Source organism: Leiobunum rupestre, chromosome 2 (genome assembly GCF_980474605.1).
Source record: "Leiobunum rupestre chromosome 2, qqLeiRupe1.1.hap1, whole genome shotgun sequence".
Lineage (NCBI taxonomy): Eukaryota > Metazoa > Arthropoda > Arachnida > Opiliones > Sclerosomatidae > Leiobunum > Leiobunum rupestre.
Window position 1 is genome coordinate 1,168,703 of NC_143385.1, and position 72,089 is coordinate 1,240,791.

Genomic DNA, 72,089 nt, shown 5'->3' on the forward strand with positions numbered 1-72,089 from the left:
AGCATCCATCCGTTTAGAAAATCAACACTTTTGCCGTTTAAAATTCAACGCTTAGATTATAGTTTTAAATTTGAAACATGTTTATTAATTTTTTGTTGTTGAAAATCTAAACGTTGTTTTTTCTGTGTTTCAGTTCCTTAAGTTGCGAAAAAGGTTTCAACATACGACTTCGCTTATCGTTAGGAGCTGCGTTAATAAGAATAATGTAGACTATGTTAAATAAGTCTTCGGCCGTTGGGATTTTGGTACTTATTTGCGATTATCTGAAAAACTATGAATGATAGCAAGTTGAAACCCATTTTATTTTTAATATTTTACTAATATCTTTCATACCTATGTCTTGATTCACGTGTAGCAATTCTAAAATGCCTAAATAATCAATATTATTAATCCGGCATATAACCTGAGCGTTCCAACAACTCGTTAAATCAATATATATGCTTATTGATGAAACGACGAAAGTTGTTTTTTTCCTCAACAATAAGATATTATTTCTCGGTCGCCTCGAGCATTTTAGAATTTTCCGAATGAGACCCGAATTTTCAATAGGCCATATCTTAGCAGCTGTTCGACAATGGCACTCTCTAAATATGAATCGGCCCTTTTGAATCCAAAAATGCAGGTTTCAGGGGCGTAACATCATTATTAAAAAAGTTGTCAAAAACGATATTTTGCGTTTCCGGCGGATATGGAAATGCTACACGTGAATCAAGACATAGGTATGAAATATATTAGTAAAATATTAAAAATAAAATTGGTTTCAACTTGCTATCATTCATAGTTTTTCAGATAATCGCAAATAAGTGCAAAATCCCAACGGCCGCAGACTTATTTAACAGAGTGTACGCTGACTTCCCTCACAAGTGCTTTCCTAATTCGCAATCTGCAACTTCATATGAACAACATTCCTTGTGATTTAGTCTTTTAAAACCTTTACACGTTTTTAAAATTTTTAAAATTAGAAAAATCTTCCTAAACACCCTCGAGATCGGATTTTTCTTGGTTATATACGACGTGATATATCTTGCTTCTGCCATTTCGTTTTCCTCAACAAACTGAATATCCATATCAAATTTATAGCATAAAAATACCGAATGCTAATCCTTGACGTACATCTCGCTGACAATCCTTGGAAGCGTAAATAAACGTTTAGACGAAATATCTGTACATCTCACTAAATCTTTTACATTATTGAAAGTAAGAACCTTTAAAAAATGTGTTTCGGTAAGAAAGAATAACAGTAAAGTCGTCTTAACTATATCGGTCTTTCTTACTATTTTCATTATGACTTACAGAACTATTTATGTAACTTGTGATTAACGATTTGATACTCTTAATATCTCAAATTATTTACGGGTGAACTGTAGATTTTATAACTTACTCCAATCTCTGAAATCCGTGAAAAAAAGGTTTTACAGTAATTATATGGCTTTAATAATACGTAGAATAGGGTATCTTTATATATATAAATAAATAATTGTAGATTTATATGAAGATATATATATATATATAGATGTATATGCATAGAGATATAGATGTATTTATAGATAAAAATATATATATAGATAAGGAAAAACGCTCTCCAGCAGACTAGAAACCTACAAGCGAATTTGGAAAATTTAAATTTTGGTGTTTAATAAATATCATACCGATCAACAAACAAAACTGACCATTTTGACACGCGAATACAAAGTCAAGGATTTTAGTTTTTATTTCGACAATTAATTAATGTATAATTATCATATCGTCCAAACCATTATCAAATGTAGTAAAATTATCCGATGTTCCTTAAAATTTCCCGTTTACTCAACTCTCCCAAATGCCTAATTCACTTTATGAGTTATTGGTTTTGTACGGTTAGTTGCCTCGACTTTGAACAATTCATAAGCGTAAGGCTTTCCATCAACTGGATTTCTAATACAAACTTCCAATAAGTCCAGTTCGATTACCCTTGAATGTCTTGTTCCACCGTCATAAACATTTAGCTATGGCATAATACTATCAGACTTTTACTGATGGAATACTGCAGTCAGGAACAACCTTGGCACATAAGCGACTTGCCTTCTTAGGTAATATATGAATGACTTCAGAGTCTTACTAAACTTTAACAAAGTCTACTTGGCTAAAATGTTACGTCATAATTCTAGCCCAAATAGGCTTGGTTAGCCGATTGGCGATTCTAGGTGAGAAACGCGTTGCAAAAGTATAATTTTCAACTCGGCTAGCGATAAATATTTCTAGCCGATTGGCGACTGGTCTAAAGCCCCGTTTTCAATCACGAATTTTTCTTAAAAAAATTGAAAACGGGGCTTAACCCACTCGCCAAACGGCTAGAACGGGGAAAATGGCGAAATATTTGGCAATACTTGATTTAGGCGGGTTTTTTAATCGCGAAAACGAAGCTGGAGAACCTGTTTTAAGACGTAGAAGAGTGCAACGTGTACGACAAAATCCATTGGAATTGGATGAAAAAGAGTTTTTGGAGTATTACCGACTACCAAAATAAGTATTTAAGAAGTTATGGAATGAACTACGACCTGATCTTGAACCTGAAGTGTTGAGAAGTCGACCACCGTTGCATTCTGCATTATAATTTGGTTAATATCCTTCCCGCGGTGCCATAATTATTTACTTTTCAACCACCAAACTAGAGGCTTGCGCCGCCGCTGCCGATAATTTTGAAAACGCTGATCGCGCCGCCGCCGATACAAAAAACGGCGGGCTGCCGTTTTTTATATACACTTTTTATTTTGGTATATTAAGCTTGGTTTTCATTTACGCGAAAATAACGACATTTGAACACGACTTCGAACGTCAAATTTTGGTTTTCGGTGGAAGGACTAGTACGAGTTGGTATTTTCCCTGGTCGCGTGTTTTTTAAACTGTCGCTTAAAAAAATAGCACTAAAATTTAAACAAATGCCGCTGCCGCCGCCGGTATATTTTGGGTCAAACGCCGCCGCCGACCCATATCAGATCGGCGCAGGCCTCTACACCAAACTACACAAAATTATTCAAAAATTCTTGAAAGCAAACTTTACAAAGATAATTTTCACCGAGTTCACGAAAACTGTTTCTTGTCGTCTGCCTAAAAACTGGTGATTTACCACGAAAATAGGACTCTCCTAGTGGGCGGGGCGTAATTTCGACTAGAATTATTTTGGCTAGATCTCATTTTGCTTGATCGCACTTCGTAGACTTTTGCAACCGATTTTTTTTCTAGCTCACCAATCGACCTAGCCAATTTGCGATTTCTAGCCGATGAGCTAATAATTTGTTAGGACTTTTGCAACGGGCCCTTAAGCCGCTTCAAGATTAAGTTTTAGTATATAGCTAAATTAAATAAATATTTTGAACAAATTATAAGATAAGAGTAAGATAAGAACTTATATAAACCTTTTTTAACAGCCACTACTGACAATTGTCCTGGTTCCGGTTAAACATCGGGCCAGAATGGCCAAATCTATTCGTCTACTGTTAAGGCTAATATAAACTGGGTCCTGACCCAAATTGTTTCAAATTCACGTAAAATGTAAAGTTTATATTTGGTTGAATTCCTTGGGTTCTGCTTTATAGATTTCCTAAAAATAAATTTCAAATTGAAACTAATTAAACACACGATGCATTGACCTTTAAAAGATCTAGAAATAAAGTATCATAATTGAAATATAACTTGACAAACTTTATTTGAAATGAACAGCATTTTAAGTTTTATGCACAATGTTATATTCTGAGAATCTTGAATCTTTTATTATTTACGTTTGACAACATTGTCTATCCATTGTTTTTTCGAATTTTCTTCATATCTTTATTAGATTTAAAGATATTAAGTATTATGTTAATTGAAATTAATTTTTTGAAACACTATCTTTTAAATATTTCAAAATTAATACATTGAAACGTTCAATAGCTTTTTGAGATCTTTATGTAGTTTTCCCATTAAACTTAAATTAGGGTAGGTTGTATAATGTCGGTCGTTTTTAAATTTGAATACATCATCGACACTAAAATAGATAAGGCTGTGTGATTTTCAAAATATTTTAGTTTTTTTTTTCAAATTTCATTATTTATTAAATTACACTTTGCTCCCAAAATGCGAACGCGTTCGCAGCCCAGACAGACCCACAGACACGGTGATTGTAATACTCCTCCGAGGGGACTATGTCCCCTGGGAGCGGTAATATCTATAATTAAACGCTAAACGTTTTGAGATACAATATGAAAAGAAAAAGAAGCACGCCATTAAGTCTATTTAAGAAGTGTTAAGTTTGCTCAGTTGAGGGCTAAGTATATTTGTGGCATTAATTAAATCATCAAAAAGATCATGATTGGAGCTTAAAGCCTGGTTTTTAATAGTAGCGGCGCTAAGGTTTTCCCCAGGTGGGCTAATTACTTTGTGGCCCCTACAACCCTGGGGTACACTCCATTTTACAAATTTAGTGACCCCTTAAAAATTTTCCAGGAAGCGAGAAGAGCAAGGTCGTTTTATTGTTGCGGCTCTCGTCGCGTTTACTGGACCCCCTATGACCTTGTATCCGACCTGGAGGGGACACTTGCATACCCGGGGTATTTCCTTAAATTCCCTTTCTTTTCTTTCTATTGTCCATTCAAATGTCTCTCAATTTCCGCTCCCTTCCTCCCGAATCTATCTGTTTATGGTCTACTATCTTATTGAGTAAATAAAATAAATTTCTAGAGATAAAGAAAAGTCATAAATTCAAATATGTGGCCTCTTAATTATAAATATGTGGAACTTTTAATATAAATATGTGGCCCCTCTCAGAAATGCAGGGGGGCTAAAGCCCACTTCAGCCCACCCTTAGCGCCGCTACTGGTTTTTACTGGATGCCATTCATCGGTGGAAACTGAAAGGTCGCAAGATAGGCATTCTAAATAGCTGTATTCAAAACAGATTAATATTTATTTTTGTTTAAATTATAATATTCAATTTAAATTTTAATTAATTTCTAGGGATAAATTACTGAAAACTGATAATCACATAAACAATTTGTTGTTGATTCATCAACGATGTATCACAATTGTTTATTGATTGAAATTTCTTTATTTTCATAAAACCCAAAATAATAATTTTTATGTTATTAGATTAAGTCACACTTTCGTTTTTTTTAAATGATAACTAGCTATTGCTTAAGTTTGGTTGTTTTTATAAGTTCTGATGTCCCGAACATTATTAAAATATTAATTACTCTTATTCTTATTTATTTTTATTAATAACACTATATTTTATCATTATTACTAAAATAAATATTAATATAACAGTAAAAATTACTAAGATCAATTATTAATTTGAAAAAATATCATATCAATAATCAAAGTGTTTAGCGAGGAGCCCTGGTAATTTAAATATTGAAATAGGAAAACAAATAAAATGAACATAACTGAATTCATTTTTAATTGCATTAAATAGTTGCATTAAGAATGGCTTTTAATTTTATGTAAATTATTTAACGGCGCAATTTAATTAAGATATCAGTGAGCGAAATCGCCCAATTCAGCAAGAAAAATTTAAATCAAAATCGCGACACAGAACCGGAAACCGACTGACTTTACGCCCTGCGTCGACGGAAAATAGCGCCCAACATATCACTTTGGTGTGGGCTACATCTTCATCAGAGCAGCCTTACAAAGGACACTCGGTGATATTCGCATGAAGACTGGCCAAAGAAGAGGCTTAATCGAATACCACTCAAAACTAAACCCAATCACTAAATATCATATCTCATATAGGTCCACATTACGGCCGACTTTGAACTAAACCGGCAATAAACACCTCGGGTACTCTGCTTGTTAGTCACAAAACCTTGATCAGAGCCATTCAAACAAAACCGAGGAGTAATCATTTTAGTAATCAGGTGTAGAAATACTATGTTATCACGGGAATTCACTTAAGAACATCAATGAAAATCACTGATATATTATGATAAATCAGTAAAATAGCCCTTTTCGCAAACTGAAGGGTCGTAATGCAGGATAAACGCGGTTTGATAACGTTGCGTGACATTTTAAGTTTAATCGTGTATATTTATGTTATGTCAACATAATTGTTACATAAATTAACGTATATATATCGTTATCGTGTTATTTTGAACTGTTTTCTAAAATGAAATTAACAGAAGTTCCCAGAAGAAGTTATTATTCATATTTAACGGAAACAACTAAGAAATTACTTCAAAAGTATTTTTCATTATTTTCAATAAACACAGGTTGAGATTGGTTGTCTCCTACAGTGCACATAGTCATGAAATGAAAGTGATGATTGAAGAGATAAATTTTCCCAATTTCTATCAAATAACTCTTTTTTCCAATTTGCTCTATAAAATATTACATTAATAATTAGTTCGAGTCAATAATTTTGAGATATAAAAGCATTACTCCCTCCTTCAAAAATCAGCGGGGTGCTAAGTGGCAGCCAGAAATTGTCCCGATCGCAAAGCAAGCAGGACGTTCGACTTTCTCCAAAATCATGTTTTGCGTTAAGCATAAAAGCAAGGAGAGACAAGAATTTTTCAAGGGTGACCGGCAAAAGAAAACCTAGACATTTGTCAAACTCCAGTTGCGTTACGGTTACCTTCTAACGTGAAAAGCGCCCAACTCATGGGAATAAAGCCCAGTTCACACTATACAATTAATTGGGCCACATAATTGTAAGCAAGAAAATTTAATAGTGTGAACAGAAAAATTGTAACCATTGTTTCAACTTTTTCTGTTCACACTGTACAGTTTTCTCGCTTACAATTAGTTGGTTTCAATTAAGTGGCCCAATTAATTGTATAGTGTGAACTGGGCTTAAGACATAGTTTATATGAATGAATAACTGGAAAGAATTGTAATTATACAAGTGTAGCGTTAAAAACTAACTGAATCACTGACCTTTGACACTGACGGACAATCATTAAAGTTTTATTTATCACAGAACATAAATTGTTGTTTCAACTAATTCTAAGAGTGATAAAATACACGAATATGTTGAAAAGTCCATAGTGAAAAAGAATAAAAAAGCTAAAGCCTAATCAAATTTGAAGAAATTTAAAAACTTACACATTCACTCTAAAGCCCAGTTCACACTATACAATTAAATGGGACACTTAACTGTATCCCACTAACGAGGAGACTACCCAAGGTGATAAACACCGATTTGGTTGAAACTAGGTGGGTGTGTAGACCTTATGGTAACATGAAATTTCACCAAGGGAAAAATTTCAATGGGCATTAGTTTTGCCATGGCAACCGAAAATGTTTTTGACAACACAGTATGTATATTTTCTCATTGAAAATAACATGGGAATCTGAGCACTTCAAATTTCAAAACCAAAAAAAATAGATCAAAATTGAGAAATGAAATGAATTTTATGATATTTTGATGAATTTTGGTCAATTTGATCAAAATATGTAAAAATTTATCAATTGCTATATTCAATGGGACAATATACAGACCATTTCAAATTCAGACTTGTGTAAGCTATTAAACTGTTTGCAGTATTATCTAAATTTATTTGGTTGGAAGTTGATCGTTAATTTCCAGTTTAACTCAAAAACCTGATAATAGTTCACTTTGAAATGGATTGAATTTCCAAAACAATTATGATTCTGAAAAAGAGTTTTGTAATAAATTCTATCTTATACAGGGTGTCCGGAATTACTCTGAATGCGCATTTTTCTCAAAAAATACAAAATAAAGAGTTGCGAAATTTTGTGGGTATTATTTTAATACGGGAACGCTTAACATATTTTCACCGTCAATGAGGGCGTTGTTGAGAATTAACAAAAATGTACAATAAAGTTGGTTTCTTTGAAAAGGGGCAATTATGAGGTTATTTATAAACTAAAAAAAATTATATTTTTTATTTTGCTTTTTTTAAATTGATATTTTTTATTTTGCTTTTTTAAATTGATATTTTTTATTTTGCTTTTTTTAAATTGATTTTTTTTTATTTTGCTTTTTTTCATTTTTTATTTTGATATTTTAATTTGGCTTTTTCATAATTTTACTATTTTATAGATTTGATATTTTTTATTTGGCTATTTCATAATTTTTCTATTTTATAAATTTGATACTTTTTATTTGAAATTATTATATTTTGTTTTTTTAATTTTACTCCTTTTCGATTTTATATTTATTTTTGCCTATTTTTTAATTTTGCTTTTTAATCTTGCTATTTTGGTTTTCGCAATATTTTTGTTTTCCTTTTTTACTATACATTTTATTTTGCATTATTTTATTTTATATAATTTTTATTTTTTACTATTTTTATTTTACATAATTTTTATTTTCCAATTTTTTTATTTTGCAATTGTTTATTTTTCTTTAATTTCGTTTTTTTTAATTATGCAATTTTTTATTTTTGTAATTTTTTATTTTAGTAAATTTTTATTATATTATTTTTATTTTGCTTTTTTTATTTTTTCATTATTTATTTATTTTATATTTTTTATTTCGGTCCTTTTTATTTTGCAATTATTTTATTATTTTTATTTTCCTACTTTTTATGGTGCTTCTTTTTATTTTGTTATTTTTAAATTTGTTGTTTTAATTTTTGCTTTTTCTATTAGGTTAATTTTGACCCCTAAATATGACCTCTATGTTTCTACGCTTCTACTTACCCGATGTTTGCAAATATAAACTCATTGTAAAGGTAGTGAAGAGCGCAATTTAAGAAAGCACTTACATGTAGTTTCAAACTTTATATAAGCCAACATACGTATAAAATAGCTCTGCCGTGCAAAGCACAAAAGCATTAACGACCAAAACCAAAATATGGAGAAAACCCGCGAAATTCAAACTGAAGTATGACTTGGCTTCGATTCCTCGCAACACAGTGCATTTTATTTCTCCCCGCGTATCAATCAGCTCGAGAGACTCCGAGGGAGTCTTGCAAGGTCGTTTGTACCACGTGATCTTCAAATTTCAAAATGCCAATCTAATGCGGTTGTATTGTTACATAATTTTTGCGCTTTATATTTTAGTACTTTTTAATTTTGGTTTTTTAATTCAATAAAAACTATCAACTTATATTTAGTATATCATATTTAATCTATAAAAACGTGAAAAAATACCTTTTGGCGTAAAAATGTACTTCGTACTGTTTATCTTTTTTCTTTTTTCGAACAGTATCGTCCACTCTTAGCGATACTTGTTTTTTTCAAATAACCTTGGCCGACTCCCTTAGTGTGATTGGTTTACGGGGGTTAAAAACCAGGCTATTTACCGATCCTCTAAAATCTACTATCCATGATCCAACAACCTCGGCATAATCTTCTTTAAACGAAGCATTTATCTTTAAGCTAGGAGAAACGTCCTCTGAATTTTTTTCAAAAGGCGTCATGAATAACGACCCCTACAGACCCGTGTTGCAGTTCAATATATTCTAGATGTACCTTTGGGAAGTACGTAAACATAATTTTTGTACTATATCTGTAAAGAAACACATCGCCCCCTATTTATTTTTATTTTTAATACCAAAATACTTCAATAGATGGCTATTGAGTTTATTTTTTAAAATAACTACTTAACTTTGAAATTATAATAGGAATTCATTTACATATTATAGGTAGTACCCAATCCAATTGAGAGCCTCGCAAAAGTCCACTTAGAAGAATATGTTTTTAAATCCTAAAACGTACCACAATAGGCCTTTCTGTAAAGTCGCATTGGCCTTCTTGTTTAGATGTATCGGGCGCGTCACTCGTGCGTAAAAGTAACGTTACACTATGATAGCCAATTAAAATTCGACGAGTCGCCCTTTTTATAAAGATCTAACCTTCAAATCTGAACTGAGCTCCAACGTATCTCGTAACGAAAGCGAGACATTAAAACAAGTTCAGCAAGCGTAATGACTTTATAGAAAGGCTTATTGCCTTAAAAATACTGTAAATGTGAATGATATAGATCTTTAAGCCATAAATTTAAACCCTATCGTTGCTCGCGTAAGTAACGCTATAGTTTCGTTGATCCACCATCGAACTTTATACATTATACTCCCTTTAATGTTACGCCCTTAACAATGAAAAAAAATGGTTTTCTAAAGATTTAAAATTGCGGTCACGTTCCTGCGTTAGCGCTCTTGTGATATCGGCCGTTGACCCGGCTTCGAAAGGTAACGGACGGAGAAAAGGAGTAAAGTACTGATATACAATCGATAATGGAGGCCGTGGCGCCATCACGTTACAAATGAAGTAAATAATGATAGTTGATTTTACGGAAAACCATAAATTAAATCCATACAATCTTAAGAATATTTATTTTTTGGTCGCTTTTATAGACAATTTTAATATTAAAATATAATATTTCCTAATATTTTTTAAATTTATAAACAATCCTTCAAAATGTGTATAGGAAAATCTTATAATAAACATAATTAGTTACGAACTCTGCTTTGCAAATGTTCATTTTGACCTTGAAAGTAACCATCTTTAAAATTGAAACTTCGGGAACCCCTGCGACAAACACGTGAAACAAATATATAAATACATTTATTTAGTTTTGAAAATAAAATATCAATATTGAAAGATTATCTCGAATGGTTGGTAAAAAATATGCAAAATTATAAGATTTTTATTAGAAAGTGGAATCCAGAATAACAATAATCAGTTAGGCTAATGTATTTATTTATAATTGTGGAAAATTATTATATGGGGCATTGTCATCAATTCGCCTTATGCTCTAATCAAATCTCATTGTTTCCATAAATCTCACGCTCTCCGACGTAGAGCGCAGGGTTTTGATAAGAAATGACAGTTTTATTTGTTTTATCCATATCCGAAAATTATCCGAATTAAATCTATTTTTTTCCATATTAAATCGTTTTATAACCGGGAATAATATCCATAAATAAACAGTTAACCGAAATGCTTATGAATAATCGAAATTTTGGCGGTTAATTTATTTGTTCCGCCGAGCTCTACTGTCTTGCACTGTGGAAAGTAAACTCTAATGGCCGCTGATCGTCTCAACAGCCTTTATCACTTTCTATTTGAATAAATAAGCAAAAGCAGTGATGTCGAGAAGGGTTATTACCCCCTCCAACCTTTGGTCATTTTAAATCTTCAAAAGACTCAAATTATAATTTTAAAAGCATATACAGTTTATAGAACCTCAACTGTGTTTAAATTTCAGTCTTTTCCCGCCAATTTACATAGTAGTAAAAAGTACACATGCATTCGGAGAAGCTACACCCCATTAAAAATTAAAAACCATTATCCAGACCGCTTTTCGTTTATCTTTGCCTCCTCCAACTTCTAGAACGTTCCTACGCCCCTGATTTGAATAAATAAGCAAAATCAGTGATGTCGAGAAGGAAAGTATACTATTGTTTTCATACAAATTCTATGGGGACCGGATTTCAACTTCACGCATTTCCCAAAACTCGGCCGCGCTCGACTAGCAAATGGTTTGAATGAAATAACCAGATTATAAAACGGAAAGGCATTCATTCTACCATTGAGAAGACGTAACGAATAATTTTGAAAACCAAAAGGCGATAGCACAAGTTGCCAGGTATTCTGGCTAAAATATCTTTCTAACGGTAGAAACCTTTGAAAATAGTCACGTGGTTAGAAAATTGCTTCATTAACTAAATCTTTACAAGTTTAACTTTTAAAAAAGTCATACTTAAAATATTGTGGTAAGTGGGTTACTAAATATTTATACTTTTTTAATAGAAAAAGATTAATTTATTCAACTTAATTTAACGACGACGCGGACGTTAGTAATATTATTGTGATAGTGATGTTTAGTCTCTGACTATAAAATGAAAGACAGACTAGAACAGGTTTGTAACCTAAGCTTAGTAACGCAGCCCCTATGCGGCCAATCTCGATCGCGGATGCTCGTTATAGAAGTTGGCAGTGCCGAGGGGTAAGACAGTCTCAGATAATCTGTACCCCGAGTTCGTGCATTTAGCACTGTTGAAGGTACATATTTTCAAGAGTTCGCGAGTTCCATTTAGCACTGTCAAAGGTACGGCAGTGTACACCGAGTTCGCAGAGTTTCTTACCCCTCGGGCAGTGCTTTGAAAAACATGCTAACAAGTTAGCTAAGACAAAAACAAGTTACGCTATCACCTTTTTAATTTAAACGCGAGTCGAGTATGTTCCCAGCTGACGTACTCAAGCTTACCCCCTTTTAGGATTCTTTTTTTCATACCCCACTCTCCGACTCCCCCAAAACGAAAGTTTTTGACATTCTAATGAAGAAATCACCTTTTAAAAATAACTAAACTGAGTAAAAAGTTTGTTTACAGTTCTCGAACGCATTGAGCTTCCGGCAGTCAAACGTAATTTGGCATTTCACTCTGCGCTCCCCTGTAAAATTTCGTAAGACCTTAAAAAAACCATCTTCTCATCGCCCGAATAACACGCTAACGCCCCATCTACGCCAGCGTTACGTAATTTACGAACGTCCCCTACATTATCGATCGAACGCGTCAAATAACTCTAGATAATTCGATTCTTAACTTACAAGCGAATTCAAAATTTTCCTACGGTATTTGTCTAGCGTACAAAAACACATTTCAAAGTTCAGTAAGGTAGTGTTACGAAAATACGCGTACTGGGGTATACATACGGCTAGGAACTCGTTTATAACTTTCAACGAGCGAGATACCATACGCGTTGAACTTGAAATCTGCGCGTTATCAACTCGAGCAGCAGCTGGCCACGGTTCTTCGTTCATTTCCCCGCGCGTGTTTGTCAGATGAGAGAGATAGAGCGCCCGAATCCGCCGGCGAAGCTGAATTTCGCGAGCGACTAATCGATAACGAGAAGCCACAAAAAGAACTCGCGCGCGATTAGATAACTCTAAGTTAGCGGCAGTCAGCGAACGTGAATAAACGCACTTTATTCTTATACGAAGTATCTTTTTATTCATACGTTAAGTTAAATAAGATTTTTAAAGGAGTGACGAGCTAGTCAATTTCAAGAACAAAGAGACTTCTGCCAAGGGTCGAAAGGAAGGAAGTGAAGTTACGATGAGGGAAATGAAAAGAGAAATGTTGTCGTTGCTGTCGTGGATTTCTAGCTACAACATTATATGGAAAAACGTGGTTTTACTCAGCGTGTTACACCTGCTTCTCGTGTACTCGTTCTTTTTGTTTCACGTTAGCAAATATCAAACCTTACTTTTCTGTAAGTGTTGCGTACGCGAAGCGTTTAAAATACGGGTCTTTAATAGTGATTTATTAACGTGATCCTCAACAGGTTATTTCTATATGATGATTGGAGTTCTGGGCGTTGGTGCCGGTGCCCATCGTTTGTGGTGCCATAGAGCGTATAAGGCTAAATTGCCGCTTAAAATCTTCTTGGCGTTCTGCAACTCCACCGCCATTCAAGTAAGTCTTTAACCGTACATCTTACAAGTTGTGAGCTTAAACAAGTCTAAATTAAATTCGTTGTAAATGCTTATCGATTTAAAATTTTATTTTTTAAAATATTACAATTTTATATTTAAATGTGGAATGTTTGGGTGCAAACGATTTCTTTAAGTATGATAATTAATTTTATTATATTCGAGCGTAGTAACTTTTTAAATCGCGGAAGAAGTTTAAGTTTAATTAAATCGAGTGACAATTAGTATCTATTCAATAAAATTAGTTGCGTAATATTTAATTTCATATTTACTAATACTGCCTCATGTAATTCCCCAATACAAAAATGTCCTAAAGCAATCTTAAGAGTACTCTAGACATTTTTCATGAAAACCTGTTTCTTGTTCTCAAGAAATTCGAAAGATGCTCCAAATATATTTTAAAGGAATTCTAAGGCAATAACCTTAAGAAAATTGACCCACGTGTTTAACGGTGTTTTATTGATTTAACGAAAAAATTGTCTATAAAAACGACTTATAAATAACTAAGTATTCTAAATGTATTCTTAATGGGCTTTATTGTATTCTAGAACTACAGTCACGCCCGGACTGACCAGGTCGGCTGGTCAGCGGTCACAGAGGGCCCCCGGCTCAAGGGGGCCCCAAATTGCTTAAAATAAATTTTTCCTAAAGGCACCTTAGACGCGTTTTACGTTTCAAATTAATGTGCACGTAGAATCTAGTACACTTTAAACGTTATTTGTTGTCCGATAAATAACTGTTTAGATTTTTATTCCGTACCGCCCAGTAAGGAGGCGCTTCCTTAGTCTCTAGCCGAGGGCCCCCAAAGAGCCAGTCCAGGCCTGTAAAAAAAATGTAGTCTACATTTATTAGTGAAGTATGCAACAAAAACAAAGCTATTTTCTTATAAACTAAATTTTGAGGGATATCAAAATCTGTTTGTTTCTTTTAAACTAGATTTATCGTTTTAGAGTGTATTTAAATCAAACCAAAAAACTTACTTTAAAATAAGGTTCAAACTCTTCGACTATTTTATTGCCTTTAATCACTTACTCTACGTCATTTCCATCCACTACGTCGTCTGTACCCCGAAGAGACAAATCTGCTCTTCAAAACCCTCAATCAAAATAAACGTTTCGAAACAATTTTAAGGATTTAGTTTACCCAGGTGTGTTATAAACACACGTGACAGGTAAACCGTAGACAACCACACAGTTTTATCCTTGGAAAAAAAGGGACATAAAATTAATTACTTGTTGGAAAGCGCCATAAAATATAAAATAAAATATATTCCCTCGTACGATTTTTTGGAAGAGCATATGTTGTAGGCGTAGGCCGGTTTCTAGTACGGAGGGGGAAGGCGCAAAATTTCAAACACAACGTTTCGAGAGACGGCACGTGCGACTGATATATGACATCATTTAAATTAAACCTTATTACCGCTCACGTTGAGTTTCATTTATTTTAGAGCTGCATATTAAATACTGATGAAAATGAACGTTAAATTGAAGGTATAGTTTAAAAATAAATATCAATGGATTAAACCATCTATATAAACAGAGTTTTGAAGGATAAAACTTTAATTTAATATTGAAAAAAAATAAAAATATGCATGATGAATTAAATCAGTATTAAAGTCTGTTCTTTAATCGTTGAGCAAAGATGATATCTAAATTCTGAATGAACAAATTAAAATGATTATATATGAATAAATATAATATCATACGCCATTAAAACCTAATATTTGAAACTGAACTGTTAATTTTTAAATATTTTTCAAGTATGTTAAGCATTCTGATCTGACAAGGAAAAAGAAAACGTAAAAGGTCCCCTCGAAGGCATCGCAGATTGTTGATGGTAGCCTTTTCATAAGCGTTTTGTTAGTTCTTGAGATAATATCCCTTTGTCATTATCCTTTGAATGCTTAAAACGTCACCCTTAAAGTCTCTAAACGTACGGCGTTCGCTGTACACAATTGGCCGGAAATATGTTGTCGAAAGAGAAATATTCAATCGCGAGACGTTGACGATTGCCAGTTAGAAACGAATCTAACTGATTCGACCTTGATGACTCGGAAAATACGAGTGTAGTTGAATAACAATGCCGGAGCAACGACTTAAAAAATATATTAAAAATATAAGATTAAGAGGCCTTGTTCCCGCTATTGAATTGGTATCTTTAAAAAATAACCGTTTGCGCGAAAACACTCAAAAAATTGTGAAAAATGATTGAAGATAACATGTAGCGACAGCTAACAGACGATAAATAGCGGTACTTAAGTAGGCGAAATATATAAGATGCGAGGTGAAAATAACTTGTCACTGTGCACCGTAACGAACCCGTACGCTAGGGCGGAGACTCGTACACTTGAAATGATGGAACTACGTCGCGTCTGTAATAGAAATCAATGATGTGTCAAAACAATTATTTACGCCGTGAGCTTTTACCGTGAACGCTGATAAAGATATATCGAATGCAATACGCCTTGGTCGTTTTCAGTGGCTCTCTTTGGCAAACGATACTTTCTGCTCGAAAATTTTGGTCTAAATAATTACAATTCAAGGGATTAGAAGAGCAATGCTCTTTCTAAATCTTCGATTGGAAGAGGCTACCAAAGTTATTTCCCCTAAAACGTTTTGCTCTTTAAAAGCATATGTAACATAATTAATTATAAGTATGCCATAAAAGCCTTTTTTTGAATGAAACCTTGTTCACGGGATATGACGTCAATTACGTCACTTAAAACTCAATGACGTCATCTACTATATTGACGAGAAACGGAAGTTTAGGAAAGCAGATTTTGATCACCCGCAGAATTCCTCGCGAAATTCTAACAATTTATAGTCTACAACGTAGCTTTTGCCCCGTGATCACGTGATTTCGTTTCCGTGGTAACCTTCTCAATAGCACAAGAAAAATAAGAAATTTTTACGCTTTTGGGTCCACTTATTGCTGTGCTACGTCTTTAGTTTTGAATAATACATAATAATAATGAATTTGTTTTGTATCAAATTATGCTTGAAAATTTCTAAATCGAATACTTTTTCTGCTACTTTGTGCCTTAAATCTTAAAATTTAAAAAAAAATAATATTAAATATTTTCAATTTTATGGCTATAAAAAAGGGTACGAGAACCGCAAGGTTAGATATTGTAAAGGAAAAGTCCAACTTGCTTAAATTATTATTTATAGTGAAAAAGCATCGTTTAAAACAGCGATTAAAATAATATATGATACAATTAAATGTCAATTTAAATATAAAAATTAAAATTAAATTGTTTTATTATGCCGTTTGTGTGAACAGACATACATCCGAACCTATTAGCCGTTTTTAATGTAGTATGACGTATTTCCGAAATCACTACGCGATTGGCTATATTATATCAGCTGACCAATCAACCATAAACCTATACAGAACCACGGCCCAATGCACGCGCTCTCTCCGCGTGCGCTCTGCTCGCGATCGTGTTTGAGAATGCCAGATATTCCGAAAAACCAACAATTAGGCTCCTTTTCGTCTCAATTGAAAAAATTCTGATTCGTAACCAGCTACTCTTCTACGTCTTAATTGGTGAGCGCACATAATTCCAATGATCTTTATAATGATTATTAAACGAGTTAATTGTAAATAGAACCATATAAAATTGTAACAAATACACTCACTCGCTCAGACTTGGAATTAGCGGGAGTCTTGGGGCCAATGACTCTTAATAAAAATCAGTGGGCTCTTAAAATAAATCATTCGAACGGGGGTTGCGGGCCACCGGGGCTCTCAATTAAATTAAAAAATATTTATTAAACATTCTACAGAAATTTCTGGAAATTGATTTGTACGCCGTTTTTGAAAATCTGTTTTCCTACCCTATACGAGAGCGGGATCTAGCGTTACAAATGATTATGTGTGATATTATAATAGACTTGCTTGTTTTTAAGTTAATAAATGTTAGTTATGTAAGTAACGTAACAAATTTTGATTTTCCTATTTTCCCTACCTAATTTTAATTTTTCCCCCAATTCCCCCCCCCCCCCGCTTGGGCCAGTGGCTCTCAATAAAAATAAACTTAAGGGGGGTAAAAAATATCACTATTTCCAAGTCTGCACTCGCTAATTGAAAAGCCGTCTGCTGCAACTCTACCATTCAGAGGCTCTGAGCCAATGAAATTTAATTTTAAATTGACGTCAACTCTAACTTTCGGAGCCAAGGAGAAGCAAATTCAGGACTTTCGTCACAGCCGGCTCTAAACGAAAATGGCGCCACCCAACTAGTTGTTTTTTATATATTATAGAAGCGTAAAGATATTTTATTTGAAAGTTTTTAAACAAAATGAAATTTATTTAAAAAAATTTAAAACTAGGCCTTTAATTTTAAATTAAGTTTATTTTATCCTGGACTTTTCCTTTAATAAATTTGGATTCTTGAGACCAAGGGGGTTGCGTATCTTTGCCCTCTCCAAGTTCTGAAACGCTCCGACGATCCTGTACCCAATAAAATAAGGAAGATGTTAGAAACTACTTTCGGATTATAGTTATAGGTGATGTTTCTATTAACAGCTTGAAATTGAAAAATTAGATCATTTAAATATTTTTTGTTCTCTACGTGTTTATCATTTCATTTAAACTCTGATTATAATTGAAGGCCAAACTAAAAAACTTCCGTCTTCCAAGCACTAACTAGAGTTTCCTTCTTGCTTAAGAGACCCTGATAAGAGCCACAGTTAAAAATAATAACGTAAATAAATGTGTACGATTTTTCTATTCGGTTTTTGGGATTAAATAATATTTTTAAATATTTGTTAAAGGTTTTTCGTCAAATGTGCCCCCTCAAACCAAATCTGGCTAAGCCATTGACTAAATTTCTAAAGAGCGATCAACTGAAGACAAGTTATGTAGCAACACTGATATACTTTATTCAGTGACTACAGATTATGACAAATTTTATTATCAAATTATGATTAATTATATAAGCAGATTCTGACAAATTTTATAATCAGATTATTATTCATTATATTAATATGACAAATTACATTAACAGATTATTTTTAATTATATTATTTTGATAAATAACATTAACAAATTATGACAAAATATATAAACAAATTATGACAAAATATATTAACAAATTAAGACCAAATATATTAACAAATTATGACAAAATATAAAAACAAATTATGAAAAAATAAATAAACAAATTATGACAAAATATATTAACAAATTATGGCAAAATATAATAACAAATTATGACAAAATATATAAACAAATTATGACAAAATATATTAACAAATTATGACAAAATATATTAACAAATTATGAAAAATTATATTAACAAATGGTGACAAAATATAATAACAAATTATGACAAAATATATGAACAAATTATGACTAAATATATAAACAAATTATGACAAAATATATGAACAAATTATGACCAAATATATAAACAAATTATGAAAAATTATATAAACAAATGGTGACAAATTATATTATCAGATTATGACAAATTATATTATTGGATTATAATAAATTATATCAGATAAGGACCAATACAATTAAGAGATTATTATTTATTATATTTTTATGACAAATTATATTAATAGATTATGAAAAATTATATTAATAGATTATGAAAAAAATATATTAATAGATTATGAAAAATTATATTAATAGATTATGAAAAATTATATTAATAGATTATGAAAAATTATATTAATAGATTATGAAAAAGTATATTAGATTATGAGAAATTATATAAAATTATGACCAAATATATTATAAGATTATGACAAATTATATTAGGTTATGACCAATTATATTATTAGATTGTGACCAATTATGTTAATATATTATGACAAATTATATTAACATATTATGACAAATTATATTAACAGATCAGGACAAATTATATTTCAATTAGTTAATTATTTCTATAATTTTTATTTTAACCTCGTGGTAAATTTCGGGGAACATACAGGGTCTTTTTTTTTGCTCGGAAAAGTGTTTTTTTTCAAAAACTATTTATAGTACCGATTTCAAATTTGGAAGGTCAATTCTCTATACCGGGGGACATCAGTTTGAGAAATTTGAGCGTTTTCGGTAATGTTTTTCACCAATTTTGAAAAATTATTTTTCGACCACTAGGTGCGAGATAAAAAATTTCTATTATAAAGTTGTAGGCCGTCATCGAAAACCCTTAAAAATTGTTCACTCGACGAAAAACAATTTATTTATCAGTGAAAATTCGAGCTTGAAAAATTTACAAGTTGGTGAAGCCAAATTACGATTGTTTGAAACGATAATTGAAAAGGGAACAAGTCTAATACAAACGTAGTAGAGTTTTCACACTTAAAAAATGTACACGTTTGGTTTTTAAATGCAGATATTTTATTCACATAAATTTTTACAAAACATTTTCAATAATATCACCATTGGCTGCAACACAGGTTTGTGCGCGGACAATTAAGTTCTCAAACGCTTTCTCTACCATTTCTGGTGTGACGTCTCGGCAAGCACTGATTATTCGTCTAATGAGTTCCTCCCTAGTTTCAATGGGCGTGGCGTATACCTTTGCTTTAACGAATCCCCAGAGAAAATAATCCAGCGGTGTTAGGTCAGGTGACCTTGCTGGCCAATGCACTGGACCATTTCTCCCTATCCACCTTTCAGGAAACTCGTTGTTGAGGTGCTCAGTTACTTGCCGGGAAAAATGCGGAGGGGCGCCATCTTGCTGAAACCACAACTGACGTCTTTCAGCCAATGGAAGGTCGTCGATTGCGTCACTCAGTTCGTTCTGTAGAAAATGTAAATACCTTTGGCCGTTGAGGTTCGTCGGCAGGAAAAAGGGACCAATCAAACGGTTTCCAACAAGTCCAACCCAAACATTGACCCGTTCAAATTGAACCTGGTGATGATATTCAAAACCCCAATGTGGGTTGATGTCAGACCAAAGATGGCTGTTTTGATGATTAAAGGGCCCATCTCTAGAAAATGACGCTTCGTCGGAGAACAAAACATGGCGCAAAAATTGTCTATCTTCTTGGACAGCATTTAGTAACCAGTTGCTAAATTCATAACGTCTTTGATGGTCTCCGTCAATTAGTCCTTGGTGGAGCGTAGCTCTGTATGGGTGATAGCGATTCTTACGAAGAATTTTCGACACACGATTTGCAGAACAACCCAAATCAGCAGCGGCGTTAGCGCAACTGTGACGAGGATATGCCACAAAGTACGCGAGTACATTGTTCTCGAAGTCTAAATCCGGTTGACCCAATCCGCGAAACCTAGGTTGCAAGTTACCAAATTGATTGAAATCGTGAATTGCTCGTCTTACTGTATTTACAGATGGTGCTCCATTTGGATGTCTTTCTGCGAAGATTTCAGTCACTCTTCTAAGGTTTTGCGCTGCTTCTCCATAGTAAATGGCAACTATCTCGGTACGCTCAGCTACTGAATAACGAGGCATTGTTCGAAATATTATCAAACACCCAATGCATGTTTAGGATTGACCTATAGCCTCGTTTTTTTTAAATCCGGTCGTTTTTTTAACCAAAGTTTCAACTGGATTAGGTAATTCGGTTTCAATTATCGTTTCAAACAATCGTAATTTGGCTTCACCAACTTGTAAATTTTTCAAGCTCGAATTTTCACTGATAAATAAATTGTTTTTCGTCGAGTGAACAATTTTTAAGGGTTTTCGATGACGGCCTACAACTTTATAATAGAAATTTTTTTATCTCGCACCTAGTGGTCGAAAAATAATTTTTCAAAATTGGTGAAAAACATTACCGAAAACGCTCAAATTTCTCAAACTGATGTCCCCCGGTATAGAGAATTGACCTTCCAAATTTGAAATCGGTACTATAAATAGTTTTTGAAAAAAAACACTTTTCCGAGCAAAAAAAAGACCCTGTATATCGTTTTGATGAACCAAGTTATCATGCGACTGATAGGCTACATTGTATTAGAAAGAAACAAAAGTATTAATTCTTAATTATTATCAAGAAAACATGTTAAAAAGAAAACTACAAATATTTGTGAATAAATAATAAAACAAATAACTTCCCGCAGAAAGTTTTAAATAACGCGTTACTTATATAATGCAAAACATTTAAGGTCTTACAATGATACTACCCCAAGTGTAACACACCGATTTTGTTCAAACTCGGGGGTTAAGTAGGCCTTAATAAATCATGAAAATTCCCAAAAATAAAAGATTCAACGGGCATTAGTTTTGCCATGGCAACCGAAAATGTCTTTGACAACACAAAATGGAAAATTCCCTACCGAAAATAACATGGGATTTTTATAATTTATTTCAATTTGGTGAAAATTGGTAAAAATGCAAATGATTTGATAGAAAATTAATAAAAATGTATTTTATTGCTAAAAAAATCTTAAATGTGATAAAAATTAATTGTGTTTATCAAATTGATAGAATGAGAAAAAATTGACAAAAATTTTAAATAGTGATTAATTTTGATAAAATTTAATACGATTAATAAAAATATTGATTAACTTTGATATAATTTAATAAAATTTATAAAAATTTATATATTTAATATAATATGGTATAAATTTGGATAAACTCGATATATTAGAACACTTTTTAATCAATTTTTGTCAATTCGATCGAAATGGGTCAAAATGGATAAAAATAGATTAATTAATAAATAGATTTCCATTGATGGCGGTGAAATGTCGTATCCAATGGTTGACAAATTGAGGTAGTTTTAGAAAACTTGCTTTTTAAAGCAATAAACAGTAAATAAAAATAAATAAATAAATAATAAATAAAAAAAGACGTATGTACTGTCCCGATCAAAAGTTTCTGGCCGTTTTCTCTTCGAAAGTCAGTGATTTTTGGACCAAAACAATTGGTTTAGTGTGGCGTGGAACTTAGAAACATTAATAGATTTATAGAAACAAGTGAATAAATATACCATTTGACTCAACTATCTAATGTTATTTGCACAATATGTTTGCAATGGAATTCTATTTATTATTATTATATCTATTGATCAAATTGACAAAAATTGATCAAAAAGTTTTCTAATATATCAATTTTATCAAACTTTATATCATATTATAATATATATATATAAATTTTTATTAATTTTATTAAATTTTATCAAAGTTAATCAATATTTTTATAAAAAAATTTAAATTTTTATTAATTTTATTAAATTTTATCAAAGTTAATCAATATTTTTATAAAAAAATTTAAATTTTATCAAAGATAATCAATATTTTTATTAATTTTATTAAATTTTATCAAAATAAATCATTATTTAAAAATTTTGTAAATTTTTTCTCATTCTATCAAATTGATAAACACAATTGATTTTATCACATTTAAGATTTTTTTAATAAAATCCATTTTAATTAATTATCTATCACATCATTTGCATTTTTACCAAATTGAAAAAAATTGATAAAATTTTGATAAATTTTTTCTAGTTTATTTGCATTTAATTTTTTTTTATTTTTTTGGAAAATTTCCCATGTTATTTTCGGTAAGGAATTTTACATTTTGTGTTGTCAAAAATATTTTCGGTTGCCATGGCAAAACTAATGCCCGTTGAAACTTTTCCTTTTGGGAATTTTCATGATTCATTAAGGCCTACTTAACCCCCGAGTTTGAACAAAATCAGTGTGTTACAACTCGGGTAGTCTCCTTCAACTCCTTGTTAGTGAACTATTATAAATTAAAACTATACAATAATAAAATAGAAGTTTTCAAATTTATTATTTAAATAGACTGTTTCGCAAGTTAACTGAAATTTTGCATCTTATATCACCTTTTTTAATGTTCTTATTAGGGTGGTTTTAACTTTACAATCACCTAGACTTTGAAAGATGAGATTTCTTACAGCCATTTTAAAAACTTGAGTTTAATTTTTTGTCGTTCTATAAAATGGTTTGCTTATTGAGCTAATGTACCGTGTTGGTTTTACTTTTTTAAACTTTTCAAACAATTGATATGCTTTAGTGTCATTTATGTTATTGCGAATGAATTTTATACAAAAGTTATCGATAATTTGAGTTATATTAAATAAAGAACATTTACTTAATAAAGGTTTGGTTGGGGCTAGCTACGGTACATTTAATATATTTATAATTGTTCTTTTTTGTATATTTTTAAGTCTAGCAATATTATTTTGACTTGTATTACTCCAGGCCTGGATACCATAAATTAAATAAGGGTAGAATACCGCGTAATATATTGGTATCAAAGTTTTTCTGGGGAATATGAACTTGCATAGATAAATTTTATAACTAGCATAATAAATTTCTTAGCAATCTCAAGAACATGGCTATAAAAGGATAGATTATGGCAGGAATCCATACCAATGGATTTCTGATAATTGTCAATCCAAACACCGAGGTACTTATACGATGATACACGAATAATGTTATCATTGCCTACTTTTAGCATGCATAGGTTATTGTCTATTATTTTGTTGGTATTTTAAAGTATATTATATTCAGTTTTAGAAACTGTTATAATTAGGGTTAACTAATAGTGGCAATAAATAAACGTGATTTAAATAAAACAACTGGTTTAATATAAATAACTAAAAACAATAACTACATTATTTACAATGGCACTTCTGAAAGAGAGCTGTGCCGACAAAGAAGTGATTAGGTCAAAGCAATTCGTAAACGTCCGCATAAATCGTGACGTCACTATTGATGACGTAATGTAAATTATATTTGCTAGGCCCTGATTGGCTGTTGATACGCATTGTAACCCGGCCACCTGAATTGAAGGTTGCAAAAGTCGCTTGATGACTTAGGCGTAAGGTGGTGCCTTGGGTATTAGCCAAGCTGATTATTATTATTATTTTATTATTATATTTAAAAATGACAAATCATATTACAACACTCCCATTATTTGTTATTTTATAATTATTCTAATTATTCAAATTTAACATATCTCTACAATTAATGAAATTACTCTTATACAAACTTTTGGTGAAGATGTCCGCTACATTTAATTTAAAGGAGATAAACTTTAAGTGAAATAATTAAGTCTTAGCTCATTGTTCTTCAGTCACTTATTTATTATATTGACGGTGTTGTTTGCTTTTTCAATAAAAAACTTGATTTGTAAGGTAACTTGTGATCCATTGCAAACCCAGTCTTTTGACCCCTAATCGGTCAAGTTTTTTAAGTAAGCGTTCATTATTACATATTTATACTCCATAGAATGCTTTCTCTAGGTCTAAAAATAGACCTAAGCAATACATTCCCTTATCTACAGCACTTAGGATCTCTTTATAGACCGTTACGATAGCCGAATTTGTACCAATTCCATCTTTAAACCCAAATTGGTAATTTGATATAAGCCTTTAATGAAAATTTTGGCATAAACGAATAACACTGATATTGACAGATTCTGACAAATTATATTATCATATTATGACCCATTGTATTAAAAGATTATGACAAATTATATTATCAGGTTATGACAAATTATAATTACAGATTATGACAGAGAATGACATTATGACAGATTATGACAGTTTATGACAAATAATATTAATAGACTATAATAAATAATAATAATAGATTATGATAAATTACATTAACAGCTTATGACAAATTATATTAACAGATTATGATAAATTACATTAACAGCTTATGACAAATTATATTAACAAATGTTAAAAAACATATCAACATATTAAGACAAAATTGTGTAAAATTAAGTATGATTATTTCCTGTTATAATATATTGTCATAATATAATAATTTTATCAAAAGTTTGATTTTAAGCAAGAAATCCACGTTTTAATTTCGTTTTGTTTTCATTTTTATTAATGAAATATTTATTTTTAATAACCAAATATTATTATATAGTGTAATTGGAAAAATTAATTCTGAGGGTAAATTTTCCCTATTCAATTTCTATCCATGACAAATACTTTTTTCTACGTATATTTAGTGCTTATATTTAAAAACCTAGCTATGCCAACAGACCATGGAGTCACGGCCGCTTCCGAGCTCTCGTTCCGCGTGCGCTCCCTCTCGCGGCAGTACGGAGCGCACGTGGAACGAGGCCGCAGTGAGTAATCAGAAAGACCGTGAATAAGTTTAAACTAGTCGCGTGTTGTCTAACTGACGTGTTCGTTATTGCTAGAGACTTATTTTTTAACTAGAAGAGAAGCCCGCCTTAAGGGCGGACCCTCAGCTAGTTGTGTGTTTCGAGGCACATTCATTAATAATATAAAGTTATTTATGCTATTGAACTTTACTTTAAAATCCATGCGAGAATTTCCGTGGAACCCTTTCCCCATAGTCAAACCACCCTAGTAAATCCCCTCCCCCTTTTACCCATGCGAGAATTTCCGTTGTACCCATTTCCCCATAGTCAAACCACCCTAGTAAATCCCCTCCCCCTTTTACCCATGCGAGAATTTCCGTGGAACCCTTTTCCCCATAGTCAAACCACCCTAGTAAATCCCCTCCCCCTTTTACCCATGCGAGAATTTCCATTGTACCCATTTCCCCATAGTCAAACCACCCTAGTAAATCCCCTCCCCCTTTTACCCATGCGAGAATTTCCGTGGAACCCTTTTCCCCATAGTCAAACCACCCTAGTAAATCCCCTCCCCCTTTTACCCATGCGAGAATTTCCATTGTACCCATTTCCCCATAGTCAAACCACCCTAGTAAACCCCCTCCCCCTTTTACCCATGCGAGAATTTTCGTGGAACCCTTTTCCCCATAGTAAAACCACCCTAGTAAATCCCCTCCCCCTTTTACCCATGCGAGAATTTTCGTGGAACCCTTTTTCCCATAGTCAAACCACCCTAGTAAATCTACTCCCCCTTTTACCCATGTGAGAATTTCCGTGGAACCCTTTTCCCCATAGTCAAACCACCCTAGTAAATCCCCTCCCCCTTTTACCCATGCGAGAATTTCCGTGGTACCCATTTCCCCATAGTCAAACCACCCTAGTAAATCCCCTCCCCCTTTTACCCAAGCGGTAATTTCCGTGGAACCCTTTTTCCCATAGTCAAACCACCCTAGTAAGTCCCCTCCCCCTTTTACCCATGCGAGAATTTTCGTGGAACCCTTTTCCCCATAGTCAAACCACCCTAGTAAATCCCCTCCCCCTTTTACCCATGCGAGAATTTCCGTGGTACCCATTTCCCCATAGTCAAACCACCCTAGTAAATCCCCTGCCCCTATTACTCATGCGAGAATTTCCGTGGAACCCTTTTCCCCATAGTCAAACCACCCTAGTAAATCCCCTCCCCCTTTTACCCATGCGAGAATTTTCGTGGAACCCTTTTCCCCATAGTCAAACCACCCTAGTAAATCTACTCCCCCTTTTTCCCATGCGAGAATTTCCGTGGAACCCTTTTCCCCATAGTCAAACCACCCTAGTAAACCCCCTCCCCCTTTTACCCATGCGAGAATTTCGGTGGTACCCTTTTCCCCATAGTCAAACCAACCTAGTAAATCCCCTCCCCCTTTTACCCATGCGAGAATTTCCGTGGTACCCATTTCCCCATAGTCAAACCACCCTTGTAAATCCCCTCCCCCTTTTACCCATGCGAGAATTTCCGTGGAACCCTTTTCCCCATAGTCAAACCACCCTAGTAAACCGCCTCCCCCTTTTACCCATGCGATAATTTCCGTGGAACCCTTTTCCCCATAGTCAAACCATCCCAGTAAGCACCCCCTTCCCCTTTTTACCCATGCTAACCTTTTCCCATAGTCGAACCACCCCAGTTAGCCCCGTACCCCTTTTTCCAATGTGATAATTTTCGTGGTACCCTTTACCACATAGTAAAACCACCCTAGTAAATCCCCTCCCCCCTTTTACCCATGCGAGAATTTCCGTGGTACCCATTTCCCCATAGTCAAACCACCCTAGTAAATCCCCTCCCCCTTTTACCCATGCGAGAATTTCCGTGGAACCCTTTTCCCCATAGTCACACCACCCTAGTAAATCCCCTCCCCCTTTTACCCATGCGAGAATTTTCGTGGAACCCTTTTCCCCATAGTCAAACCACCCTAGTAAATCTACTCCCCCTTTTACCCATGCGAGAATTTCCGTGGAACCCTTTTCCCCATAGTCAAACCACCCTAGTAAATCCCCTCCCCCTTTTACCCATGCGAGAATTTCCGTGGAACCCTTTTCCGCATAGTCAAATCACCCTAGTAAATCCCCTCCCCCTTTTACCCATGCGAGAATTTTCGTGGACCCCTTTTCCCCATAGTCAAACCACCCTAGTAAATCCCCTTCCCCTTTTACCCATGCGAGAATTTCCGTGGAACCCTTTTTCCCATAGTCAAACCACCCTAGTAAATCCCCTCCCTCTTTTACCCATGCGAGAATTTTCGTGGAACCCTTTTCCCCATAGTCAAACCAACCTAGTAAATCTACTCCCCCTTTTACCCATGGGAGAATTTCCGTGGAACCCTTTTCCCCATAGTCAAACCACCCTAGTAAATCCCCTCCCCCTTTTACCCATGCGAGAATTTCGGTGGTACCCTTTTCCCCATAGTCAAACCAACCTAGTAAATCCCCTCCCCCTTTTACCCATGCGAGAATTTCCGTGGTACCCATTTCCCCATAGTCAAACCACCCTTGTAAATCCCCTCCCCCTTTTACCCATGCGAGAATTTCCGTGGAACCCTTTTCCCCATAGTCAAACCACCCTAGTAAACCGCTTCCCCCTTTTACCCATGCGATAATTTCCGTGGAACCCTTTTCCCCATAGTCAAACCATCCCAGTAAGCACCCCCTTCCCCTTTTTACCCATGCTAACCTTTTCCCATAGTCGAACCACCCCAGTTAGCCCCGTACCCCTTTTTCCAATGTGATAATTTTCGTGGTACCCTTTACCACATAGTAAAACCACCCTAGTAAATCCCCTCCCCCCTTTTACCCATGCGAGAATTTCCGTGGTACCCATTTCCCCATAGTCAAACCACCCTAGTAAATCCCCTCCCCCTTTTACCCATGCGAGAATTTCCGTGGAACCCTTTTCCCCATAGTCACACCACCCTAGTAAATCCCCTCCCCCTTTTACCCATGCGAGAATTTTCGTGGAACCCTTTTCCCCATAGTCAAACCACCCTAGTAAATCTACTCCCCCTTTTACCCATGCGAGAATTTCCGTGGAACCCTTTTCCCCATAGTCAAACCACCCTAGTAAATCCCCTCCCCCTTTTACCCATGCGAGAATTTCCGTGGAACCCTTTTCCGCATAGTCAAATCACCCTAGTAAATCCCCTCCCCCTTTTACCCATGCGAGAATTTTCGTGGACCCCTTTTCCCCATAGTCAAACCACCCTAGTAAATCCCCTTCCCCTTTTACCCATGCGAGAATTTCCGTGGAACCCTTTTTCCCATAGTCAAACCACCCTAGTAAATCCCCTCCCTCTTTTACCCATGCGAGAATTTTCGTGGAACCCTTTTCCCCATAGTCAAACCAACCTAGTAAATCTACTCCCCCTTTTACCCATGGGAGAATTTCCGTGGAACCCTTTTCCCCATAGTCAAACCACCCTAGTAAATCCCCTCCCCCTTTTACCCATGCGAGAATTTCCGTGGTACCCATTTCCTCATAGTCAAACCATCCCAGTAAGCACCCCCTTCCCCTTTTTACCCATGCTAACCTTTCCCCATAGTCGAACCACCCCAGTAAGCCCCCTACCCCTTTTTCCAATGTGATAATTTTCGTGGTACCCTTTACCACATAGTCAAACCACCCTAGTAAATCCCCTCCCCCTTTTACCCATGCGAGAATTTCCGTGGTACCCATTTCCATATAGTCAAACCACCCTAGTAAATCCCCTCCCTCTTTTACCCATGCGAGAATTTACGTGGAACCCTTTTCCCCATAGTCAAACCACCCTAGTAAATCCCCTCCCCCTTTTACCCATGCGAGAATTTCCGTGGAACCCTTTTCCCCATAGTCAAACCACCCTAGTAAATCCCCTCCCCCTTTTACCCATGCGAGAATTTCCGTGGTACCCATTTCCCCATAGTTAAACCACCCTAGTAAATCCCCTCCCCCTTTTACCCATGCTAGAATTTCCGTGGTACCCATTTCCATATAGTCAAACCACCCTAGTAAATCCCCTCCCCCTTTTACCCATGCGAGAATTTCCGTGGAACCCTTTCCCCCATAGTCAAACCACCCTAGTAAATCCCCTCCCCCTTTTACCCATGCGAGAATTTCCGTGGAACTCTTTTCCCCATAGTCAAACCACCCTAGTAAATCCCCCCCTTTTACCCATGCGAGAATTTCCGTGGTACCCATTTCCCCATAGTCAAACCACCCTAGTAAATCCCCTCCCCCTTTTACTCATGCAAGAATTTCCGTGGAACCCTTTTCCCCATAGTCAAACCACCCTAGTAAATCCCGTCCCCCTTTTACCCATGCGAGAATTTCCGTGGTACCCATTTCCATATAGTCAAACCACCCTAGTAAATCCCCTCCCCCTTTTACCCATGCGAGAATTTCCGTGGAACCCTTTCCCCCATAGTCAAACCACCCTAGTAAATCCCCTCCCCCTTTTACCCATGCGAGAATTTTCGTGGAACCCTTTTCCCCATAGTCAAACCACCCTAGTAAATCCCCTCCCCCTTTTACCCATGCGAGAATTTCCGTGGTACCCATTTCGCCATAGTCAAACCACCCTAGTAAATCCCCTCCCCCTTTTACCCATGCGAGAATTTCCGTGGAACCCTTTCCCCATAGTCAAACCACCCTAGTAAATCCCCTCCCCCTTTTACCCATGCGAGAATTTCCGTGGTACCCATTTCCCCATAGTCAAACCACCCTAGTAAATCCCCTCCCCCTTTTACTCATGCGAGAATTTCCGTGGAACCCTTTTCCCCATAGTCAAACCACCCTAGTAAGTCCCCTCCCCCTTTTACCCATGCGAGAATTTCCGTGGTACCCATTTCCCCATAGTCAAACCACCCTACTAAATCCCCTCCCCCTTTTACCCATGCGAGAATTTCCGTGGAACCCTTTTCCCCATAGTCAAACCACCCTAGTAAATCCCCTCCCCCTTTTACCCATGCGAGAATTTTCGTGGAACCCTTTTCCCCATAGTCAAACCACCCTAGTAAATCTACTCCCCCTTTTACCCATGCGAGAATTTCCGTGGAACCCTTTTCCCCATAGTCAAACCACCCTAGTAAATCCCCTCCCCTTTTACCCATGCGAGAATTTCCGTGGTACCCTTTTCCCCATAGTCAAACCACCCTAGTAAATCCCCCCCCCTTTTACCCATGCGATAATTTCCGTGGTACCCATTTCCCCATAGTCAAACCACCCTAGTAAATCCCCTCCCCCTTTTACCCATGCGAGAATTTCCGTGGAACCCTTTTCCCCATAGTCAAACCACCCTAGTAAATCCCCTCCCCCTTTTACACATGCGAGAATTTCCGTGGTACCCATTTCCCCATAGTCAAACCACCCTAGTAAATCCCCTCCCCCTTTTACCCAAGCGGGAATTTCCGTGGAACCCTTTTTCCCATAGTCAAACCACCCTAGTAAGTCCCCTCCCCCTTTTACCCATGCGAGAATTTTCGTGGAACCCTTTTCCCCATAGTCAAACCACCCTAGTAAATCTACTCCCCCTTTTACCCATGCGAGAATTTCCGTGGAACCCTTTTCCCCATAGTCAAACCATCCCAGTAAGCACCCCCTTCCCCTTTTTACCCATGCTAACCTTTTCCCATAGTCGAACCACCCCAGTTAGCCCCCTACCCCTTTTTCCAATGTGATAATTTTCGTGGTACCCTTTACCACATAGTCAAACCACCCTAGTAAATCCCCTCCCTCTTTTACCCATGCGAGAATATCCGTGGAACCCTTTTCCCCATAGTCAAACCACCCTAGTAAATCCCCTCCCCCTTTTACCCATGCGAGAATTTCCGTGGTACCCATTTCCCCATAGTCAAACCACCCTAGTAAATCCCCTCCCCCTTTTACTCATGCGAGAATTTCCGTGGAACCCTTTTCCCCATAGTCAAACCACCCTAGTAAATCCCCTCCCCCTTTTACCCATGCGAGAATTTTCGTGGAACCCTTTTCCCCATAGTCAAACCACCCTAGTAAATCTACTCCCCCTTTTACCCATGCGAGAATTTCCGTGGAACTCTTTTCCCCATAGTCAAACCACCCTAGTAAATCCCCTCCCCCTTTTACCCATGCGAGAATTTCCGTGGTACCCATTTCCCCATAGTCAACTACTCTAGTAAATCCCCTCCCCCTTTTACCCATGCGAGAATTTCCGTGGAACCCTTTTCCCCATAGTCAAACCACCCTAGTAAATCCCGTCCCCCTTTTACCCATGCGAGAATTTCCGTGGTACCCATTTCCATATAGTCAAACCACCCTAGTAAATCCCCTCCCCCTTTTACCCATGCGAGAATTTCCGTGGAACCCTTTCCCCATAGTCAAACCACCCTAGTAAATCCCCTCCCCCTTTTACCCATGCGAGAATTTCCGTGTTACCCATTTCCTCATAGTCAAACCATCCCAGTAAGCACCCCCTTCCCCTTTTTACCCATGCTAACCTTTTCCCATAGTCGAACCACCCCAGTTAGCCCCCTACCCCTTTTTCCAATGTGATAATTTTCGTGGTACCCTTTACCACATAGTCGATCCACCACATTAAGCCTCCCTCCCCTTTTTCCCATACGATCCACAATAGAAAGCCCCCTACCCCTTATTCCCATGCGATAATTTCCATGGTACCCTTTTCTCCATACTCGAACCACCCCAGTAAGCACCCTACCCTTTTTCCCCATGCGATAATTTCCATGGTACCCTTTTCTCCATACTCGAACCACCCCAGTAAGCCCTCTACCCTTTTCCCCATGCGATATTTTCCGTGTTACCTTCGGCGATGTCACGTTAGACCCCTAATTAATCTCAGAAACGAAAGTTTCGACGAAATGGTCTTGGAATTTTACAGATAGTTAGGTTAAAGCAAATGGACTGAGATAGATAAGGAATAAACAAAATTTATTTAAGAAAGTAATGAACAAATTAAAATATAGCTCATAACCTTAATTTTATTCAGGGTTGGCTGATATAAACCACACTAGTTTAAACCATGGTTTAAATCATGGTTTAGACCAAGTTATTTTTTGAAAAACCAATATTCTTTGAATAATTTGTCTGTTTTAATTTACTAAAAATTATTTGTTTGTACATTTTCTTACCGAGATGATTACATATCCAAAACATTTACAAATTTGCCACATTTCCTTTATTTTTAATACCTTCCTATAAATTCCTTATGTTTTCTCATGTAGTATATAACACGAAAACATTCCGTCGTCGTGTACCCTTCTTCATCCTATATTTAACTTTATTTTATCTACTGTTTCCATGTATTTTAATAAAACAATTAAGTCAGTAAGAGACAAATGTGAAGCTTAATTGAAAATTTTACACCAAATTTATTTCTCTTGATATCCCATGTGGTATAATTTCATTAATTTAAACACTTCATTTGAAGAATAAACATTTTCATATTAAATTCTGTGGAAGCTCTCTTGGGTATTAATTTATACCTATCAAAAGTCAAATTTAGGCCAGAGATTCCAATAGTAGAGTGGTTTCGCCCTTTTGGGGCACATCTGTACTGTGTAGGAACTCTGGCTATCCTCGGGTACTATAGGGCACTCAGAATGTTTATTAATTTAAACGTCTCAGAAAAATATTGTTTGTAATAGTTATTTGTTAAATGATTATATTCAAACTGCGACACATTGCTCGCTACAGCCTTTTAAACTTATTTGAACTCAATTAAAAAGGACAAGCCCTGTGTGGCTTTAATTTTTTGAACAAATTAATATGATCTGTCTCAATGTTGAGTCATTTTTAAATTATTAGTCTACCCTAGTATTTTAATAGTAAATTTCTTTTTTAGGCAAGAAAATATAAAAACTCCCAATTTAATGCTAAATATTTTAATATTATATTCTGAGGAAGCATTATTTATATAGAAACATTATGTTTTTCTGTGTTTAAGTTGCTTAGGTATTAATTTAAAAATCTCAGTCTATATATGTTTGTAATACTTGTTAGAATATGAATTTTCTGAACTGTGATACATATTGCTTGCAACAGCCTTTGAAACATATTTGATCTCATTTAAAAAAGACCAACCTTTAGTGGTATTAATTGCTTTAGCCAATTACTATGATCTCTCTTGATGAAAAGTTATATTTAAATTATTAGTTTACCCTAAAATTCTAATGTTAAAAATGCATTTTTAGGCAAGAAATTCTGAAAACTGCCAATTTAAATTATAAATATTTTCATATTACATTCTGTGATAGTTTTATTGATATGCAAACATTATATTTTAATGTGTTGAAGTTGCTAAGGTAAAAATATAAAACTATCCGTCTAATATGGTTTTGTATTGCTTGTAGGTAAAAATGATTTTATTCAAACCGCGACACATTGCTCAAAACAGCCTTTTAAACTTATTTGAATTCAATTTAATTTCTTAAGTAAATTAATATGACAATTAATACGATCTGTCTTGATGATGAGCCATATTTAAACTATTAGTTTAACTTAGAATTTCAATTTTTAATATTAATTTTTAGACATTTTAATGATAACTATTTCAACAATATTTTCTGTGGAACCTTTATTGAGATGTATGCAATATATTTTAATGTTTAAGTGCCTTTGGAATAAATATATCACACTCAGTGTAAAATCATTTGTAATACAGTAGTTAATAAGAATTTTTAAAACTGCAACACTTTACTTACAAGATTGGCTTAAACGCATTTGCTTTGAATTAAAATTGACGTTGTGACTTTTGGTTTTAATTTAGCAATAGCCGTGTACAGTGGTCCGCTTGACCAGGGCGCTAGACTCGAAGGGTACCCCGGTTTGAGTCGATTCAAAGTATTATGGAACTTTTTAATTTTTAAGGGGCCTGGGCTGTACACTTATACCAGGGCCCAAAACTTCACGCTAAGAAGTAATTAGTTGATTTAACCTAGGAGCAACAAACACAAGGAGAACGCAGCTAGCCTTTAAACACGCTAACGCAGTGTAGTGTACACATTTCATTTAACGAACCTTTACGCTGAACGTTTTACGGGCAGGGGGGGGAGACAATTTTCCTTCCGATGGCAGCAGGCGCTAAAATGTCTAACCAATGAAAATTGTACACAAGAAAATCCACGTCTTTTGACGGGTTGCGTTCTCCTTGTGTGGGGTGCTGTGTTGGTTGCTCCTAGAGTAAACGTTCATTTGGTTTAATAATTTTATAAATGTTAAATGCCGACGTTTAATAGACGTTAATCCTAATACGTTTATACTTGGTTCCTTTGGCATCCTTTAATAGTTGGATTATCGTTTAATATTGACGTTAAATAAACGTTCATCATATAACGTTTATACTTGGGTTTCTGTAAGTAGGAAGACACTCTATATCAACCGTTTTATAAACGGTCTATTTTGATGACATCTTCAAGCATTTTATAATGTTTATCTATCAACAAAGTTTCAACGATTCGCAAACGGTTTATCAACGATATTTTGCTACCTGTGTAATCCCTTTACGAACTTCTCGGGTTTGGTATAAAATTCATGAGATTCCGATTAGTCGCATTTCGTGGTTACGTCGAGCTTAAGTCATTTCCCTTAAATTGTGATGAAAAACAATTTTCAAATTGGAACCAAGTTTTTATTTTGAATGGTGCTCAAAATAAATTTTTAATGACCTTGAAGATATGGTTTAAAATCAATGAAATTTCATTTTCGGATTTACCCCTTATATACAACCTTAGAATTCAAATTAATATTTAAATTACATTTTTAGTTGTTAGCTATTTATCGTTTTTAATATATAATTATTATATTATTTTCTTTTTGAAAGACTTCGATCTGGGAATTCTCAAGGGACCACCGCGTGCACCACAAGTATTCGGAAACGGACGCTGATCCGCATAACATAAATCGAGGGATCTTCTTCGCTCACATTGGTTGGCTCATGTGCAAGAAACACCCGGACGTGATAAAGAAAGGGAAAACCATTGACATTAGTGACCTTCATGCTGACCCTGTCGTCATGTTTCAAAAGAGGTTTGTGAATGCTCGTACGCGCCTTTTATGGCTTTTTAAATTTACTGTAAAATGTCGATTTCAAAAGCCACGTTCACACGCATCCTCAGAAACGTTGTGAGCGCTCGTACAGCGATTTTTATTTTTTTTTTTGTCTAGAAGCAATAATCTTAAAATTGTATGCCTATTTAAATAATAACAGATGAACATTTATTTATATCTATCTATTTATCGGTCTATATAGCTATCTATATATCTATCTATATATATATTTATCGGTCTATATAGCTATCTATTTATCTATCTATATATCTATTTATCTATCTATATATCTATTTATCTATCTATATATCTATTTATCTATCTATATATCTATTTATCTATCTATATATCTATTTATCTATCTATATATCTATTTATCTATCTATATATCTATTTATCTATCTATATATCTATTTATCTATCTATATATCTATCTGTATCCATCTATTTACCTATCTATTCGTCAATTTTTCTATTTATCTATCTATGTATATATCTATTTATCTATCTAATTATCTATCTTTTATCTATCTATATATTTGTATATCTATCTATTTGTCTATTTATCTATTTGTCTATCGATCTATTTGTCTATCTTTCTATTTATCTGTCTATCTATTTGTAAATCGATCTATTTATTTATCGATCTATATATCTACCGATCTATTTATATATAGATATATTTGTCTATCTTTCTATTTATCTATCTTTCTATTTATCTATCTACGTATTTATCTATATCTATTTGTAAATCGATCTATTTATTTATCGATCTATATATCTACCGATCTATTTATAAATAGATATATTTGTCTATCTTTCTATTTATCTATCTTTCTATTTATCTATCTACGTATTTATCTATATCTATTTATTTATCTTTCTATCTGTCTATAAAATATCTTTCGTTTGTTAGTTTGTTGTTCTTAATGGACGGCTTCAACTCTCGAGTCCGGCCTAACTTCGGATTTAGCTTCCACAGAACCCAAGGAAGGTTTTTCAGAAATCTAATCTATATAAATAGAAGACTATATTTGTTTGTGTGCTTGTTTGTTGATAGCTATACACGTCATCAATTATTAACCTAATTTGATCAAATCCTCGCTACAGCATCGTCACTACCCGAGGAAGGTTTGCAAGGTGGTTTTTTGCTCTCGAAATAACCCGAGGGAGGTTTTTTAAGGTGGCTTGGCTTTCTTGTCCCGGGTTTTCGTTGTCTAAGCCGATTTTGATCAAACTTGCGCTACAGCATCGCGACAGCCCAAGTAAGGTAGTTTGAAGTGGTTTTCAGGTGGTTCGGACCTGCCATGACGAATCTCTTTCTAATCCCGGTCGCTGCCATCTTAAGCTGTCTATCTATAATAAACGACAACTCATTGATATCTCTATTTTCGTTGTCGGGCGGTCCTCGCTGGAGCTATCTCCACAGCTATCGTTCTGAAAACTGCTACTACCATTCTCGGTTTTCTATCTTTTCCGTGATTTTCCGTGAGTGTCTGGCCAAAGAAGATTTCCATAATTTTTGCCTGAGACTAAACTTACTAAATAATCGTTCAAGCAACTTTTTAGAAATTTTCTTGGCTAGTTTGTTGAAATCTGATCTTTTAAATGATCTACAAAATTAACACATTTCGCTCAAGCAACACTTTAAAACCACGGTATAACGTTTCTGGTAAAGCTAGATTCAGCGTACCCCCTTTCATTTCTGAAAGTACATTCTGTACTAGGAACTAAGACCACACCGGCTAAATGAATACATCCAGTTGTTGAGAGTGATCGCTATATAGCTTTCAATTTAAATACGATTTAAAGAGTTAGAAAGTGCACATGTCCAGAGTTCTACTAAGTTATTCCCTGAATAATAGCAATATTTGTGTAAATATATAGAAGCGCCCTCTTCAGTTGGGTGGGAGAACAACTGACGGGTAAACAAATTACATTACACCCATAGTTTTCTCCCGTTCAGAGTGTGCATACTGATTAACCGCTTAATTAAAAGTAAACGATGAAGCACTACACGTATGCACACTACACAGGTTTAACAGAATACTGATTTATTTATAAGCATATTCATGACAATGAACTCGTAAGTAAAAGGTGTTTAACAATTTCAGTAGAAGATAGGTCATTTTGAGTCAAATATATATATATATATATATATATATATATATATATATATATATATATTTATATATATAATAAATATTCTATGAAATTTTATACGACTACAGTCCACCGTTTAGGTGTTGTGTATGCTAGACCCCTAATAAAAGTATCGTAAGTGATAAAAATCCGGTTTTAATTTATTTCCCTAGAAAATAATATAAGCGTCAATCAAAAATAATTGGTGCGTGCTCTTCTTTCTCGTTACCATGACAGCTTTAATGTTTTCTTATGAGGGTTAAACACGATTAATTTTCAACGTTGCTTTGGAATTTTATTAAACGTTGACGGGTTAGCAATGACAGAATACTCAGTGAATGAATACACGGAGGAGATAATTATTATTACTATTTTTTTATTATTATATGTTAATAGCTTTAGGCTACATAGAGGAGATTTAGAAGCTACATCGCGTAGGTACGCTAATTTATTCCCAGATTATCGTTAAATATCTATCTATCAAGCGAGATTTCGAGACAAGGGCAATGTTATATTTCAAGGTTTGGACCATAAACAGTTACAAAGAAGTTCATCAAAAGGGGAAGAATTAATTTTAGGTAGAAATTGCAAAACCAAGATTTTTAAAGCGCATTTTCTGCCAAATGATGGCATCAACAGTAACACGGGGCAGACGATTCTTTCTATCGACGTATTCTTTGGACTGAGAGAGGCCCAATTCCCTAGGAGAGGTGTTAAAAAACACGCATCATTAGTCTCAAGAGAATCCTAACGTTAGTGAGAGTTTCCAAGAGGAATGGATAATTAATATTATGGTGGATATGTTAGGTGACACACTTGTTGGTCCTTCCATCATTTCGGTCGATTGACCTCTGATCTCTACTTTCATATAATGAACTTCAAGATGGACGAAATGCGCCTCTAGCTTAAACACTTGGATGCGCCACCCAACTGTACTCAGCAATTGCTGACACAACAAAATGAGCGGGACCAACGCCATGGCCAGCCATATCCCTTGACATTACACGTCATGACTAGTTCCAAACGAATTGATCTTACACGACTGGCGACTTTTCGTGCTTCATTCAATGGAATAGTACGCTGATAACAGAAATGCCTAGATAACATTTCTAACAGTCCATTTAAAAAACCGGCAAAATCAAAATGATTCACAACTCATTGTCTTCGTTAAAGTCACGGTCGTAATATTTAACATAAGGGCTTTTTAATCAAGTTATTCGTTATTAACAATTCAATAAATTTTTGTGTTGGACTTTTTCACTTTGATCTTACTCGGGACAGCAAGATCAATTTTTAAATAGATGTTGGGCAAAACCAATCAAGGAGATCAATGTTTATTTTGTTATATAACTTATAGTTAGAGGCATAATGATTCCTTCTGTCCGAAATAGCAGTAAACATAAGCAAATTTTGTAGTAAATGAATGAGAGCTGCTCTCAGGATTCTTATAGTTTTAATACCAAAATCCGTCTAAAATTATTCTTTAAATGATAACCTGAAAAGGTCCATATCATATAGAAGCGTAAAAAAATTCGTTGTTATTTACCCTTATAAAAAATGGTTTCTTTGTCATGGTCACCAGAACGAAGAGCTAATGAAGGAAACTCGAGAATTTTCTCTTCATTATTAAAGCTAGGAGCAACAAACACAAGGAGAAGGCAGCTAGCCATTAAACACGATAACGCAGTGTTGTGTACAAATTTGATTGACCGAACCTTTACGCTGAACGTTTTACGGAAAGGGTGCAGTCCATTTCCGAATATTACCCTTCCCACGGTAGCAAGCGCTAAAGCGTCTAACCAATGAAAAATGTACTCAAGAAAATGCATAACTTTTGACGGATTGCGTTCTCCTTGTGTAGGATGCTATGTGTGTTGCTCCAATATTAAGCGATGTTGATTCCCACGTGCAGAGCGATATGATAGTCTTCTGTTAGTTACGTACCTTAAAAAATGGAATTTCAGGTGTAAATGTTTTTTCTACCTCACTAGCTATAGTTTTTGAAGATAGGGAGCGCGCGCTGGAGTCGATTAAAATTTTGAATTTTATACTTTGCAAGAATGTATTTATTTATTCTCAGGGAGAATGAATATGTTGAGATTATTTTTAGCGTTTCTCTAATTCCACCCGTTGTTCCCCCCCGGTATGCTCCTCCGTTTAAAATAAGTCCAATTCGTCCTGCAATCTCATTGGTTCTTAAAAATTACGTTTTTCGACGCGATTAACGCTGCTGCGAGGACGCAAAAAATAAGACCGCCTCCTTTTTCTCCCCCCCCCCCCCTCTAGCGTGAAGGGGGTAGGTGCTCAACGTGTCCGTCGATCGTCTCAACATATTCACTCTCCCTGAGAGTAAATAAATACATTCTTGACTTTGTGTTATTTCTTTTCCGTTCATTACATTACTATTTTTCAGACTACCTAATCTTTCCCGTATTAATTTTATTTTCAGACACTATTTAGCTCTTATCACAGTTTTTGGATTAATTCTTCCGACAGTGGTGCCCGTGATATTTTGGGGAGAAACGTGGCTGAATTCGTTCATGATCTGTTTCGCCTTCCGTTACGTGTACTCTCTGCACGGCATGTGGCTGATCAACAGCGCGGCTCACATGTGGGGCAACAGACCCTACGACCCGACGATCAGTCCGACCGATAATCTGTTCGTCACGAGCCTTTGCTACGGCGAAGCCTTTCACAATTACCACCACGCTTTTCCTTGGGACTATTCCACCAGCGAATGGGGAGTTTACTTTAATTTCACAACGGGTTTCCTCAACGTTATGGCGTACATCGGTCAAGCTTACGATCTGAAAACTGCGAGTAAAGAAGTAATCAGAGAACGTTGGGAGAAAACTAAACTAAAAGAGTGCCAATAAACATCATATTTTTGAGATACAACGATTACGCATTAAAAGGCTTCCAAGAACGTATTTATTTATGCTTAGGAACGTTACGAGGGCACCGTTGCTAATTTTCTATCGTCACGAGAGGGGGGAGGGAAACTGTTACTGTTTTGGGTTTTAGACTTTAGATTTAAGTAGCCAATGGGATTAAATATAAAGGGAAGAAACATACAGGTTGACCGTGAGGTATAGAAATGATGGCCACGGATTGGCTAGACATAGTCATTTTTCCTATTTTCTCTAAGTATAAATAAATGCATACTTGTTGCTTCTAAAAATGTTTAATTTGGAGAGCTATTGTAATACAGAGTGATATATAACCCTTTTGATACAGACAATTGGTGATTATTTTGGATGTAACCATATTGTCACCATGTTTTCTATGGTTTAAATAGTTGAATAATAAGATGTATAACATCGTTGTTTCAAAATTATAGAATTAACTGGAAATATTTTAACTGAATGTTTATCACCGTAACCATATAAAACCAAACTTTAAACGTATATATGTAAAAACAACATTTCACTATTTTCATTGTCAGTTATAGTGATTTTTCTATTCTTGATAGTATGTATACAAAACTACTTTTAATAACTCTACCTAAAAAATTTACTGTTTTCTAATCTAGTATATTTAATATATCAAAAATAGTATTTCTTATAAAAAAATACGGAAGGTTATTGAATCGAATTTTGCAGTCAACCTGTTCAAAATGTTTAAGATAAGAACATTTAAAACATTTTTTGGAATAGTTTGCCTCCTAATTTATAAAATAAAGTAAAAAAAATAAACTTTTTTCAAGGAGTTGTTCTCAAATGTAAGCGTCGATTAAAAAAACTCTCGTCAAGATCAATTTTGTATTTTTATTATTACCACTAGACTTACAACCTCGTTATCCCTAGGCACTGCGCCTAATGTTCCTAGGAGGGGTATTTAAGGGGGAAGAATACAGTAAAAGCCTCTTTTTAGTTCAAGTTGAACGTTTCTGTTTTTACAATTACATAATTGAATTATATTTTTCTTACTAGGCTGAACCTTCCTCTAGTGCTTAAAATAATTTTGATAATTCTAATATTAATAGTTAATGAGACATAAAGTCCAAGCTAAAGGGTAGTTTGGGCACTTGCCCAACTTGTTTAGCTCCGAGCGTCCGAATTAAAACGTAATAACTTAATTACATTAAAATTTAAAATTGTGAAAATTATTTTAGTCACTAAACAAGAGGTAACAATGTTCTACACTAAAATATTAATTTTATAAGTTAAAATACAAAATTTAAAGAGTTCAGCTTGAAATAGCTCGAAAGTAGACAATGACCACTGTAGTCTTCTCCCTTAAAAGACACATAAGAACTCTAAGTATTGTCGTCGGTTTTCTACTTGACTGTACGTGTCCACGAATGGTAGTACATATTATCTGCTACGGTAAGAGGTGATATTATTTAATTTACAATGTTTGATTTATATTATAAAGTACAACATCGAAATATTTTCCACTTAAATACAGATGGCATATACATTTAGAGTAAATTTATTTTCATATTTGGGTCCCTCAGATTTTTTTTTCAAATAAGGGCTCTCCACAGCAAGTACAACAATTCCCTTTTAAAATTCTAAAGAAGTCTATATAACCTTAATGAGTCTTTTTAGTCTATACAGTACTCTATTGATATTTTTAAAGAAAAGCTTTATAAACGCCACTCTTATGGATTTCTACAGATATCTATTGCAATGTCTTAGTGGGGTGACGGAGTGGTTAGCACTTTCACCTCACAGCCAGAGGAGCTGTGTTTGAGCCCAGCTGGTAGCACTGGTTAAGTTTTCAAGTTATCTTTGTTTCCCCATTTTCATAAAAAGCTCTTGAGGTTAACGGAAATAGTAGGTATATGGAACTGTCGCCTCGCGTAGCACCAGCTTTCTTCTAATTGCAACCAAGCCCCCTGATTTTATGGCATTAAGAGTCGCTCGATTACTTGGTCCTTAGCTGATTAATAGTCTTTAAAATTATAAAGAGTTCTATCGATACTATCGCCTTTAGAGAAAAGGTCCTTTAGGTAATTCTTTAGATTTCATTGAAGAAAAACCTTTAGGATAAGTCATTCTATAAGAATTCAATGTATCTCATAAAAACTTTGTCTATATAAATTAAATTGGGGTGTAGGCTATAAAGCGTTTTGTTAATTTTATAGATATACCTTTAACACACTTAAAAACTAGGTTCAATATTTTGATTTTACATTAATGTTAGACTAGAAAGTCAGTGGCGTTGGCAACTTACTTTCCAGATTTGACTGCACAAAATAAAAATATCGGAAGCTAACATTTCGCTCCTTAACCAAGTAAAAACAACGATCTAAATAATCGAGTCTTCACTCAAAAGTCTCCATTGGAAATTCTGGTTTCTAGGTCTTTGTTCTTATGCAAAAGAAATGGTCTCCACTAAACGATCTCGACGCCAGGTCTACAATAAAAGATCAAGTATCGACGTCTCACTAGAAGATTTGATTTCAGGGTCCCTAAAAAAAGATCTCGTCTCTTGGTTTCCAGTTAAAGATTTGGTATCCAAAACTCTAGTATTCGTTAAAAAATATGATCGGTAGTTCGCCATTTAAAGATCAGGTCTCCAGGTCTCCACCGAAAGATTTAGTCTCAAGGTCTCCAATGTATGATCTGGTGTCCACGTCTCTAGTTCAATATTAAGTCTCTAGTTATTCACTGAAAGGTCTCCAGCAGGGCCGTCTTTACATACTGTCGGGCCCCTGGCACTTTTAATTTTGGGGGCCCCCTCGAGTGGCGTAAAAATGGGGGGGGTATTGTACCCCTTAATTTTTAGGAATAGCACCAGCGGCCAGCCCTCCCCGTTGAATAGTAAAAAGTGGTGGGGCCCGCCAAATTCCCCTTCTAAACTGCACCCCCTAAATCTATAATTTTCCTAAAATATTCGCCTCTAGATAAGTTCGGTGTATACAGTGATTTCAGTATCACGTGACACGACTCCACCTATGCTTTTTCCCATAGAGAAAAAATCCCACACAAAATGGCGGCCATGGCCAAAGCTACGAATAACATATATTCGTATATTATATACTCTATAAAATAAAACAACATCTTCTAAAACAACTTATCTATAATTTTTACAATAAAAATATGTTTAGTAATATTTATCTCGGTCACTGTATCTGATTTTACTTCTTTAAAGATGTAACAGAAGTTCTCAAATTAATCAACCTATGCTCCAGAGAAGGAGCAATGTGTTTAAGATATTCCCAATATCTCTTCTAACTCGGTGCCGAATTTTCGTTACAGAAAATTTTCGGTACTCCGAATTTTCCCACCGGTTATCGGCTAATAATTTACAGCAAATTTTCCAACATCGAGCTTACCTATAGCTATCCCTAGACCCCATTATATGAAATACAGTTTAATTAAACGCAGTGAGACTGAAACTATGGCACAGGCCTAACAAGCAACAAAGTCGGCTTAGCACCTAGGAATTGAAATAAATAACTGTGGAAAAGTTAAAAACAAAAGTAATTCTTATAAACTTTTATATTTAAAAATTAATAACCATTCATGAAACGCATCGGAGAAAAACAATTATCCCATAGTGCTCAAACTATGTCAAAATATTTGTGTATGATAGCAGACTTTACCGACTTAAGTTATTACATTATTTTGGAAGTTTATAAAAACAAACTCTTGAAATCCCAGGACCACACAAATCGGTTCCATAATCATCGTGGCAGTGGGCAAATGACCAGTTTAAAAATTGCCCGGACCAGTTTATTAATTAAATTGGAGGGGGGTTAGTGGTCCACTGGACCACTTAATTAATTCGAGGTAAATATTTTGAAATTGGTAGGTCCAAATGTTTTATTATTAGTCTTTGGATTTGAAGGTCTGTGTAACGGCGGCTGCGGAATGTAGTGGTTTAAGGCAATCGAGTCGGGTATCTAGTACGAAATTTTTCATCGAGTATTCGAGTCGAGTAATATTGAAGTGGGATATAAAAGACTAGTATACTAGGTGACTAGCCTAATTGTAGTAATTTATAGTAAAATTACAATATTATTTTTTTAAATTATTGATGTACCGTCTCTCCGTATATTCCTTAGGAAGTTAAGACTCCTAAGTTCTAACGCCAGCCGACATCAGAAACTAAAACTTAATAATATTGTTTGAAGAAAGTACGTATTAAACACCGTTATCCATCCATAAGGTCATTCAAAGTATTGGTTTTTTCTACGTCTTGTAGGTACCGTTTATTTTTTTCACCACAAAAAGTTGCAAAAACCATCTTGGAACTTACAGCAGCTTAATCGAGTTATTGGGTACCCGACTATGGAATTTTTGGTACTCGATAATTGACGAGTATTTTCCAATTACTTATTCGTGGTCCAGTTCGAGTACTCGACTTAAAAAAATGCCGAGTTTTCGATGATGTTCGAGTACTAGCACAGCCCTAGAATTCAAGCTATTAAAAACGGTTAAGAGTTAAAACACGCTATTCTAATGTAGCAGACGACTTGCACTCGTCGTGGTCCAGTTTATTTATTCTAGGCCATGTGGGTCACTGGTCACCTGTCCACTTTCAAAAAAATCCATAATGCTATTAAACTTACTTAGAGAAATTTTTCAGCTGAACAGCTAAATCAAATCTTTTTGGCCTACTAATATATAAAAATAGGCTGACTCCGAAAAACCTTTGGTGATGGAAAACCAATTATCGAGGGTAGAAATCAGCTTAGACTAAAAATGCGACGACGTTGTCCTCCCGTCGTCATAAACGTCTGAGTTAAACACAAAAATAGGGCGAAGACTTAAGTTATTTCATTCTTTTGGAAGTGTATAAAAACAAACTCTTGAAATATCACGACCACACAAATCGGTTCCATAATTCTATTAAAATTACTTAGAGAAACGTTTCAGTTGAACAGCTAATAGGCCCTTCAATGGTAATCGTCAAGAAGAAATGTTTACGAGAGCCGGGACCCGAAAGATAAGGTTTATATAGTGCTTGTTGAAATAATGGAAACTTTTCACCTGTATGGCATGTAACAAGTGTTTCCTTTTAGCAGCCTAAGCCAGCTAGCTTTTTTTATAGGCCTACATATTAGGGCTTAGGAAAAACCCGATATGCTGTTTACAGGTGAAAAGTTTTCATGATTTCAACAAGCACCAAATAAGCAGTAACTTTCAGATCCTGGGCCTTCGGATATATTACTTTTTGGCAATTTCCTTGAAGAAGTTTTATTGATGCGCCCATTCAAACCACTATGGCCTACTAATATATAAAAATAGGCTGTGTCCGAAAAAACTGTTGGTGATGGAAAACAAATGATCGAGGGTAGAAATCAGCTTAGACTAAAAATGCGCCGAGGTTGCCCGCCCGTCGTAATAAAACGTCTGAGTGAAATACAAAACTAGGGCGAAGATATACCTTCGTTTAGTCATTATTTCAAAGAAATTTTTTTAATTTTAAATGGTTTTGTATTAGGCCTGAGGGGGCCCCTCTTGAACTCGGGGCCCAGGGCTAGGGCCCAACGGGCCCAATGGGAAAGACGGCACTGGTCTCTTTTTAAAATCTGGCCTTCAGGTCTCTAGCGATTTGATCTCTTAGCTCCAGTGTCCTCTGCACGGTCTGTGCTGCGATTTTGGGATCAACTGGAAGGTTTGATCTCTAAATCACTGGATTTTCAATAAGCATTGACTGTTTTGTGAAAACACATGAAAGACGGTGAAGATTTCTTGAACATGTTCAAAGTATATGCATATACTTTGCTCTCAACTATGGGAACAACGATTGACCACCTTCTTCCTGTTTAAGGCATTAAAAGTCGCTAGATGACTTGGGCCTAATGTGGTGCATTGGGTATTAGCCTAGCTGATTATTATTAATATCTGCAGCCTTAGCTTCCCAATGTTTTGATGATGTCAATCTAAAGAATCAGTTTCTCGGCCTTTTGGCTAAGGTCAAAGTGTTTTCGCAGTATAATCCCGACCATGTACCCAAGGGATTTTGTAGAACGCAGCTCTTTTAAAGAAAATCTATAAACCGTTATAAAGGAATTCTAAGGGTATCTTGAAAACCATTCTTAAAGGATTCTTATGAAAATCTAAAATGATTTTTAAGATATTCTAAAGAAAAATTATATAAAGTATTCTGAATGATTTCTAGAGATTCTCTACAAATATTTGAAAAGAAACTCAATTATTAACTTTAAACATAATCAAACGGAATTCCAAACCTAAACTGTGTTATCACGCTAGTTATAAGAAATAAAAAACTAATCAGTCTAATCCGGCAACACTGTTGACCGTTGTATATATAGCCAAGGCGATGTGTCATATAATCACTTCTTCTCGTTAATGGTCTATTTGTAGTTCTCAACATCATCCTTGCACTAATGTTCTGCTAATATGTTTTTAATGTTACGTTTAATAACCAGTCTTGTAACCGACGTTCAGTAATAATAATCAACTAGGCTAATGCCCAAGTAATCTTTATTTTGCCCTCATCGTAAAATTGCAGAAGAAGAAGACCCATGTTTCGAAAGGTATTCTATAGATTTTCTGAAGAGACTATAGAAAACGCTAAGATATATCTTAAGAGTATTCTAGCTTTTTCTTAAAAATGTTTTGTACCAGATATTTCTGTTATCGAAAGTCTGCAATCCCAAATGTTTATTTATGCCAAACCTAGTGGGGAAGTAAGAATTGTTACAATTGTGACTTTTGACATAGTTTAAGAATATGATTATAATCAGATATAATTAATATCTCATTACGCAAGAAGCTAAAACCAACACTGCATTAAATTTGATACGATCTTTGATCAGTTCTTATTCAAAATGTTGCAAATCAATTCGGATAGAAACCTTAAAGGGCAACGCAAGTGGTCATGCAGGGTAGAGGTCGGCGTTTGGATAACAATTACCCGTTTGTTTGGATAATATCCATAAACCAAAATTATCTAAAAAATAATCAGTTATTTTTTCCTTTTTCCCATATTAAATCGTTTTTGTCCATGGATAATATCTACGGATAAACGGTTAACCGCAATTTTTATGATTAATTGAAATTTTGCCAGTTAATATATCTGCTCCGCCGATCTCTAATGCAGGGGGGGGGAACTATGTTTTCCAGGGGCGGCTCAAGGGCCGGGCAACCCGGGCAATTGCCCGGGGCGCCGGTTCGAGAGGGGCGCCGAAATTGAGTTGTGCGCCTTTTTGGTTTACCAAGAATTGGATTTGTTTATAATTTTTTTAATGAAAGCGTAACAATAATTTGAAAAATAGTTAGCTAATTAGAAATACAAATCGTTTTCCCAACCAAAATGTCCAACATCGTCGATGAACTTTTTTTGCTACTAATTTATTTTGCAATTCTGACGGATGAAGCATTTTTCTGGTATTAACATTATAAACCAGGGTATATAATAATAAGAAGAAAAAGTGGTTGGGCGATACTACAAGAATAGAAGTGTGCCAGAATTTTTAGCCCGGTGTACTATCATCATAGTGCCCTACGCCAGCGTCCCAAAGCCCGGACAGGTGACAAATCCAGCATGGGTAGTAGTAACCTACTAATGATGGTCGCACCTTTGATGCAAACCACTCAACCCATCTAAAGGTGCGGCAATGGGTTGACCAATTCTCACTTCGCACACAGTGGTGGGATTAAGAGTGGATGCTATAGCAACAACTCCAGCTGACAACCTACCTACGTAGGTCATACCCTTTGGAGAGAGCTCCTAAAGGGGAACGACGGGAACACAGCAGTCCACATAACCCGGCACAGCTGGCACCGTAGATCCCGGTGTGCTCCAAAAGGCCAGGAAACAGGACCACCGTGCCCTCATATGGAGGCCCGCCACCCCACAGCAGGCTACCCAATCTGCCGAGGTGGCCAGTTTGCACCGACCATCTCCGTTAGGGTGACCCGAAGCTCAGTTTCCAGCCCAAACCTGACCAAAGTCGGAGGTGTAGGTACACCGGGCTATAAATTCTGACACACTGTCAGGATACAACATTTGAAATAATCGACTCAATTCAAGTACATTTCGTTGACCATCTCCTTAGTATAATTCGACCATCCTGGACCGCTGTTCACAGGTATAACGAGGCATCTTTTTATTTTACTGGAGTACGTTCAGAGAATGATTTTAAAACCAAGCTGTCTCTTTAAATAATAAAATGGAACCACACTTTAAGCGACAGAGTAGTGCAAAATAAAAAAACACGTGGGAAATTCAGTTGGCATAAATTAGACGGTTTCGTGGACTTCTTGCAACATTCTTGCCCCAAATAAGACGCGTGAATTCTGGAATTGATCTACTAAGTAAATTGTATTTTCTCTAAAAAAAGATTTAAAATGATTTGGCTTAAAAAGCAGTCCCTATTTTTATCTTTACCAACATACGATCATTTCAAATTAGATAGGTTTCTCTTTCTTTTTCATGAGTCGTAAACCTTTTTGGGTAGTACCAACTTGGTTTTTTTCATGACGTATTATTTCAATGAAAAATTGTCCGTTTTTGACCAAACCAATTTCGTTAATGGTGTTCGAGTACGCTCTACAACTTGTTGATTGAAAATTTTCGTCTACCACCTATCGTTCAATACTATACTGTCCTATGCAGCTGTAGTCTGGTGGCCAAGGGTTACTCTTAAAACGGTGCAGTCAGAACTGCGTACTCTTCAAAGGCTAGCTTGCGTTGGCAAAACAGGAGCTATGAGAACAGCCTCAACTGCTTCTCTAGAAATTCTACTCAATATTCTTCCTCTACATTTGTTTATAGAGGAAGCTGCTACTTTTGGTGCCTATAGGCTAAACCAAAACGGGTGGTGGATGGCCAATAGTTGGGAAAAGAGCCACACTACGCTTTTTAGGGATATTTCCAGTCGGTTACCTGTTCTTCCAATGGGTTCTGACAGCATGGCTGCTAAACTTCGTTTTAGTAAGCCTTTCGGCGTGAACTTCCCTAGCCGCACAGAATGGTCAAATGTTACCCTCGGTACCAGAGGAGAAGTTGTCTATTTCACCGATGGGTCTAAAACCCATTTAGGTGCGGGCGCAGGGATGAACTGCCTAACGACCAAATACGGCTTCTACGAGAGCCTTGGGATTTATGCAAGTGTCTTTCAGGCAGAGATTTCTGCTATCTGCTTCTGTGTTGACTTCTGTCTTAAGAAGAACTATCGCGGGAAAGTTATCCAAATTTGTTCGGATAGCCAGGCTGCTTTAAAAGCTCTAAACCAGTCTAGTGTTTCTTCCAGACTGGTTCTTAGTTGCTTGGATCTCCTTTCCAATATCGGTATGCTTAATAAGGTTCAACTTTATTGGGTCCCAGGATATAAGGGGTATCATGGGAATGAAAAGGCTGACATCTTGGCCAGGGAGGGTGCGACGGCTGTGTTCTGTGGGCCAGAACCTGCTGTCCCTATCCCCCGTGGCTTGATACGCAGCCTGGTCTCCAAGTACATGACTAACCATCAACTTGAGCTCTGGCTCGAGATGGATGGCCAAAGACAGGCTAAGGCGTTTATTCCTGGCCCCTCTAGGTAAAGGGCGAAAGAACTGCTTTCGCTCTCAAAATCTAGTATAAGGTGGGTTACTGGCCTGCTTACAGGTCACTGGCCTGCTTACAGGTCACTGCCAGCTCAACAGACATTTAAATCTTATTGGTATCAGCGATGACCCACTATGTAGGGCCTGTATGGCCGAGGAGGAAACTGCCTCTCACGTTCTCTGTAGCTGCGATTTTTATGCGGATCAAAGGCTAGAGCATCTTGGGATGCATCAATTGGAAACTAACGACTTCTTTAATATGCCAGCCAAAAGTATCTTAAGGTTTGTGTCGGAGATAGGACTTTTCTAAGTCATAGGTCAGGGGAGAACAATGGACCTAGGGTCGAAGTGCAAGGTTGGGCATATATGCCTCCCCGCCCCCTCTCAATAATAATTATAATTATCGTTCAAAAAATAAAAATTTCAAAACGGTGAAACATTTAACGATTTTTCTGAAAATTCCAAAAGAAAAGGGTCCTTTCTTATAAACGCCTGAGCCGATCAAATTAGGACAACCTATATATTAACGATAATACTATACTTAAGGTATACTAGTCTTGCCACCTTACCTAGTGTTTCAAACTCCATGTAAAATGACCATGTACCATAAAGAAGGTATTAAATATGTTTACACAAAGTATTTAGAAAGAGATTATTTATTGTTATGAAAACGGTAAATTTATAACATGGACACGGTAATGTTTTTACGGGGGGGGGGTAGTTTAATTTAGCCTCAAAATGAGAGGGGCGCCAAAAATCCCCATTGCCCGGGTGAAAAAAAATTCTTGAGCCGGCCCTGATGTTTTCTTCAACAAGCCGTAAGTAGGATGATTTTTTACAGCGCGAAAGACTTATTCTCCTTGGTGAAGCAACGTGGCGCAATTTCGCTCTCATTCGCGAATTTTTCGATTTTCTTCGCTGAGTTAGCTCGCAATCAACGAATTCGGGAATTTAGGCCTAGCTTAATTTATTTATTATGGAGAAAAGAACTGGGTTAGTTTCCGAGAGTTGGACTTCGATATTTTCGATTTAACAATGTTTTGGAATAAAATTATTTGTGAATTGAATATTTTTAATAATGGAAGTTGAAACATTAGGCCTTGGACGCGGTAAATCTCTTCCGCTAGCCTCACATTGGATTAAGAAATTTCAACACCACACACACTCCTATATCCCGTCTCCCTTAACAATTTCCCTATCATTATACCCCGACAGAATATTTATCTTTTTTTATTACATTTATTTTGTAGAAGTTTAGGATCCGATTTGTCGGTAAACACGAAGACTTCACTTTCCTCGGCCATTTTCGCGACTAAAGAATGCATGGATTTTGCGAAAAAACCGCGAGAAGCGCATTTATACAAAATAAATTGAGCAAATATGGTTCTGCTTTTTTACAGAGGGAAATGCTATGGCAGATAGCGCATGCGCAGTCGTTCTTTTTATCTATAAGATAATTTACCCCCTGCAGGGTCACTTGCGTTGCCCTTTAAGTAAATATGAATTGATGGAATTCAAAAGAGGGAAGAGGCAAACATTTATTTTCTGGCATCAGACCATATATTTAAATCGATATCACCTGTCCTATGGGAAATTCTTTAGAATTCGGTAGCTTCAGGTATAGCTTTCAAACAAACTTGCTCGAAAACGATAAGAAAACTACACATTGAATTTACTGACTTTAAATTTTGTCGTTAGTGGTATGGTAGCAGAATCAGTAAGGTTCTGTACACAAATTACGTTAGGCATTAAGATGAACGGTTGTTTGTTCAAGCGTTACAGGGTAAGGGGAAGTTACAAAATACCTAAGTTATCCAATGTTTTAACTTAAAATCGTAGTTTAACTCCAATTGTACTCAGTTATAATGGTTTGACTAGTTTTCTAGAGGTAAAAAAATAATTTACTTGATTTAGGAATAATTTTAATACTTGCCACCTGTATTATTATAATGCCCTTGTTATAAGAGTTGGTAATGAATCTATCCAAAATCACGTCTGTACTAGAGAGCGTGGTGCCATCTATTATAGACAAAATTCAAAAGAGTTAAATGATAACGTCGTCAAAAAACCATTTATAATAATTATAATTCGACCACTTATACTCTACTTAGTAGACTTTAACCTAAATTATATTTACCATGTAAAATATTTTATAAGAATTCCTATAATTTAAGTTATTGCCAAATTTACAAACGAACGAATCAACGCCAGCGATACTTTTATGTCCCACCCTTTGATTTCGGCACTAGCGACATCTGTTGAAAAAGAGCTCCTTCCTGTCGAGCCGACACTTGCTTTAAGATTTATAATCCTTTATTATTATTATTCAAGAGGTTAAGGTTTAAAAGTTGTGGTAAGTTCAATATGCCGAATAGTATAAGTAAAAATAATGATTAACTTCGTTCAATTTGCATATTTAAAAAGATCAATGTTTATTTACAATGATGTGTCTAACCGGTTTCGAAACGCTTCGCATTTCATCCTCAAGAGGTTAAGTATTTGTTAAGTAATTTAGGGGGTGCCGTACTTCGTAACGAGGGTAAAAGGGGCAAATGTATGTGTCCGTAATTTGTCAACCACCCCAAGAAGCGTACGATACTTAAGATTATCTCACATTTCAAGCGTAGTACAGACTATAGTTGCGGTTAAGCTTATGTTAGGTAGGTAAGCTCGTTAAAGTAAGAAAGCTGCCGCAGGCCTAGGCTAGGCAGATACCATTTTTTCATCTTAGTCGAACAGCGGAGATACTACGACTCGCTGTTCGACTAGAAATATATTCCCAAGATAGTAATTCAACGAACGATATTTCACCTGAGGTAAACATTAAAATCATTGGAATTTACAGCGCGACAGGACTTAAATCGTACGCTTGCAGTTCAGGTGGATGCTTAAAAAGGTAAATTTATTAATAAATATTAACTAAAGGATAACAACCGGTTTCAAATTGCTAGATCAGGCCATTTTTCTTATAAGTATATTATCCTCAATTACCAAATTGCCAAGGGATATCGACCAAAATAAATTTCACGTTTTTGAGTATGTTCTATAACCTTTTCATTAAATCTTAGTTTACCACCTACCGGTGGATTTTTATTTCAAATTCAGAGTGCCATATTCGAGTTTATTTAGCTCTTTTCTGATCACTTTCGGTTTTTCCTTAACAGGCTTTATGTTTCCTTTCCCTTTTATGACTTCAGGTAAGCGTTTACGAAGGGATCGTCCCATCAACAATTCCAATCGCGATTGAAAATCGCGATATTCCGTGCTCCAACGGTGTTTTCCTGTAGCTAAGTAACCCCCGTTGAAAGTTTGCATTGAAGTCCAACGCTTTCTACAATAGCCGTTTGGCGATCTGCACTCCTTTTTCTGAAAAGCTATTAAACTGAGGATACTTCGGACATGACGTAGTGATGATAATGTCATAGTTTTTCGCAAAGGCACGTTGTCTTAAACTAATTCTTGTGATAATTTGACAGTCAAAGATATCCTTTAGAGTGACCGCCTTTGCAGATGTTGTTTTCAACACCTCCACTTCCATATAATTCGTGAACGCGTCGATTACGACTATAAACGTCTTTCCGGCGTTGTGGATTATGTCTGTGGCCAGTCCTTCCCATGCCTTCTCTGGTAAACAGTTCTTGTTTCTGCGAACTTGAAACGTGTTACAGGTTGCGCATTTCTTACATTGATCTTTAATTTCTGCGTTTATGTTCGGCCAAAATAAAGCTTGTTGACCTCTTCACTGACATTTCGCTATTCTTAAAATGCCATCAAAGATGTAGTTAAAGCTACTTAAATTAAGTGTATGCTAGAAAAGAGCGGAGAGCAGCGCAAATATTATCGCTCAAAAAGAGCGAAGAGAGGAGCGAAAAATTATTCCGCTCAAAAAAGAGCTGAAAGAAAGCAGAGAAAATTTTACCGCTCAAAAAAAGAGCGGAAAGGGAGGAGCGAAAATTTTACGGCTCAAAAAGACGTGAGCGGCTCTTAGACGAAAATGCCAAACACTGGTCTCGAGTATTAAATTCTTCCCGTAAATATAGTTGTGAAATTTCTGGCACCCGAACACAAGATCCAGACTTTTTTTTCCAATTTTATCATACCTGATTTTAGCTGCTGTTTAAGTTCTCGACGCGTAGGCCACCGGATACCATAGTCTTGTCCGTACCACGGCATGAGTACAGTATCGTGGCCGTCTTAAGACACACGGTGGAAATCTTCTCTGGATCGTAATAGAGTAGTATATAGAAGTGGCGATTTAGTTAAGACATTCTAAATATAGTAGCATTCTTCGTGGGGTTCCAGTAGGATTTGCCTCGCACTGGACACCGAGTTGAAAATCTGACAGACAATTCCAAAATGTAATCTTCCGAAACAGTATCGGCCAAATAGAGTATTGATTGTTGTTAGTAGTTGACTTTCTGAATCCAGCGGTATTTGATAAAATCCCGACGCTGAGCCAATTCAATTTCTATCTCATAATTGTCGGAAGTTAAACATATTCCCGTTGAATATTCTCATTCAACGTCTTTGAGTCCAAACAGACGAAGGGAACCATCTTTTTTTTCTCGGATGACTAGTGGACTCCCGGATTCTGGTTTTACCGCGTCGATTTGTTAGTATATTGTGTTTTGTTTGTAAATATAAATTAAACACAAATACAGTTTCGACAGTTTTGTAAAATTGCTGCTTTTAAGCTTTGAAATTAAAGTATTGTGAAAACCAAATATTTTGATTTACGTAATTTTACAATCGAGATAGCAAACTGCATTTTGACTATGTAATTGTATGTTCAATTGTTTGTTAGCGCATCTGCCATATAATGAATGTTCAATTGTAAAAGATCAGTCATCACAAATAAATAAGAATTTGATGTCGTATAATTTGTAATTCTACACGTGGCATAAACATGGTTCTATGTGGAAAAATCCCAAAATGTTATATTTTATTTGCTGTAAGAGACATTTCACACTATAACACATATTATTTCTTTAAATTCGTAGTACTCTAGTACTTGCGATTTAAAAATTCGAGATCTGTCAAATTTGTTATATCTAAAATAGGTTTTTTTAAATTAATATATTAACTCGAGTTCTTTTTTTATTCCAGAAACATTAGTTTGGCTGTATGTTTATTTTAGATGAAGAATCATAACAAATTATCCTTTCTAAGTAAATAGCTTTCCTTCTGCCAAAATCAATAACAAACAAATCAATAGTTATTTTTCTTTATCGAATTTTTTCAAGGTTAAATTGGAATGCTCAAATTGATACATTACACATATTCTTTAGTAACTTCTGTATCCAAGACTTATTAGTTGTAAAGTACAGGTGTGTGGTAGTAAAATAATTTAGTTTATAATCAGAAATATATTAGTTTCTAGCAGCTTATAGCATAAAAACTCAAAATATCAGGATTAAGTATTCAGTAGGTATAGAAATGTAAAAGAAAACTCTTTTCACTTCGATTGAGACTCCGAAGAGATTTCCTTCTTCGAAGTTATAGTCCTTGGCGTTAGTTCAAAAATATTTCAATTTCGGTTACCTGTACCAAATTTTGCACAGCGCTTAAGGTTTCAAAAACCGCAGGGAGACACTTTCTCAATGGTTGCTTACCACCCTTGATTTCGTCATCAAGATGGTGTGATCTTTGTATCTTAAAACGATCGTATATCATTTACAAATTATCTGACAATAGTGTCTAGTATATCATTTTGTGTCTAGAACCTGGGAGTAGCAAACTCAGCACCCCGCATAACGAGAACGCAACCCGTCAAAAGTCGTGCCTTTCTTGGTTACAGATTTCATTGGTTAGACGCTTTAGAGCCCACTGCCTTGGAAGGGAAAAATCCAGAAATTGTCTTCCCCCTCCGCAAAACGCTCAGCGTAAAGGTTCGTCCAATGAAATTTGTACACCTGGTGGTCAGCAATCCACTGAGAGAGATTTTCAGCAGTTTTAGAAACATAAACTGTGAGAAATTTGGAACTATTAACCGGATATGAAAACATAAATTAACGCCACGAACTATTATCCAAACAAGTCCGTTAAACAATTGATCGGCTAGTATTGGTGGTTAATAACAATTTATCTTAGTTAAAGCCGTATTTTTACTGACACGTATAGTGCACAGAAAATTGTTTTTAAATATAACTTCATAGTAATTGGGTTTAAAATATTTATTTTTTATTTTAATCATTACTTGTTTGTACGCTTACGTTGGCGTTTGAGTCTACATATAACTTATTTAACATTAAAAGAATATCACATTTGAATGTCAAAAGAATTATATTTCGATTAGAGCCCCAATAATTAATTTTTTAAAGGGGGATACAATGGGAAATTTTTCAATATGTGAAGTGCAAAATATTTTAAAGCCCACCTGGATGTTTACCTCTATAGAAAACATTTTATTTCCGAAATGTCTTTTTAAATTAAACACCGGCGATCAAATTTACTTTTCCCCTCACTTGTCTCAGTCAATCGAGCTGAACAAAAGATCGGGCTGCCACGATCACCAAAGAATATTAGCTTCTTCAAATTTCACATAGATATTTTTGAGAATCGTAGTAAATACAGGCTTAGTTGTTTGTGGTAAGTCCAATATGCTAATGATGATTATTCAAAAAGGTAAACTTCGTTATATTTCCATATTTAATTAAAATCAATTATATTTACAGTAATTTGTCTAACTGATTTCAAATACATATAATAGAACTCGATCTACCTTATATTAAAAAATTAAGCTGATTAATTAAACAGTTTTCATCAAATAAATTATTATCTAAATCTCTGCCTTCAGCAACGTTAGAATTAAAGTGTTTTTCTCTTTGTCACAAGACCGTGATGCAATACATTCCTCCCCCTTCCCAGCCCAGGTTTTTCCCAAAACTTTCCAATTTATGAATTAGACAAAAGACAAGACCAGCAATATTCCCTCAGCTCACAGAGATCCCATTAAACCATTTTCATGTTTTAGGCCTAAGACCTACTACCAGGTAACAATACCCCATCAAAAGCCCCTTTTTCCAAAGCTGCCGTCACCACGTCGAGGGTGTGCCGGGAGTTTCCGCCTGGAGGCAAAACTAAAATAACCCCGAGACCCTCTGGCATCCCCCCTCCCCCGCAACCATGAGCGAACCTTCCCAGGTTAGTCGACGCGGGGCATCACGGAACACGAGTCTTAAGTGACCCAATAACCTACATAAAAAATGAGGTCACCATTTGTTTTTATTTCAAGTCCGTCCCACAATCCCCGGACCCAAACCAGGAGAGAGAGAGCACCAAAAGATCACCATTCTGATTCTCAAGACTCGGACAGTCAGAGTGCGTGAGAATTCTGATAACCGGTCCAAGAGAGAGCCCATGTCGTGCTCATATACACGTTAACCCTCGTTGAATCCCTCGCACCATGTCGCGAACGAAAGCCGCAAACTATCCAGATGGCCATAAATCCAGGAAGCGTAATGTCCTAGCCACCCTCAATTCACCTGTTGATCACCATTATGTAGCCGTTCCCAGATAAGAAAGCATCCGTACCGTAATCCTGCTTGTTAGTTACTCTAATCCGGGCATCTGCGCCGTAAGCGAGTCGAACGGATAGTTTGGAACTGTCATCGCGAAACAAGAAGTCCTCCTCGAACATCTTCAAGAAAACGCGTGTGCGTGTGTCTTGCGTAATCCGGAATCCCGTAAATCAAAGAGCAGCCACGAATCAAGCGATAAGTTGAAATTTACCATTTGAAATTTACCATACATCTCTCCTCTTCCTTTTCCCTTTTAAATAAACCCCTCTCTCAGATTATTCACCCCACTAAAAGGCAACGACTCGCACTGTGTCGCCGCAATCTTCCCCCTCCTTGGTGAATTAATATCTTTGAGCAAGGGTAGGAATATTTTCTTGACCGTACTCGTTATCCCAACCGATACGATACACGTTGGGGAAATATCATCCGAAAGGTTGTATTTTCTCTGCTTCGGCCAACATACTTTTAACCAAATGTACAGTTTATTTTATAAATGCCCTTTTTTGCATTTTGTCGATTTTGTTTTTCTTACAATTAATTCTGTTTTATTTCTTGGTTGTCAGCCAATTTTTAAACCTTGATTTAATCATGTTTTATTAAATTTTTCCGATGTACCATTGATTCCCATGTAACTAAATTTATCTTAATTAATATTTTGTTCTTTTATTGTTTTTAGTTAACTTTTAAAGTGTTGGTTGCACGAAAAGTCGATAGATATAAAATGGAATGAACGAGGGCTTCTTTTGAATCCCTAGAAGTTTTCTTTCCAAAATGTCATTGTCGAAACCAAATCTGACCCTTTTCACTCCCGAAAATCCAGAAATTTTTCACGAATTTTTATCCTCCGTAGCACGAGCAAATCGAAGCTGTAGTTTTATTCCGAAACTAGAAGGAATTGAATTGGAGGGATTCTGTTTACTTGTAGAAGATTTCAAAGCCGAGATTTTCAATCATACTATTAGGCTTACTATCGAAATAAAAAGTATTTTTTTACGCGCGCGTGACACGACGTTTTTACGAAGAATAAAATAAGAACAGTTTTACAGCAAAATTCGGAAATTGTCTTCCCCCTTTCCGTAAAACGTTCAGCATAAAGGCTCGTCCAATGAAATTTGTACACAACACTCTGTTAGCGTGTTTAAAGGCTAGCTGCGTTCTCCTTGGGATTGTTGCTCCTAGGTTTTACAAGGCTTGCTTTTCGTTACCGTTTATGAGAAATATTTTGAATTATAATGGAGGCAAAGCAAAGTCGTACGTTTCACTGTGTTTCCTCAATTTGTTGGAGTCAGGGTTGGCAAGAGCCAGCCAGACTGGATTAAACTCCCCTGGTTTAAGCCGGATTTAACCACCAAATAAAATCCATGGTTAAAACCACCTTTTTTCATAAAAAATTGAGAAATTAATTAGAAACATTGACAAAACTTAACCTTCACTTTTTGTCGCAAGTAATGAGAGCTAACATATAAGCAATTAGGGTATCTTAAAATTAATTTTGCGCGTGAAAATACGCTGCCATGTTAGGATATAAAAGCGGGTAAATAAGTCTGCTATACCTCAAAAGGTACTGTCACGCGCAAAAACGTAATTTCTAAATCGGGAAATTTGAGCAATGAGGGCTTGATATAAGCAATTTGATCATTTTTTATTAATGGTTTTAACCGGTTTAAACTACCGGTTACAACCAGTTTTCAACCATACTGGATTTTCCAATTTTTAAAAAAGCCGGTTTTTTGCCAACTCTGGTTGGAGTAGGTCATAAAATCCCCAAAAATGAGATTTGATTAAAGAAAATGGATAACAAATATAAATATTGACGAACAAACACTTTTGGAATCATCCCTAGTATGTTGTTTGTACTTTGAAGACTGTTGTTTCAAAAGAACAAATTCTTCCCCTTCATCTAACAAATTAAAAAAAAAACAGCTGAGAGCGCGAGAGTGAGGTAAATATTACTATATGTATAGCTAATAAACAATCAGAGTGCCCTATATGTGAGCAGTCCATTGCAATTTATAATGAAATTTCACCAATTATTGCATGGCAGTCGCTATTCAGCAGACATCTTTTACGCTTTTGACTTTTGATATATGTATAGCTTTCATTGATTTTGGTAAAAAGGAAATGAAATTTCAGGATGTGTTTCACGCTAGCGGCGACTGTAATACTTCTACAAAAATTATTTTCGTTTCAATTTCAAATGGACAATGTATTGAAACACAAACCGATGAAGTAACTAGTAAATGAGCTGAAGTGCAAACTACAAGGGAAAACTTTGTGAGGATCTCAGTGCAAACACCTAATCGAAAAACGTGATAATTATCGAGTATAAACTACTCGATGAGGATTTTTAACGTAACGTAAAGCTTCAGACTAAGTTCAAAGTCCATCAAAAGTGTAAGTTTTAATCTTATCTTCATAAAAAAAAGTTTTTGGTTTCATTATTCTTCATATTTTTATTTAATAATAATAATAAATAGTAATAATAATGAGCTAAGCTAATACCCAAGGCACCAACTTAGGCCTAAGTCATCAAGCGACCTTAAAAGCCATTAATCCAGGTGTCCGGGTTACAATTCGTAGGAGGGTGGCAGCAAGCCCTTCATGCAACGCGAGCCAACAGTTCCCTAACTAACTATTACCGTTAACCTCCACAAGTTTTTATGGAATGGGAAACCGAAGGACTCGTAGGAAAACCGCTGAAACCAGTGGGGAAAGAACGTGCAAACTCAACGCAGAAGGAGGAAAGTAGCTGACCGTAGTAAAGCACCTTATTTTGATTGGCTAGGCAATCAAGCGTTTTCTTTTTCGGAGAGCTGGGTCGCACAATTAGTGGCTTTCGGCATGGTTGCTTTCCGATAGGCTGGTCGCCAAATTAGTGGATTTCGGCATCGTTGCCGTGGATTTAGGAGAGTCGAGGCTATTTAAAATGATGAATTATAAAGTGCTAAGATTCTTTTAATTAATGCTGGTTTTACTGGTTTTCGGTACGAAATTTATATTTTATTTATATTATTTGGTGGGTTATTGTTTTTGCAAAACGAAAATCGTTGAAATTTTACAAAAGTTTGATGCAGTAGCAGCCATGAATTACATTAACGGTTTCAAATATACAGAGCTCGTGTAATTCGGTAGGAAAGATGACGGAATCGTTATAAATTTTAGACTGTACTAAACGGGATTTGGGTGGGTTCCGCGTTTTAAGCACTTGAAGCATGTAGATACTAGGTACGATTTCACATGATATATGCACCCAGGCAAAGGGAAAACTCCTTCGTGTGGGATCGATTCATCTCTCAGTCGCTCTCCCTTGTTAAATTCGCACCACAAGAGGCTATACTAGATACTGTCTTCTAGGTCGCGTTATAGATGGCACAGCTTGATTAGCAAGAATGGCGCTGGGGTGGCGCCTTGCGCCCCCAGCGTTCGAGCGAAACGAGTCCGCGGCGCCTTGAGGCGCCAATACTTCGTTTACGAGTACAGTTTTTCTTCTAGTTTGGAACTTGCTTATCGGTTGTAGTTTTGCTTCAAAATAAAGGTGCTTATGATATTCTACTATTTATGCGACGCTTCGTCAGCCAATAAAAATGTGGTTGCACAAGCTGCAATCGAGCCCGGCTCCTCTTGCTGCGAGGCGAAAAAACTAACCACTCCGTCACTCCACCTAGCTTGCCAATTTACACCCGAGATGGATGATGCATATTCATAGATGAAGGATTTTGACACGTTGCTGGACTCTATTTCTTAAACGTATCGTCTCGAAACAACAAATGAAGACAATTTCGATTACGAGTACGACGAAAAAGAAGACGAAATGAATGTGTTGGATAACAGTTATATCGTTTCGCAGAAGAAATAAACGAAGCAGCCTTTACAAATTTAAATATTTTTCATGCTTTAGCCTTTTTAAAGGGATCCGAAACTAACTAAAGGAAATACAACGAGAGGAATGGCAAGTGTAGCATTGGCAAGACTTTAAAACTGTCCCGATGTTTAAAGTTACGAGTTCGCGTAATCTTTTCCGGTTAATGTTATCAAATGGTCGAAGCTTATATTGACCTTACGACTTTACATTTCCGAAAGTGATCCACGCAAAAAAGGAAAGACAATTTTGCCATTCCTCCTCGTTGTATTTTCTTGGAACCTACATTGCATATTTGAATTTATCGTGGCGATAATTTTTTTCCGCCTCATCTCCGCGTAGCTTCGGCGCCTACTTCGTATCCCCATTATACCCAACCTTACGCAAATTTCTGCAGTACAAGTTGCCAATTTCTTTAAAAGGGGGCCACCGTTGGCGTAGTGGGTCAAAACTCAGTGCTCGACCTTTAGCTAGCTCGGGAGAGGAGACAGAGCAATAAAACGGAATTTCACCCGTGAAGTACTCGGCAGGTTGGCTAAAGGGGGGCGCGTTTAATACCCTACGCCATCGGTGACCCCTTAAATAGTTATGTACTGCAAACCAACTGTAATATTACAGAATACTTTGCTTTAAAATATTGCAATGATTCTTTTAAATTAACCAATACCATAAAAATACTCATTTATTTATAGATCATCTGACTTGAGTGAAGAAATCGATTTTCAGCACGATAGAAAGTTCATTGCTTTTTAAACTCCTCTTCTTCAGCTATTTCGGCTCTGTTTTCAGTGTCTTGCACTATGCAAGATTTCTACAAATGTTAATCATAAGTACATGTTCTAACAAACACACTTTCACTTGGAGTAGCCAACCTGAAATAGGAAGAAAGCCTGCGATCAACGTTTTAACGGCTGGAGCAATACTTTTTTCTGAGATGAACCTTTCGAAAGCATTAAGGTTGTTTAAACTGGCCGGAATACAAATGTACAGTCACGACACTTTCTTTAGAATGCAGAAAGCATATCTACTTCGAGCAGTAAAAAAAATTCCAAACACGTAGTAACATCTTTTAGCATGCGACTAATTATAAACTATTGGTAGGTGTGAACTAATATTCTGAAGTCTTTGAAAGGCAAACAAATAGCTTTGGGTGCAGATGGTCGTTATGATTCTCCAGGATTATCTACAGAATATGGAAGTTACTGCTTTTTAGAGAGTACACTGAACAAAATAATTCAAGTATCGATTTCGGGCTTACTTATCTGCCATTGCAGCAATACAATATCAATTTCTACAACTACCATCGACTTATCAAACTTCATCGGTTTAAGCGTTTCACTTGGTTATCGTCCATTTCGCCACAAAACACACGCATTATTCGTTCAATGGAATGTTGACCAGGTTAGCCAAGATTAGAAAATACACCGGGTGAAAATACACGAGTTTTTTCGACCCTAGAAGGATGCTGGAGTACCACTTGTATCTTTTTTCTGAGTACCTTTTGGGTCATTCCATGTCAATTCGACTAGCGGAAAATTTGCCTAATTTACAATTTTAATAATATTTTTTCTACGAGTATACTAGCTTAAGAAAACTAGTTTCCCAAAGTTTTAGACTTGTAATTCAATTATTTGAAAAGTTATATTTGTTTTAATTTTGGATTATTTTCGATTTTAAAACTTTAAAATGAGTTTTTCTCGAATATTTTGGTATCTAATAGACATATACCAAAGATAATAAGCAAATTAAGTATAAATTTAGTGCTGAATCCGAATATGGGAGTCAAAATTTTATATTTTTGGCCCAACAGGCTAGTTAATTACTTTAAATTATAAATGGCATTAATGAGAAACTATTTTAAACCAGAATGTTTATTTTATTATTCCAATAAAGAATCAAATATTTAAAAGGAAAGAAGGAAACAAAATTATTTAAACTTTCTTTTGGATATTGTACTTTGCTAGTACCTTTTCCACGAGATTCAGGCCCATCTCTACCATTGGGCTAAGAAGGGCTAAGCCCTAGGGCACCGCACTCTGAAGGGGCGCCGTCCGGCCCTTTATATTTTTTATAATTTAATTGTAAAGTATTCAATAAAGACGTGGTGATATGAAAAAGAGTGCCTGATATTATTAGCTCAGGGGCACCTGAAAGGTAAAGATGGCCCTGACGAGATTTATAGACTTTCTTAGGAACTTGTATTGAAGCCCATTTGAAGTTGATGGACATTGCACTTCACAAAGAACATTGCATTCAGGAATCTAACACAAGTCTTCTCTTCTTGGCCGGTGGTATGATGTTACTAAACCAGGAGGGTGCACACATTTTACGAAAGTTTCATCTTTTTCATCTGATATTTCAACCAAAACACCGAAGTATATCTTTCCATCGTAAACGCAGGCAACAAATTTCGCTGGTGTTAAATCTGTGAAGGCGGATGTTTCCATTTCTTTTTTACTTCCCACGGACACTTTGAAATTTTCTATATTTAGTAAAAAATAGTATTTAATTTCGTGTTTTTTTAACATTAGAATAATTATTTTTTCTTCTTTAAAATTATTTCTCATTAATGCCATTTATAATTTAAAGTAACTAGCCTGTTGGGCCCAAAATATAAAATTTTGAAAAAAAATTGAGGTGGAGTACAAGTCGAAATTTGGGAGTCTATTGAACCCCCCAAATAGTAAAGTATTTCATTTCGTGTTTTTTTAACATTATAATAATTTTTTTTTCTGCTTTAAAATAATTTCTCATTGATGTCATTTATAATTTAAAGTAACTAGTTTGTTGGGCCAAAAATATAAAATTTTCAAAAATTGTGAGGGTGGAGTACAAGTCGAAATCTGGGAGTCTATTGGACCCCTCAAGTAGTCAATCATTTCGTTTCTTAATTTTTTTAGCGAAATTTGACTCCCATATTAGGATTCAGCACCAAATTTATACTTAATTTGCTTATTATCTTTGGTATATGTCTATTAGATACAAAAATATTCGAGAAAAACTCATTTTAAAGTTTTAAAATCGAAAATAACCCAAAATTAAAATAAAATTATAACTTTTCAAATAATTGAATTACAAGTCTAAAACTTTGGTAAACTAGTTTTCTTAAGCTAGTATATTCGTAGAAAAAATATTATTAAAATTGTAAATTAGGCAAATTTTCCGCTAGTCGAATTGACATGGAATGACCCTTTTTTGTGGAGGTTATCACTAGCTGCACTTCATTTTAACGAAAATTCTTCGAAACTACAAGCAACCACGAAGAATGGCAATAGACGATGGGGTATATATTATCCTAAAAAGAGAGTTGGAGAATGCTCAGTTATACCAGTAATGAAGAAAACTTAAGATTTGGGGGAACAACCGGAACCGTTAAGTTCTAAATATCAACATGCGGTTAAAAAAAACATATTCAAGAGTATACGCATCGTCGAAGAGTTGCAAAATTTAAATAAACGCAAGATTAACATAAAATTTAGTTAAAATTGTAAATTTAGTTCTGTAAATCTTGGTTTTACACTTAAAAATACTAATAAAACCACAGTATTCGTCTGACGAAAATTCCCTTCTAATTCGATTCACCGCAACTTGCTATGGGACGACGATTTCCTCTACCGAGTCTATAGATCCTGTAAGCGAAATATCTATACACTCTGTAAGAGAGGACGAAATAAGAAATATTATAAAATGCTATTTATATTTATATTTCTTTATAGAAAACCGCATTAATTTAATTTGGATTTCCTAAAAAATAATCACTAAGAAGCGCCGTCAAGATCAAAGCCAAAGAGGAAAGAGGGAAAAATTGGAACGGGCGACATTTTTTGTATAAGTCTATATGTCATACTTTTGAATAAGTCCCAGAGGCGGTAAAGCGGTTCCTCACCTTCCTCTAGGATCATTATGCTCATCGGTTCATCTTCACTGCTGTCGCGGTTGAAACCCTGGGCTCCTTCGGGCGGGATGGTCTGGCCTTGATCCATTCGATAGGCCGTCGGATCAAGGAGGTCACAGGCGAGCATCGGTCGGTGACTTTCCTTTTGCAACGGATCGCCATCGCGGTGCAGAGAGGCAATGCGGCCTCAGTACTAAACACTTTCCCTCCGGGCGCCTCCCTCGGTGATTGTTTGTACTCCCTGCCCTAAGTATGTGTGGGTGTGTTTTTTTTGTTTTTGTTATTTTTGTTCTATATAATTTATAAAATAAAAATTAATTAATTAATTAATTATGCTCATCATAGGCTTATTGTTAAATTAGCCCGTTTAGACAAACAAATGGAAAATTAGCTTTCTGTAAAATACAGTTTGTCTTCAATTTCAGTATTAGCTTCCAGCATTTCATTGCAACATTGACTTTCATCAACCGTTTTCATCATTTCACATTTACAACATGTACACCTTCAAAAATGGATTAACTTAATTATTGTATACATATAATATATTAATTATCAAACAAATATTTACCAGTTCGTGTAGTTCAACCTTTTTACTCATGGTACTGGTTCTGCTGCCTGATTCGCGCCTTGAACTATATTTTGAGCATTGTTTGGTTCCTCGGGTAAGGTTCAATTTGGTACGGCAATATTTCTACGGGCTGCGGAAGATATTTTGGTCGTCGCTGTAATTCGAAGATACATTCTCATTTTATTCACTGCTGGAATTGTTGTAAGATAAATCCGAAGAACTATCGCTTTCACCGATATTTGAATCGAAACTTTCATTATCATCAAAAGCCGAATAATAACTATCGTTTACGCTTTAACCCTCCATTTTTTTCCAAGAAAGTATAGGTTTCGAAGACCTATTAAAAATCACAAGTAAACTGTTGAAGCCTAGAAATAATCTTCAAAAATCATATCAATTTTCTACTATGTAACCTAGTGTATACCTATTCGATACAACTTTGGCTCATGCGAAGATCGAGTAGTGGTTAAAAAAATAGAAGAGGAAAACTTCATAGAGCAAATTTAGTTAAGCTCAATATTTAGAAGTAAGAAGTATTTTTTTCAAGCTTAAACATAAAAGTAAATGGCATAAGAAGGAAAGGTAAGTTAAAAGGAACCATCTATGGACTGCATTGTAAAGGATGATAAAATTTCATCATCCTTTACAATGCAGTCCATAGGTGGTTCCTTTTAACTTAACATTGCGTATATGCTAATCTCCACCACTCTCCCCCTATTCGGCTTTCCGTTGCTATGCAACTCGTTTTGAAATTTTTAATATTTAGGCTAAGCTTCTCTATTCGGTGTTAAAGTCGCGAGCCAGATTTACAGCACGGTACTGACGAGTCCCAAATAGGACGAAACTGGTCTACCGTTGGAAGTTCTGGCTATTTTATTTAATTTATTTTAAGTTTTCACTCGACGATCTATTTGGTCCGAGTTTCGCATCTTTTTGTTTGCTCGAAGACCTATCGGTACGAGTTAAGCTAAATGTAGAGGAGGTAAATCCATCCTAATTTAGAACTTCAAAACCTTTTGTATAGCTATGAGAAATTTGGAGCTGAAAATATCGCACTATTATCTTCAACGCAGCTTGTTAATGAAAATAGGAAGAGAAGGGTCCAATTGTTACTGAATAGTGGCTGTCAAAAATATTTCAGAGGTTAGTTAATTATTTCTGTATATTTCTTAAAAAAATTCTCACGGTTCAAAGTCATTTCATTTCATATTTATGGGGTAAAGATGGCCCTGAACCAGAAACCATCGACAATTGGACCTTAAATCCACGTCCTTCAGTAATTCCCAAATATAACTTCAGTTGGAGTATATAATTACCTATTGTATAATATGTATATGTATAATAATAATGTGTGTTTATTTTCAAAACAATCAGTGTTTTTACAAATAGATTGTACAAGGCTAGGTCGTAAATGACTTTTAAGCCTGAGCGAATACATACAAAAAAATCCTAGCCGTTAACTTTATGCAACAGACATAATAAAGGATTCATTAGAGCCGTAGCACATGATTCTGCCAATGATGTAATTAATGGCATGTAACTTAGTTTGGTAAGTAGGATGAATGACTTATTTATGGTGAGGTTATTATGTTGTATTTTTGCTTTGAATATACGACCAGTTTTTGTTCATTGAGTCGCGGTGTTATCCTTTTGTGAAATAATAAATAAATAAATAATAATCAGCAATGCTATTACCCAAGGCACCACCTTAGGCCTAAGTCATCAAGCTTCTTTTAGAGTCATTAATTCAGGTGGCCGGGTTACAATTCGTAGGAGGGTGGTGGCAAACCCTACATGCCACACGATCGAGCCAACAGCTCCCTACACTAACTATTACCGTTAACCTCAACAAGTTTTTATGGAACCTCAACAAGTTTTTATGGAAGGGGAAACCAAAGAACTCGGGGGAAAACCCCTTAAACCAGTAGGGAGAGAACTTGCAAACTCAACGCAGAAGGAGTTGTTCCGAGTTTTCACCCAGTGCCACAAGCTAGGATATTTGATGGAAGATTTGTTCATAGAAAATACTCTTCAATAAACCCTCGCTTAGGAGTAACAAAGGCGCAAACGCACACAGTTGAAGACAATGGGACTATTAATTTTAAAACAACTCCTCGGTTTAGGAATCCTCACTTGGAAGACCAATGGAATTATTGGATAATTTGCCAACAGCTCCCTATGAGGTTGGATAGCTATATAGTGGTGGTAGTTCTGAATAACGTGGACTGTACGATATGTGGAAGAGGTTGCGAATGTGCTGTGGGGTGAGTAGTTGGTTTTTCTTTGCGAAATAAATATTATTATTATTATTATTAAATGAATGCTTTAAATTTCTTAACGAACCAACCTATTTCAGTAAATCTGGCAAGTGCAGAAATTTTAATGGTGTAATGGAAGTGGATAGGAAATACCATTACTACTCTCAAGTGCAGGGTGGGATGGCTGTCAAAAAGCTAAATTGGGCAGATTTTGTTATATATTCTGAAGCAGCAAAAGATTGATTGTTTAGGGATAGAATTCGTTTTGAAAATGAAATTCGGAGCGCAAAACATTTGCCCAAAATGAATATTTAGCTCCATTTTCAGTGAAAAGGGACGTAAATTGGCGGAATACGGAAAATTATTTTCATTTGACTAATGTTGGGTGAAATGTTCCTTTATATGATTTCAAACCAGGTGCGGTCAAGAAACCTATGATAAATTTACTAGTTTAAATCTAGGTTAGAGTAGAATAAAATGCTTGTACTTTTATTATCAGCTCTTTACGAGTCATGGTAAAATTATCAGAGCAATATAATTTAAGGAGACATGACTAGAAGCAATTTTTATTATAAATAAAAAGTATTTTTTCTTAAGAATATTTGCAATATTCTTAAGAAATAATAAATAATAACTGTTAGTATATCTATTTTAATATTATTACTCGAAAAATAGTTGTTCCTTTAAATGAGTCAAAACAAGGTATTTTACCAAAAACCGTGATGTTTGAATTAACAAACTGATTAAATTGTTGTAATAATTGTCCCTAGTGGTATTAATTTCTCGAGATAACCCTTAAAGATATATCTCCGCAATTTAGAGTTATTTGTTAAAAATATTAACCCATTTCTATCCCGCCCGGTATAAAATTTTAATTATAATTAAAATAATTGAGAGGAAACGACCAATTTTAATTTATTCAGAATATCATAAGTTAAGTAGTTACAACAGTAAGTTAGACGTACTATAACAATGCACAATTGAATTAAACCCTTTTACAGAACAAGTTTATCAGTTAAATATAATACGAAGCAAATTTTAATGAAATATCTACAGAGGCTTTTTGGAATTACTCGCTTACGAAATACTTGCCGCATCTTTAACGCTCATTTTATTTCAACACTCGCCCTTGATGAAGATACCGTAGATATCTGGTAGTGGACGACTCGTTCACTTCCTGTTGACGTTGTGACGCATACCACATGAAAAAGACCAATGCCGTCCAATTTCCAATATCATATATTGACTCGCACACCCAAGAAATCATTGACTGCGTTAGAAATCGTAGATATCCAAATATCCACACCAAATGTATTTACAAGAAGCAAAAACCTTACCATCAACAAAGCACAGAGAGCCACTTGACTAACCGCCAGCTTTTAAAGCAATTAACGTTAAATTATCTCCTTTGAATTAACAGAACTATATATAGGTCGTTAAGAAAGTGGACCACCCACAGGGTCTACCCTTTAACCCTCTAATCTCGGCTGACTGCGCTAAAACAAGATTTAACCTTTAAAAAATACCAGATTAGGCCTTCATAAATTCATTAATAAAAAAAGACTTTATTACCTATTATGCTTACGATGCCTGTCTTAATTTCAGTGAATCTAAGCAGCTATCGGTGGTTCTGTGGTAGAGCGCTCGACTGCCAAGCCGAATGGTCTGGGTTCGAAACCTGGGTGGCGCATTTGTTTTTAATCAATAGAGAAACGCTAAATTAGAATTTCTTCGATGCAATAATTTCAATTTCAATTCTATTTCAATTAAACCAAAATTTCGTACTCTATTAAATACGCTTCCGATAAAGCTGAAGGTCTAATTTTCAATAAGGCGTAACAAGTGTCGGTGGTTCTGTGGTAGAACGTCCGCCTGTCAATCAGGAGGTCTCGGGTTCAAATCCCGCCCGATGCGATCGCAAATTGATACTAAGACGAATACCATGTACAACTGGTGGAAACCCTGCCATTGGACGTTGAGAGGTAGCATTACACTCAGCACTCGGTCCGTCCCAAAGTCATTAAGAAGAAGTTGGAGAGAAAACGCCCATATAAACACAACAGACTCAACATGCACAACCATCAGAACACAAACACAACAAATTCAACACTCACAACCTACGCATAAACATTACAAAAACGTAATACACCAAACCGTCACGACGGTGAGCGATAAAACACCATCCAAACCAAACCGCAAATGCATCCGTTAACGCTCACCGTCACACGGTGGTTTTGCCAACCCTTTGAGAAACTGCGTACGCAGTGATTACACTTTGCACCGAAAATGCGAACGCGTTCGCAGTCCTGACAGACACGGTCGTTGTATAACCCCTCCTAGGGGACTTTGTCCCCTCGGAGAAGTAAAAATGGTTCATAAATGTTAATTATGTAGCTGCAAACTGCGAAAATACTACTAGCCATTTTAGGGATTGTCAAGGGCATAATTTCGTAAAAAATTTGAAATTTCTTCACTCTTCCAATAGCTCCGTAACTCGTCAATTCGACACGTTTCAATAATTTCCTTTCCTGAAAATTGTGCCCTACCTTTTAAAAAAGGTAGCAAATTTAATGTACAGTTTTTTTCTTTAAGTAAGAATTCGATCAAAAAGTCAGCAACCGCACTATCATGCTCATCGAGTAACAAAATTAAATTTGATTAACTTGTTATGGTTTTATCGGAAACTCTCCCTCGCCATGCCTCCGATAAAAAAAGATATAACCCCCTCCCAGGCGTAATGCCTACTAAGAATTTAATGGTGGTATGTTGCTTGTAGTTAGAGAACGTAAGGTTCTATAAAAAATTCTGAACAATCTATGATAATGCGCGTGTTAGGGTACTTTAAATAACCTTGGGGTATATATTGGTCCACTAAAGCTTTAGAAGGAGACGGAAACAAGTCATTTAACTCAAGTTCCATTAATTTGATCCACGTTTGAAACATATCAGAGGAGGTGAATGTTGAAATATTGAAACGATCGGAGATATCTTGAGCAAATAAGCCTACTTTCAGTCTCATCATGACAGCCAAGAATTGGTCCGGTAAAGCAAGTTTGAAGGAGCTGGCTATTTTTTCCTCTTTTGAATGTCATCTTTTCAGCTTTATCCTTTAAAAACTATTAATTAGCTTTATGATATATAAGCCGCTAAAACCGTAAAAAATATACAAGTACCATAGCTGAAAAGCCATAGAAAAACTGCATAGGTTGGCAGACCAGTGTAAAACTTGATCATCTCCTCATTGTCTTTTAGGTTGTTAGCAGTCCAAGTCCGTTGCTTTAAACTTTCTTGAAGTTCAGCTATCTTTTGCGTAATTTTATATTTTCCATTTCTAGGACTGAAACCCTTGACTAGTTAGATTTTTTGCTCTTGGAAAAATACTTTAACTGCATTCATTGATTTCACTTTCTACAGATAAAGTTTCACTAAGAATTTCTACAGATGTTACACTCGTATCCGTCACCACAGTTTCACTAGTTTTTTAGCGCTAACACTTGTACCAACATAATCATGAAAACCCAAGGAAACGGTCTTTTTTGGTATACCAGCTTATTTGCTAAATTCTTATATTCTTTTTCCTAAATGTAAGAGACTATGAAAAATGGCAAGGCTTATGGAATGTCTAAAAATTGAAGTCAGTTGAAGACATAATAGGTGATTATGAAAAAGAATTACGCGCAGAGGCTCACGGGAGTTGGTTATTTTTTGACAAAGCGTCGGCTGCTTAAATTCGCCTGCACCTACCGAGGCCCCGATCGTCCGCGTTTAGTTAAAAGCACCAACCATGGATTGATTGTTTGAAAAGTTAGTATTTTTCTAAAATTATTAAAAATACATAAAGTTAACAAATTTATTATATATTTTTAATTTCTTATAGTTCTACACCAAGTATTGATAAAGAAACAAGCCCAAT

At 35.6% G+C, this 72,089-nt stretch overlaps 1 protein-coding gene across 1 annotated transcript; it reads left to right on the plus strand.

Moving 5' to 3' along the window:
• The first annotated feature begins 12,588 nt into the window (after nucleotides 1-12,588).
• LOC149954648 (stearoyl-CoA desaturase 5-like) lies at nucleotides 12,589-41,347 on the plus strand. Its single transcript, XM_090165304.1, has 4 exons — nucleotides 12,589-13,142; nucleotides 13,215-13,345; nucleotides 35,235-35,440; nucleotides 40,053-41,347. Exons 1-4 carry the CDS (start codon nucleotides 12,986-12,988, stop codon nucleotides 40,477-40,479), a joined length of 921 nt encoding a protein of 306 aa, XP_090021430.1. The 5' UTR covers nucleotides 12,589-12,985; the 3' UTR covers nucleotides 40,480-41,347.
• Nucleotides 41,348-72,089: the final 30,742 nt, after the last annotated feature.

Excerpts from the sequence above, each read along its gene's own strand:
- LOC149954648 (XM_090165304.1), top strand. The coding sequence starts at position 12,986 with ATGAGGGAAATGAAAAGAGAAATGTTGTCGTTGCTGTCGTGGATTTCT. Across the intron at positions 13,143-13,214 it reads ATATCAAACCTTACTTTTCT|GTTATTTCTATATGATGATT; the intron begins GTAAGTGTTGCG and ends GATCCTCAACAG. Across the intron at positions 13,346-35,234 it reads GCAACTCCACCGCCATTCAA|ACTTCGATCTGGGAATTCTC; the intron begins GTAAGTCTTTAA and ends TCTTTTTGAAAG.